Source organism: Anopheles coluzzii, chromosome 2 (genome assembly GCF_943734685.1).
Source record: "Anopheles coluzzii chromosome 2, AcolN3, whole genome shotgun sequence".
Taxonomy (NCBI): domain Eukaryota; kingdom Metazoa; phylum Arthropoda; class Insecta; order Diptera; family Culicidae; genus Anopheles; species Anopheles coluzzii.
The window spans coordinates 81114194-81186282 of record NC_064670.1 but is presented as its reverse complement, the minus strand read 5'-3'; the positions used below and the strand labels follow the sequence as shown (position 1 = coordinate 81186282).

Genomic DNA, 72089 nt, shown 5'->3' with positions numbered 1-72089 from the left:
TCGAACCACGCTGCATGTATGAAAGATTTTTTTTTGTTAAGACAAGGCCAGCGTGATGAATGGTACTTGTTGAAAAATAATATGATTATGAAATTTAAAAACGCAGCAGAATCGAATAGAAATGTGACAGTAGAGAGTCAATACTTTCTTCGACAAAGGTCATACTTTATGCAACCGTGTAACTCGGCCATTTTGAATATTTATAGCATTAGATTAGAAGACCTTTCAGAAGAAACGAAGAAGAAAATATATATTTATTATATTCTTTCAGGTGTTAAATCGCACAACGCATACGACGCCTATATGAAGTACATCACGGAAAGGGACGGTAGTCACGTATACTTTCTGTATGGGGCGCCTTGCGAATCGCGCTTACAAGGTCTGTTTTGTGAAGAGAAATATCCGGACGATAAGATTCACATAACACCCCTTGTAAGGCTCGACAAATGTGACATTGTGGTTGCCGAGGCCATGCCTCTTTTTACAAGGGTGTCATGTGCAAATTGCTGATATTGTGGATGGAATGGATCGATGACCTCCACGCAAACAATGAGACCCCAAATTTTGAGTGATTCAGGCCGAGGGGTATGAGGAAGCTTGAGGAAGCACGGAGAAACGCGCTGCGATGAGAGTTCGCATTCTGTTTTACACGCGCGCTTCACTAACACCAATACAAATACCGTGCTTTGACGAGCCGTCTGTGAATGTGTGTGTGTGTCTTCTTTCAGCGAGCTCAACTTGGAGCTGCTCGTCACATCGTGTTGTCTCGCTTACACTACAGCATCGAACCATCGCTCCGTATGTCCCCCCCTCCTACGCGTACAAAACCACCAGTACAGCGCGACGCTTTGCCGGAGATGGTTGTGCGCGTTTGGTTCTAAGTCCCGCGCGCAGTGTTAGTGCGTTGATGCGCATTTCGTTATAAGTCTCGTGCGCCGGTGTGTTTTGGTGAAGTGTGCAGTGAATAAACAGTGTGCACAGACGCACATGCAGTGCATGCATCGACAGGTAAGAATTTGATGAACAGAGGCAACGCAGATTGTCGACAAGTTTCCCGCAGCCTGGCTCGACCCGGTATGACGTCATTCGTGAGTATGAAGGATTCTGAATGTGTACTTTAGTGTGTACTTTATGTTTCAATAAAGTGTTTAATGTAATAAAAAATGACAGTGTTTGTGTTTAGTTTTAGAATAAGTGCATGAAAGAAAGCGAAAAACAACAAGCTTTTGATGTGTTGGTAGCATGGCTCGAAAGAACACAAACACATTGAGAACTGCAGAGCGCACCGTGCGTTACGGGTGGGGAGGGGGAGGGCTCGCGCGAGGGTGTAACTCATTCGTCGAAGAGACACTGTATTTCGACAGCGTCACTCAAATCACTCAAAAAATACACTCATTTTGCCGGACGGGCTGGGCTGTAAGATGACGCGACTGCAGCAACGTGAATTGTGGCCACCTGCGTTCATTAAAACTGCCCTCAGATTTCCAACGAAAACTGCGCGACCTGCAATACGTAAATCTTTGGAAAGCTCCCGAGTTTAAGATATTATCGCATGTCGCCGGTTTTGTGGTACTGTAGGGTATAATTAATAATGCGGCGTATCAACACTTCATGTTGCTGTTCGTCGCCGTTACCTTTGTAGCATATCTGCTATACAGAACATATTGTAATACACACTATCAGCTATAAAAACATTGTAACAGGTTGGCTGATAAGTCCCCGGTCTAACAAAGAAAAACACATTTTTTTGTCAAAATTCGTTTTTATTATTCAACATAGTTCCCTTCAAGAGCGATACAACGATTATAACGACCTTCCAATTTTTTGATACCATTTTGGTAGTACTCCTTCGGTTTTGCCTCAAAACAGGCCTCAGTTTCGGTGACCACCTCTTCATTGCAGCCAAATTTTTTCCCTGCGAGCATCCTTTTGAGGTCTGAGAACAAGAAAAAGTCGCTGGGGGCCAGATCTGGAGTAGTCATGGGAAAAATGATTCTTTTTAAAGATCAGGTGCAGTCCAGTTCGCTCAGTGAAATGAACTGAACGCGTGCGGTGATTGTTTCGCACGCCCGAGGTGCAGTATGTTTTTAAATATCGATTTTATGCTGCAAGAATGTACACCCTATTTTTTATTTTTATTTTTATATAGTTAGATTTACAAGCAGAGAAAAAGGAAATCAAAGTTGTTTTAATGCTCAACTAAACTTTAAATCTATCGCGATTTGTTTAATTGTCTTATATCATTATTTATTTTGAGTTCTACTCGTTTAAAGTATTTTTTATAAAAATGTAAATTTATCGCCGTTCAAGACCACGGATTCATAAGACTCATTCAATTAATCGTACAGTTTAAAAAAAAACTATGGTTAACTATAGTCCATGAGGAGAATCTTTTTCATAAATTCAAAGCCGACATGGGATGCTTCTAACATATGTAAAATTACCTGCAGTTTCGGTTTGGTGAAAAAAAAAACTACTAGAGCGAGAGTGTATCGCTATTTTGCGGAACGGGAAAGAAGACACGGGAAAGAAGATAACAGAAGCTTTCTCGTTCTAGTCAACACACTATCAGATCGAAAAAGCATGCTGATTTTCTGAGTAGGAGAATGAACTCCGCACCGCGTGCGGTATTTTGTTGCACACTTTCATGATCGGTATATTTCCGGGAGAGTTTCCGCACGGATAATCGATACCGCACCGCTAGCGTGCGGAGATGTATCGCACACTTTCATAGTCGATAGGGAGAGCGTCCGCACGGAGAATCAACACCGCACCGCTAGCGTGCGGAGATGTATCGCACACATTCATAGTCGGCGCGGAGAACGTCCGCACAAAGAATCAATACCGCACCGCTAGCGTGCGGAGATGTATCGCACACTTTCATAGTCGACAGGGAGAGCGTCCGCACGGAGAATCAATACCGCACCGCTAGCGTGCGGAAGAATAATTTACATTTATCTGGCGGTGCGGTACTCGTTCACTCAGTGTAAAGATTGGATTGAATCATTCAGTTCTGATTCATTTTTCCCATGTCTAATCTGGAGAATACGATGGGTGGGGAAGCAATTCGAAGCCCAATTCATGAATTTTTGCCATTGTTCTCAATGACTTGTGGCACGGTGCGTTGTCTTGGTGGAACAACAAAATAACAAAAGTTGTTTGACAAAAGACGCTCTCTCAAAAACTAATTGACATACAGACGTCAAATTTTGACACGAATCATTTGAAGGTTGGTACTATATAAAGGGTACTATATTTAAATATATTGTAGTGAACTTGTCATCACTTAGTGCCGTTCCTGACTTAAGACGGATTTTATTTGCACTTTTATATAAACTCACTTTTATTTTGCCACTTTACTTATACTTAATAGCGTGGTTGGCTTCTACGGATTTGCGAAGTTATTTTTGCGCGGCGGACTGGACTGCGTGATTTTACTGATACAACAACTCTCTTCTAGCTACGCGCGAGCTTCCTTTTATACGAAATACAGTAGAGCGTCGATTATCCCGGCAGCTCGGGACCGGACGGTTGCCGGTTAATCGATTTGCACGGATAATAGTTCAAGAAATGTCAAACGCATATAAAACATATGAAATTCACTAGTTTTATTATTAATTCACCTAGAATCAATCGATTAATCGTTAGTAGAATATTATTTTAATCAATAACTGTAGGTTTACCAACTGTTCATGAACAAAAATGAATTTCGAAAATACCCCTAGACACTACAGAGCTGCACAAGAAACTGGTAACCCAATTGATTATCGCTGCAAACTTTCGCCGTACGTATGAACAGCTGTCAGATATATGCGCACGGTTAAGCCGCCCGCCGGTTAATCCGTCCCCGGATAATCGACGTTCTACTGTAATTACATTGCGCTTATGGGCATATTTAGCTTATACGCTCCGTTATGCATGATTACAATTTATTATCCTGCTCTATCTTCTGCATTATGCGTACGTGACTTTTTGCGTACATTAGGTAATATCGTCCTTCCATGTGTATTATCCTACTGCGCAATTGGATGAACTTTATTAAATTTTCCCTATTTATCTAGTTGGTTCGGATTAGAACATATTGCACTTTTATGTCTAATATTTGTGTGCATCTAATTACAGTAATTTATGTTCTGATAATGTTTAATCTAAAATTTTATACTTGTAAAAACTATTACTTTTGAGTGTGTTGGTGAATACGATCACGCCACTTATCATGCTATTTCATTCTATCATTAGCTGTTTCATTCTAGCCTTAGTGCGGTTTGTGTCTAGGATGTAATGAATTTACTGCAGATTATTATAGCGGATGTTATACTAATAATTGTGTCTTTGCTATTCTAATCTAATTCTAATTTGCTAAGTCTAATAGTGTCGGGTGTCGAACCTATGCTACAATATGCATTTAATACTAGCGGCGCCATCTATGTGTCAGACCGGGGACTTATCAGCCAACCTGTTAACGCACTTTGGAAAGCCAAACCAGACCATTGTAACACATTCACTATAACACATTCAGTAAATCAGATCATACCATACACACCCGGAAGAGCTCAGGCCACACCGTTCATATAAAAACAATTGTGACATACTTATCAAAAACAACCGAAACGCACAACATAAGCAGGAACAGTATGTAACCCAAAGCGGGAACAGTATATGCATTAAACCCAAAACAGGAACATAGTGACAAGAACCATCGTTCTTGTCAACACAAGACAAGCATAACTAGCTGAGTGAAAACAATAACTTTCCAACATAAAACCCGGAACCAAATGTGCGAAACCCTTAACTTCATTTGAGTATTCTCGAATACGGAGCATGGATTAACTAACCGGCTGCGTGGTACTAAATCAGTTTCGAAATCCTGTATAGGTCGACGCGTATGTCTTTAAGCCAAATAGAAAGAATGTGCTGCGTTATCGAGATGGATACGATAAAAGTGCTTCCGTCTTAACAGAAGGTGTTCTATCATCAACCAAACCGTTGTGTGAGAAATGGAACTAGCTTGCGAAAAGGTTTGGTCAGTCTGCTTCATGAAAAAACAATCAATGTAGTCAGGTGTTTTTACTTCTCTTATTCGTCTTTGGATATAACTGTTGTCATTAATGGCATGCCTGTACCACTAATGGATGTATCAGTGTAATTAAGCTATTGATCACCCAGATCAGGATAGTCAGTCCTACGTATGAGGGGCTTGAGCCCATGACGAGCATGTTGTTTGGAAAACTAGTTTAGTGCATAACAATCAACTTATTTTCCTTCATTGAAGAACAGAGAAGCCAAAGAAACCGATTGAAGATTTTAACGCTCGCAGGCCACAGCGGGCATTAAGCACTGTTGCGGAAGGTCAGTGTTTTACGAACAAGAGCCCAACTGAATAGGAAAGGACTGTTCGAAGGGGAGTGGTTAGTACCAACATGTGATCGTCCTGATGATAGTTTTCAGAGTTTGTTCCTTTAATCAAATAATTATTGTTTAAAATACGGTCGAGTAAAATACGTATGCTGTATTGTCAATGATAATAAAAGGTCAAGGCTAAATATGTAGAGAGAAAAAAAAATTAAAAATAAATAAATAAAAATAAAACATAGTCCCCCGATCCTGTTAGTATACGATCGTCAGCAATTGACGTCGCATTCCAGCTAGCACCACGAGGAGGTAGGATTCGGAGTTCCAAGATAGCGGTTGCATAATAATACATCCGCTTCCTGGCATTAGCTAGCGAGCTGGAAAGAGCTCGATGAATTTAAAGTGTTTAAAAATACGAAGAAGAATATGTTAATACTTACTCAAACTCCTGAACTGATTGGATGGCACGCAAGATGGTAATGAAATTGTTAGGCTGGGCTCGCTTAAGCTGGTACTCGCGTATATATTCAATCAATGCTCCCCGGTTTGTGACTTTAGATCTTAAAAAGGGCTTGACCCAGCGCTATAAATTCTCGATGGTCTGTGTGTGTACTAATGGAACGCTTGGGTCGACAAAATTTTCGGAATGGTTTATCATCTCGTGCTCATACCCTTTTCCGTCTAATCCGATGTAGGCACGCCAACCATCCGTCACAATTGTCGTTCCGGGGGCCACATTGTTCATAATGATGCCCTGCAAGTTGCCAGCGTCGCGTTTCTGAACCAGCTCCAGAGAAATCTCTTTTGTCTCCCGACAAATACCACCGACCAGCCAAACCTGGCTGTTGTCCGCGATCCGTCCTCTGTGGTACTTCCGTTTGGTAATGACGGACTCGTCGATCTCCACAGTGAGCCCTTTGCCTCCGATCTGTTGTCGGTGGGTTTCCACATATTCAGCGCTTATTTCACGGAGTATTTTGAACCATTTTAGAATGGCTGTCTTACCTACAATGAGATAAAAATAAAACAAAACAAAAAATTAATCAAAACCGACTGATTGAAAAAAATACTAAAAATAAATTACCGGCTGCACATTCAGCTTCCGCAACCATCCGCGTCGTATTCCGAGACCACTAGAAGGTTATCTCCATCAACTGGGATAGAGACAGCCTCGAATTTTTGAAAGTACTATCCGTGCGGACAGTACATTCCCAGCCGGTGCAGCTCGATGTAGGCTTGCAAATCCATTTGCAAGCATTGGAGCGCTTGGTTACCTTCAGTTTCATTTGCCTCTTGCACTTGCTGCATTGTTGTGTTGGCGGCAAAAGTTCAGCTTCCTGCAAAAGACGAACCAACCCTTCCTCATCCGCGGTTAGCTTCTTCAGGTCACTGGAATTTTTGACTGCTGCAAATATATCCATAGTAAATGGTTTGTCCTGAAAATAAAACTTTCAAAAAGAGAGAATCTTTAATCTGTACACCACTTTGTTGATCAAAACATTCAACTACATACGGAGCAATATTTTCCCGCACGATCTACATTTCCACACATAACCGATTTTACTCATTCGTTAGTACAATACATTTAAACACACTCAACCGATATCGACGATTGATTGTGTGGTTTGTGAAGTAGTGATGTCCTGCTCGACCCGCACCAACCGGATTGGAGACATCCGGAAGCAACTCGGAGTCGTTCGAAACGACCCGTAAGATTCAAGGAGGTTCAGTAGGTGCAACGATTCCGGAAATCCGGTAGGTGCAAGAAAGCAGTCTCGATTCCGACACGTTGGTGCATTTCGGGTTGGGTCAAGGTAGGTTCAATACTCGACCAGAACTCGCTGTACCAACGGGTCGAAGTCGCTTGTCACCTACTCATCAGTCGGGTCGACCCGAACTCGCTGCACCCGCGGGTCGGAATGAACCCACCTTGGCCCGACCCAACCCGGACTCGTTGCACCAACGGGTCGGTGTCACTTATGCTTTCTTGCACCTATCGGAGTTGTTGCACCTACTGAACCTACTTGTACCTTTTGAGTCGACCCGAATGACTCCGGGTCACTTACGGAAGGCTCCGACCCGATAGGTTCGGGTCGACCCGTTCATCACTAATATATAATCAAAGCCACTGCAATTTTTATAAGCAGCAGCAGCCTTTCATTGAGACTACGCGTTCTTTTCTTTCTCGAGGTGGGTGTTGACGATACTAATTAATGAATAATTTGTTTTTTTTTTTTTTTTTTGTAAGGAAAAAAACTTTATTTTACATCTGATTTTCAGTGTTTTGTGCATTTTCTCTCAATGCCGCGTGCAAAATTGCAGAGAACTGCTCTTTTATATTCAATTGCGCAACAAGCGGAAGTGAATTTAGCGGTTCTATCAAACTATTCAGAAAACAATAGTTAGTAGATTTATTCTTTTCGCTTTTCCGCATTTCAATGTCTCGCAATAGCTGCTGTTTTTCGCGATCTATTTCTAATCATGCTTCCAAAGCATTATCAGCAGGCTTTTCCTTGGAACGCTTTATTGTAGGAGCAATAGCTACAAAATTGACTCACCAAATATATAACCAATAATTACCTTCATATGTTGGCAAATTTCCTATTCTTGGACGAGATTTCTGTACTTCTTTTAGGAAGGACATTTGCTTGAAATACTTCCAACCCATATACTTATATCCGGATCCGGATGGCTGGTTCATTGCGCTGTATTTTTTGTCAAATATGTCGTGTAAAAAAGAACGAACATAAATTAGTGTATAACGAAAAATAAATTACCCTTTTTTCAGGTTTCTTTGGAATGGTATGAGCTTCAGAGCGTTAGCATTCAATTTTCGCGAAATGGCACACAATACGGTCGCAATGACAGTTCATGAAACGTGAAACGCCGTATGGGAGCAGCTCAAGGATGAGTATATGCCGTACCCAACAACAAAATTATGGGAGAATGTTGAAACACAATTCAAAGAAAAATGGATTGTTCCTAACTGTATTGGTACAATAGATGGGAAGCATAGAAAGATAAAAGCTCCTTCCAATACAGGATGACAATATTTCGACTACAAACATTTTTTCTCCGTACACTTAGGTGCAGATTGCTAATTTATTGCAATTGATATAGGAGAATTCGGAAGATGAAGTGATGCAGGTGTTTTCAAATCATCGTCGTTATTTCCGTTAATTAATTCAAACAAACTGAATATTCCACCTCCAAAACCTCTTCCCGGTACCGAAAAAAATATGCCACATGTGTTTTTAGGAGATCAAGGCTATCCCCTTAAGCCATATTTACTTAGTCCATATCCTGCCACCAACCTTGACAATGAAAAAGGACAACTACAAGACTACTTTAACTACAGATCAAGCAGGGCAAGGCGTTGTGTGGAATGCGCGTTTGGAATATTGGTTAGCAAATTGCGGTGTTTGAAAAATGAACTTCAAGTTGCACCAGACCATGTTTTAATTATAGTAAGAGCAGCTTGTATCCTCCACAATATGTGCATTCATTTCCAAGATCCAGTTAATTCATCTTTAACTAGTTCGTGCACTTATCATCAAATTATTGGCCGACATAATAATGCAACGTCACAAGCAGCTATAGGGATCAGGGAATATTTCAAAACATATTACCATGTGTGGAATGCGCGTTTGGAATATTGGTTAGCAAATTGCGGTGTTTGAAAAATGAACTTCAAGTTGCACCGGACCATGTTTTAATTATAGTAAGAGCAGCCTGTATCCTCCACAATATGTGCATTCATTTCCAAGATCCAGTTAATTCATCTTTAACTAGTTCGTGCACTTGTCATCAAATTATTGGCCGACATAATAATGCAACGTCACAAGCAGCTATAGGGATCAGGGAATATTTCAAAACATATTTCGATGCGCATAGAATATAAAGTACATCGCGGAGCTATTACTCTGTTACTTTAATTTCAAATAAATATTTGAATTTGCAACAATAGATGGAGATGTGTATCTTTTTTTGCAACACGTGTCAGAACGTTTCTTATACAAGCTTCGTGGGTGGATAAAGTAGGGAAAAAGATTGGGTAACTTAGTTGCATTGGCGTGGACTCGTTAACACTGAGATTAATAAGATTAATATTTTCAGTGAGAATGAAGGCACTTCGAGGTCTTATCGACCAATATCTGCAATGGATTAGAATCCGGAGTGATAATTTAGGCCCTCGTATTCAGTTCCTATCCAGTGTAGAGCCTTCTACTCCGTACTCTTTATTCTATCTTCCGACGACACTACTCCCAAACCTTACTCTACGAAGCTCTAATCTATTCTGCCACTTTGATCTCTTATCTCCTTGCATCATCTCGATCTCTTATCTCCTTGTCTTCCCACGCATCTCGATCCTCTCACGCATTTCGCCTCTCACACAATGCTTAGGCTACGTTGCATCAATCCTGCCACTTGGATCTCTTATCTCCCTGCATCCTCTCGACCTGGTCTTCTCACGCATCTCGATCCTCTCACGCATTTCGCCTCTCACACAATGCTTAGGCTACGTTGCATCAATCCTGCCACTTGGATCTCTTATCTCCCTGCATCCTCTCGACCTGGTCTTCTCACGCATCTCGATCCTCTCACGCATTTCGCCTCTCACACAATGCTTAGGCTACGTCTGCACGAGTAACGCGACCGAGGTCGCTACATCTCATTACACTTTTTTTTTTTTTTGTTTTAGATCTTTTACTTGCGAGCCTAATGCTTTGTGTTGTCCTTGACTACGTTCTTCTTTTCGGGATCAAGTAGGAAAACTGATGTACAATAGGCTTCCCTCAGCTAGCCGCTCGCGGCCCAAAATGATCCATTCCCCTTTTTTTTCACTTTCCTGCAAAACGCACCCGAATCTTTTTTCTTGTGTTCGTGCGCCCCCTTAACAAGCTTCCTCGTGGGTATTTATCCTTTCGTACATGTATACGATCTTCGCATCTATACATGTGTACTACAGACTTTCCTTGCTCCGCTCCTCACAAGTGTACGCGCCATTTCGATCTGCATGATGTGTCGTTACCGCGTACTTTCAGAAATCACCAGGAGACGGATCTCAACGATCTTCACGATCAGCATCAGTTGGTGTAAATGATGTTAGCAGGTGGGGGTAAACATCTCTGTCAGCTTATCATCTTTCTGTTCAGCTTATCGATCATCTTTCGGTCCGGTCGGACACGTTCTTCCTTCCTTCCACAGACGAATTCGGTAGGTCACCAGACAGATCTTCACGAACAGGTCATCAGCATCAGTGGGTGTAAATGGTATTAGCAGGGGGGGTAAACATCTCTGTCAGCTTATCATCTTTCTGTTCAGCTTATCGGTCATCTTTCGGTCCGGTCGGACACGTTCTTCCTTCCTTCCACAGACGAATTCGGTAGGTCACCCGACAGATCTTCAAGTGGCGGGTGGTATAATTCGTTCACGTGTACGTTACTGCACTGCAAAATGTGTCGAGATTCTTTGTAGTTAAAACTTTGTAAAGCTAGAGTATATTCTTTATAGTAAAAGAGTTTTTTTGTTTTTTTTTTTTTGTTGGAGTTGGTCTCCTGATTTTTTTTTTTTTTTTTTAATACGTTATAAGAGTTTTTTTTTATGTTTTTGTATGGATACAGTATAATAGATTGGATTTACCCGCAAGTGTTTGTTTCGTTTTTCTTATTTACTCTCTTCTACTATTAGTGTGTCCATACATAAACATTTACAAACATTCAATTACCTACTAACCCTAGCTTATCCTACATGATCCTACTTACTTTAATTTTTTGTTTACATTTTTAATTTCTATCCCTATTCTCTAATCGTAATACTTTTTTACCCTGTTATTATGTACCTTCTCTAACCTTCTTCCATTCCTGACCACACATGTCTGTTCAGTCGGTATCTCTACTACCTCGTAGGGGCCCCTCCAAATGTTTTGCAATTTCTGTCCGGCTCCAGTTGCGTTATTTCTGATCAATACTAATTCACCCCACATAGGTTGCCAGTCGTTTGTGCCTCGATCGTATATGACTTTTTGTTTTTCTTTTGATTTTTTGAAATTATCTATTGCTAAGGTGTGTATTTTTATAAACCTGTCACGTAATTCCTCACAATACTCATCATAGCCCCGTTTAGTTTCTACTTTATAGATTGATGTTGGCAATCTTGCTTTTCTGCCATACAATAATTCGAATGGCGTAAACCCTGTAGATGTGTTCATTGTTGTATTAAATTCAAAGGTGAAATATGGGAGCCATTCATCCCACGTTTGTGGTTTTCCCTGTACATATTGGCGAAGATAGGTTTTCAATTCTCTGTTAGATCTCTCCACTAGATTAGCCTGTGGATGGTACGCGCTAGTATTATTTTTTTTTATTTTAAGGAATTTACACATATTTTTCATTACCTCACTCATGAAATTAGTTCCCTGATCGGTTACTATCTCTTTTGGCGTGCCATGTACGCATATGACCCTCTCTATCAAACTTTTTGCAACTGTCTTTGCTTCTTGATTAGGTAGCGGAACAACGAGTAAGTATCTTGTTAGGTCGTCTTGCATGACCAATCCATATTTGTTGCCTGATTCTGATTCCGGCAGAATAACTATGTCAATATACAATTTTTCTAAAGGTGTTGTTGACGTTGTAGTGATTTGCATAGGGATTCTATTGTATCGACATATCTTATTAATTTGACATGATTTGCAACTTCTAACGTATCTTTCAATGTCTTTGTACATGTTCTTCCAATAAAACATTTCTCTTATTCTTTTCTTCATTCTTCTAACTCCTACGTGTCCTTCTAAAGGAGCATCGTGAAATTCCTTCAGCAACGTTTCAACCTCACTCTCATCAACCTCTATTCTTTCAGCATCTGGTTGAAAATGTTTGTACTTGGATTTATCTACGCGATTAGATTTAATTTTTCGCTCCATCCTTTGCTCCATCTGCTCTGTCATTTTATCATCGATTTCAATTCCTAGTAAGTTGTCCCAATGGTTATCCTCCTGTTCCTCTGAAATATCAGACTTTTTTTCCAATTCGTTATTTATTTGCTCTCGTATTATTTTTTTCGTTTGTTGTCTAGTGACAATTGCTACTGCATCCTTTTTCGATTCTAGGAGATCCTTCTCATTTTCATGTGGTAATCGTGATAGAAAATCAGCCACTATATTTTCTTTTTTTTTTTTGTACCTGATTTCACATTCTATTCCTTGTAATCGTAGTCTAAGTCTTGTGAGAGTGGAACTGTTTTCATTTAGACTCCATAATGAAACCAATGGTCTGTGATCTGTATAGATTATAAACTTTTGGCCAAAAATATAGTGTTTGAAATAATCCACGGCCCAAACAATCGCCAATAACTCCTTTTCTATCGTATGATACTTCCTTTCTGCCGATCCTAACGATCTACTGGCGTACGCTATGGGTCTTTCCATATTTGTCTCATTAGAAAGCACTGCCCCTATAGCATGCAGGCTAGCATCTGTAGTAATAACAAATCTATCTCTGTAGTTCGGCCGAACGAGAAGCGGTTCTGACATGAGACAGCGCTTTAGTTGCTCAAATGCATTTTCGCAATCTTTGGTCCAACTAAAAACAGTGTCCTTTCTTAACAATTCATTCAATGGTTTTCTGATCTCCGCAATATTTTCTACGAATTTGGCATAAAAGTTTATAGTGCCCAGAAAAGATCGTAACTCTCTAATATTTCCAGGATGTTTCATTTGTTCAATCGCTTTCACATTCTCCCTAGTGGGTTTTACCCCTTCTTTGTTTATGACATGACCTAAAAACTCCAACTCATTTTTCAGGATTTTACACTTTTTTGTTTCTACCTTTAAATTATGACCGACAAGTGCCTCCAATACTTTGGCCAGATTCTCATTGTGTTCTTCAATTGTATCACCCGCAACGATAATGTCGTCTAAATATACTAATGCTTTGAAATTACCGAGCTCATATATCACGGTATTCATTAGTTTTTGGAATGTAGAGGGGCTATTTTTCAAACCCATTGGCATCCGTGTGAACTCAAAATGACCTTTTTGGGTTGAAAAAGCCGTTTTTGTGGCATCTCTAGGATGAATCGGTACCTGATAGAACCCAGATTTTAGGTCTAATGTGGAAAAATATTGACTGTTTCCTAAACTATCAAGTATGTCTGTTATTAAAGGAATCGGATAAATAAAAGGTTTTGTGATTGTGTTAAGCGACCTGAAGTCCACTACTATCCTATATCTCATAGTTCCATTTTCATCTTTCTTTTTCGGGACGCATAAAACGGGCGCATTCCATGGACTCTTGCTTGGTTTTATAATATTATGTTTGAGCATCTCCTCAATTTCATCATTAATCTGTGACTTGGTAGCCTCAGGAAATCTGTATTGCCGTTTGTATATCGGAACATTGGTGGTTGTCTCTATTTCATGCATAGCAGATGTTGTGAAAGTCAATGAGTCACCATTAATAAAAAATGCCCTACTATTTTGCTTTAATATTTCTTCCACTTTGATCTTAGCATCCCCTGCCAGATGGCTTAGTTCTATCATTGTGAGCAATTCTTCTTGCCTTAAACGTTCTTGCTTAGGTGCAATATTTCTAGCTTCCATTATGTCGAAGTCCTTTATATCCTCGAGCTTTTCTGATAATTTTAACTCTTCATCCACTTCGTCGCGATCATCAAAACATTCTTCATCTTCTTCGATTTGATATTCATTGATTTCATCCATTTCTTTCCCTTTTAGAACGATATACTTTAAATCTTCCCCGATTATCTTCACGTGTCTTCTAAGAAATTCTCCACCTAGTACTGATCCAAATATTAAGTCATTAACAACTTGAAATTTAATTGGGAATTTTAATTCTTGAACTTCAAACGAGCCGATAGTTTCCATAGGCATGTTATCCACTCCAATAATTACTATTCGGTCATTAAAATTAATTTTTACCGCACCTAATCTTTTAACCTCCTCCAAATTCATTAAATTTATCACTGATCCCGTATCCACCAAAAATTTTGAATCTATTAAGTTTTCCGTTAAAGGCAATTGTATATATGGAAGATTATTTTCAAATATTATTTCAAGAAACAACCCATTAATTTGCGATACATCGTTGCGATTTTTCGTATATGTACTGTATGTTGCGTGAATATGGGGGTCCCAAGAAGAACCCCCCGTATTTAGTTTTTTTGAAACTGGTTGTCTTGCTCAGTCCGGTAGTTAAAATTTTGCTGCCATGGTTTTCTCGGTGTACTGTTTCTAAAATGATTTAAATTAGTGTTACTGAATTTATTGTAATTTGAATTAGAAAAATTGGGTTGTTGATATCTACGATAATCAGGAAAAGTGTTACCTTGAGAACCGTTATGGTCATTATCATTATTATTGTTAAAATTGGATTGATGTGTTTTAATACTATCGTTATTATTATTGTTATTTGTATTAAAATTTCTAGAGCTATTTCCAATACTACTGTTAAAATTATTACTATTATTTCTATAACTATGACTAGATTGTGTAAAACTACTGTTTGGCTGCCCACCGCTTGCGGAAGTACCGTTACTACCGAGCGTTATGTTACCTCCATTTTGCGTTCCTATCGACCGATTCAGTCTTCCTTCTATTTTTCTAATGGTCTCTGCCTCCTTACACTCTTCTTCTAACTCATCCAACAAGCTTTCGAATGTTATATGCTTCTTGCTTCTTGCGACTGTCTTTAGTTCGGGGTTATTCAACCCGGCAATGAAATGGATCCTAAGATTTTTTATTGCGTATGAATCTTCTTTACATAATCCCGTCAGTTCCTCTATCAAGTCTTTCAATTTTAGAGCCCTATTCCTATAGGATAAGTACGATTCCGATTGATTTTGTGCTAATGTTTCAACTTTTTCGAAAACTTCTTCTAAGCTTATTCTCTCACCGAATTCTTTTATAAGATTTACACGTAGGGCATCCCATGTGCTTGCAAAAACGCGTTTGAAGCTTGCTGCTGTTGGACCTTTTAATTTAGTGAGCACAACTTGAATAAGGGGCTCATCTGAATCCTCATCAGATAGAAGTTTAGCAAACGAATCGCATTGGAACAAAAAACTATCCAATTCCTCCGCTACTCCCTTGAATTCTGGTATATATTTGATAGCGTCCTTCATTGAAAACTCGGTCGCCATTTTCTTTGACCCAGATGGGTTATCCCAGGCTTTCTGAATTTCGACGCTTTGGTTAAAAAAATCCGCTTTTAGAACTTTCAGATGAGTTCTGTACTCTTCGTTTCCTGACACTGCGGTTTCTGTTGAGTTTAGATTGTCGCGTAATCGTGGAATGTCTAACAGACTATTATGGGCTTTTTTTACTTTAATTTCACGCCCTCTTAACATAAGGATCCGTTCGCACATTTGTGATAATAACTTTTTCAAAAAATTACTAATAATTTAATTAATCTACTATAAATAAATAATTTAAAAAATATATATAAATAAATAAATAAATAAATTAAGTAAGTAAGACGCCTAGCAAACACTAATTCTTTTTTTTTTTACACTGTATTCACTATTACACGCATACACAAGCAATACGGTCAGGCCATTATCTATGAACTAAAGCGAATCACACTCATACACCCACACAACTACACCATAATTTAACGACTTCACGTTTTATACGGACATTTACTTACCGACCTAAATACCGTTCTAGGCACAAACATAAATTTAATAAATAAACTTAAATAACATTGAAACTGAAACTTTTTTACCACAATTACGCACAAAAAACTAATTTTTTTAACACCAGCCAGAAATGGCGTCCCAACGCAACCTTTTTTTTCCGCTGTCACCACATGTACAGCCTTCTACTCCGTACTCTTTATTCTATCTTCCGACGACACTACTCCCAAACCTTACTCTACGAAGCTCTAATCTATTCTGCCACTTTGATCTCTTATCTCCTTGCATCATCTCGATCTCTTATCTCCTTGTCTTCCCACGCATCTCGATCCTCTCACGCATTTCGCCTCTCACACAATGCTTAGGCTACGTTGCATCAATCCTGCCACTTGGATCTCTTATCTCCCTGCATCCTCTCGACCTGGACTTCTCACGCATCTCGATCCTCTCACGCATTTCGCCTCTCACACAATGCTTAGGCTACGTTGCATCAATCCTGCCACTTGGATCTCTTATCTCCCTGCATCCTCTCGACCTGGTCTTCTCACGCATCTCGATCCTCTCACGCATTTCGCCTCTCACACAATGCTTAGGCTACGTCTGCACGAGTAACGCGACCGAGGTCGCTACACCAGAATCGTTCCAGTTCGTTTGGGCGGAAGTTGGTAAAAAACGCATCAGTGGCGGGGGGAGTGGGGAGGAACACGGAAACAGACGCAAGACGATCTAGTGCGAGATTTGCAATTAACGCCATAATGCGCAGCAATGCCCATCAGCACGTTGATGAGGGGCCAACATTATCCTGCCAGAACAGTGACTGAACGTTTTACACACAGCAGCAGCACCTTTCGTTCACGAATCGGCACCTGCCCGTACAGGAAACGACGTTATACTCGACCCGTACGCGAAACGAGGATTTGTGGCAAGACGGTAAACGTCTGGTTCCAGTAGCACCATTTCGCACAGATACACGACACAGTACGCAAATACTACATTTGCGATTTGGGTGGTAATAACTTTTCCAGCAGCATGGTACGGCACATCAAACAGAACCACGGTATCTATACGATCGAGAAGTTTGACTCCTCACTGTGACAAGCGGCTGAACGGGAAGTTCAACTTGCACTAACAAGTGCGCTGCAAGCATGTGGAGGTTGGGCAAGTAAGTACTGCCGGTGCGATGTTTACGGACACGTCAGCCCGCACCATTTTTACGCTGAAAAATCACAAAAAGCAATTACACACGGGAGAACACTTTGAGTGCGGAGAATGTGGCAAGCTGTTTCAGTATAAGATTTGTCAGAAGCAACTCGTAGCAGCGCCTCACACGCGGAAACCGTTGTACCCGTGCGAGTTTTGCGATGCATAGTTTATGTCGAGGACCGGAAGACCCGTCACTGGGTGTAGTGGGAAAGCGCTGGAAGGGAGAGGAAGGAATTACGGGAAGGAAAGAGACGTTTATCGTGGAGGAAGTGTTCATGCTTAACAAAACTGGCACGAGGTCCTCGAGAGGCAAAGAAGACCACTCCTGCATGATCAATCACAATGCGGTTGTAGTGCCGAATAAGTAACCTATGGCAAACAAGTTACTGCGATAAGAGGAAACATATGTTATATCAGGTTAGAACACTTTTTTTATTTATGCTTAACATTTCATATGATAGTCCCGACTACAGCTAGGAGACGGTACATACTCCCATGTTTTGTTGCTAACACGAGTTAAGTGTATGTGTTTCGGATTCACAAATAAGAACGTCTGTTCTCGTTGGATTCTACTTACAGATTAATCTTTATTAGAAAACCTCGCTTAGATTTAACCTATGAATCCTATTTACTTTGCATGCATATAAGCAAAATAGTATTGCTAAATAGTATTGGTGTTAACTCGCGAAATGTACATACTACTAAATACCATCGATATGCAATATAATACTCACCTAAAACATTTAGTTCTCGTCCAATTTCATCCCAAAGTTGTTGTTTGTGTTTGTTGTCTTTATATTTTGCGTTTTTATGAGACCACAAACACCTTTTTTCTTGAACTCAAACTCAAGAGATCAATTTTTCTTCGTCCGGCACCATGTTGATGAAGTTAATAACATACGGATACTTTCACCAAAATTATTGAAATGACAGATGACGCCGCATGCGGCGTGCGGCAAAATCAAACGATTTTGATTTTGCCGCAACGCCGCATGCGGCAAAATCGCAGCGGCTGTCATAAACTTCACATTCCATACAAAAGCTTGCGGCAAAATCGCATGCGGCGAAGTTCTGACCGCTGCCTAAATAGGAAACATGCTTGCTCTCACAACATGCCGATTGGCAGCCATCCATTCGCATGGAGCGCTCTCGCTCGCAGACCATCGCACTACCACCAATATACCGTCCGTGAGTTGCATCTATGGGACAGTCGCTCAAACCACCCGACAGACAAAGAGAACGAAATTTTCAGGCGATGGGTAGGTAGAAACACGCGGTGGGGGCCCGGCCCAAGATCGGATCCAAAGTCCGTTGTTTTGGGCTCGAAATTAAAAATGGCGGATGGAGCGCTACCACGGAGAGAATACGCTCTCTTGCTTGCCTTTAAAATACACGAGGCGCTCTCGCTGTAAAGAACGCTCGCTCGCGCTGTTTCATCATACCCCTTCCTCCCCGTTTCTTTCGGCTTGCGCAGCGCTGAACTGGTACTCCCTCCCACTTGATTCCAGCGAATTGCGCTGCGCTGGACTGACACCCCCTCCCGCTCGTTTCTTTCGTAGCGCGCTGTGCGCTTTCCTTCACACGGGTTTGGTGCACCCGAATCAAAACAAAAACTTAAACACATCAAACTCGGTTTATATTTTATCACTTTTATTGAAAATAAAAGCACATTTAAATACATAGCTTCACACAATCTAGCTTCAAACCACACACATTCATTATATAAAAAAAAAATCGTCGTATTTCAAATAGCCGTCTAACTGCAAGGATCCCGTTGTTGATGTTCAATACAACAAAAAAAAAAAACATTGAAATAATGCAGCGCAAATCACACATTTGAGATAAATGGTGAAAGAAAAGCGCAGCTTCATTTCAATGTGCACAACACTTCAACACTTAGAGAAACTTCGATCGCCCGGGACTTAGGCTAACACGCGCGCGGCCTTTCAGGGCGAACGCTTGAGCTGAACTGACGATTACGTGTGGTGGCAAGAAAGGGAGCGCACAGAGGAACACTCGCTGCACTAGTGCGAGCGAGACACCGACACCAGCATGCCGCTGCGAAAAAAACCAAACGGAGCGCGCAGGCTGAAAGTGAACGCACACATTCACACATGTGTGATTGTGTGAGTGCAAAAACTGTGTAGAAACCAAAACACGCTCGCGCCTCCGCGTAATTCCGCGTATTTCCAACCGTCTCCCCCTGCTTCTCCACGCCCCTCGCCTGAAAGTCGCACACTTTTTCATTCTCATTGCTAGTAGGGCAGCCCCATTAAGGTAAACAATGCTCGTTGGGTGGTTTTGTTGTAGTGATTGGCGGTGCTCTGGTATTTATTTATCTCTGCTGGCGGTGGATGGTAGCCATGTGATCTGCTCGTATTGTCCACTATTGTTGAATTTAAGTAGGTGACGATTGAAACTCTCTCTTCCAACTCATTCAGAGGCTTAAGGCGGCACGGCCTACCACCAGTTGCATGAATGGAATTATTGTTAAGCCGCATTTTTTCTTTAAGGCCTCGCTACATGAATCGTAATGTCAAAAAGTTTTCGGTCAAAGGGGGGGGGGGGGGGGGGGGGGGCAGGCGATAACTTTACGTCAAAAAGAGTTCAGCTCCGAGAGCTGAAATCTCATCAGAAATCTTTTTGACAGCAACCCGAAAACTCAAAATGACAGCATTGTAGGTGTCAACAGGAAAAGGAAGAGCATTATCACAACAAAACAAAATAAAACAAAACAAGCATAAAGCCGGCATTGTAAAAGTACGGTAATAATTATCACTTATTTTCCGTGTTAATATTACATAAACATTCATGTGTATATTATTTTAGCAGAACCAAACAAAACATTTAAAAAAATGAATGTAATTCAGAACGGATCAGGACCGGGAATGGAGTAAGGACAGTCAGGACGGCGATCGAAATCGGTACAGCAATCGGGACCTGGACTAGCAACGATATCAGTACTGGCACCGATATCAGGACGGGTACCGGTATCAGTACTGGCACCGGTATCAGGACGGGCACTGGCATCAGGACAGGCACCGGTATCAGGACGGGCTTCGGGAATAGGGCTGGCATCGGGTTCAGGCTTGGCATTGGGAGCAGGATTGGCACCGGTATCAGGACTGGCACAGATTTCAGGACGGGCATCGGGATCAGGACCGGCATCGGGAGCAGGACGGGCTTCGGGATCAGGCCTGGCATCGAGAGGGACTGGCTTCGGGATCAGGACGGGAACCGCGTAAATATATGCGAGAGGTGAGTATGGATGTACTTAATTAACAACGGCTGAGTGACTATGTTGAATGAGGTTAAAACTAGATCGTTGCAACTCCCGTTGCTCGTAGTAGTGGTGCTTACATGGTTTAAGAATTTACCCCAGGGCCACACTTATCTTGCCTCTTGCCTCTTGCTAACTTGCCTCTTGTAAACTCATTACTAAACCGTTTTTTTTTTTCCTTTGTTCCTGCACCTGTGTCTATTGAACCGTGTTCCTCCAAAAATCCAACTATCTCATTTTCTATGCCGGTTTTCTTTAGTTATTATCCTTATTATGTTTTACAATTAAAACACCGTACGTCTTATTAATTTTTTTAACTACTATTCCAGGACCTGGAGCTCTGCTTGTGGATGGCTAATGCGGTGGAAAAACAGAACATCATCTACAATAAAAAATCTCCGCATTACAAAAACCGAGACCGTCAAAATGATGCATGATGTTGATGATGATGTTTATGAACGATGCGTCGGAGGACGCTGAACATGCATACACGGTAAGAATAATCTGTTTTTTTTTTGTTTCTGTTAATCGATCTACCGCACACTTTGTTATTAAATGTATTAGTTGCACACTTTAAGATATGAAATGTATTAGCTCTTTCTTTTTTTTTTGAAAAGTGGTTTTATTATGTTACATTATCGATAATAATGTAAAAAAACATTTAGCCATTGGCTAAATATTGTAAATTATAAATTATTTTCCTACCTACCACGTAGTGCGCAAATAATGCGCAAAACCGTCACAGCCTTGAAATTCTATAGTTTCATATTTCGAAATCGAAGGAAATTAGTCGGTAGCTTGATACCATTTTCATTAAATAGTATCAAACCGGCATAGTTTTTGCTCTGGTGCAATAATGAGCAATAATTTGGTCGTGTGCAACAATTGGCGAATGACCCTGCTTATGGTTTCAAGGTGACCATACAAAATAATAACTACAATGCAAACAGGGGTGCAATAAGTTCATCCATTGATTTAATAACCATGTGATACAGGATAATATGTTCACAAAATTATTTACCGTTGAAATTATCCCTAGAATTACATACTTTCAACGTGCTACTGTACCAACGTGTACCATTTCTGTTACTTCAATAACTTTTGCCCTATGTGTTATATTAAAAAAGTTAGCATTTTGCATGCGTTGCAAAATCAACTGAGTTTGTTACAATTCATGCGTGGTTACATGCAATGTTGTTGATCTTATATGATATATCTTTGAAAGCTCTATGTTTTTTCGTGTTATCTTGTTACATGATATCACTTCAAAAAGTTTTCGGAAGCATCATTTTCACAAATGGTGTATTTATAACATACTAATACCTTCTTACGTGCAACTTGCCCACTTTGGCCAAGACCATGGTTTGCTTCAGAAAAGCCCGGCATCATATCGAGATTTGTACTAGCATTCCAACTCTACAAATGTTGTTTTTATTAAATACTTTATTTTCACCTCTGAACCCTAAATTTACCAGAGTAAAGCCTCTCAATATTATATTACCAATATATTTTATCAATATTAGAATATTATATATGTTTTTACTAGTTAAGGATTATAATTATTTGTTTTCATTGATCTGTAAATCAACTGTTGCCAATAAACCGTTTATAATCGATTGATGTAGTTATATTTCATTTTATTTCATATTTCTGTTGATTTTATTGATGTTAGTCTTCATGTTTTGAGAGTCCAACAATCACCATGAGTTTCATCGTAAAAGTAGCTGTTTCAGCGTGTTGGTCAATTTGTATGGTTAATGTTAAATATATAGATAATATCACATCAATATCATAACATGTTATTAGTGAAGGTTAAGGACGATGTCGTTGATAAATCAATTCAAACAAATTCGTTGTATTTCAATGGCTTATTCTTATTTGACATGTTGTGCAACGACCTGACCATTATGGTTAATAGTTCAACCATAATGATTATAATTATGTTTAAAGTCTAGTGCTATATGCGTTCGAATTCTGTCCTGATAAGTGTAACGTCATTTCGTTTAGTCGTTCGCAGTCTCCAATCACTTACTCGTACGTCCTAAATTCTGTACAAGTCAATCGTGTTTGTGTCGTAAAAGACCTCGTTGTCTTGCTTGACAGAGGCCTCACCTTCAGCCACCACATTGACTCAGTTGTCAATCAGGCGCGGAAAACATTGGGTCTCCTAAAGAAAATTGCGTGCGATTTCTCCGACCCAATGTGCCTGAAGACTCTGTTCTGCTCTCTGGTCAGATCGATTTTGGAGTACTGCTCAATAGTCTGGTCCCCTACAGCTCGAACCCATGTGGAACGTATCGAGCGGGTGCAGCGATCGTTCACCAGGTTTGCTATATGTAAAATCCTGGGTAGAGTGTCCTCCCCCATACCTCCTTACGAGGACAGGTGTCGGCAGCTTGGCCTGGAACTATTGGAAAACCGCCGTTCCCATGCCCAGTCCACCTTTATTGCCGCATTACTCCTTGGTAATATTGATTCTCCTTCCCTTCTTTCTTCTATCCCTTTCTACGCCCCTAACCGTGTTCTTCGAAACCGCCCTCCCCTAGTGATCCCTTCCCGCCGAACTGCAGTGGGCCGTAATGACCCCCTTCTTCGTGCAATTCGTCGATTTAACTGTGTATACTCTATGTTTGATTTCAACCTTCCCTTATCCTCTTTCCGATCCCGCATCAGAACCCTCCATAATCCCGTGCTGCCTTAATTTTTAATTTTTAAATTTTAGATTCTAATTTTCTAAAAAAAAAAATTTTCTCAAATTTTTGATAATTTGTGTTAATTTTTGTTAGGTTAGGAACATAGGTAATAAGTATTATTTAAGCATTTGTGTAACCAAAAGGTAGACAAATAAATATGAATATGAATATGAATATGAATATGAATATTCAACCATCGATCAGGTGTCCTTGACGAAACACCTGGCAGACCTGCTAACCCTTCATTTGCTCTCCAATCGCCAGGTATCAAGTTTCCGTTAACGACTCTGTCGAATGAAGATGGTGGCGAGTAGATATGCCTTGAAGCACTTTTACGCAAGAAATTGTGTAAATATAATGGCGTTAAAACAACGTGTTTTGCTATATCCGGTGGAAGACGTATTGGCCCACTTAATACTTCGAATTTGTTTGTCACAATTCCCAGCGCATTTTCAACGGGCATTCGAGCTAGGGAATGTCTATAGTTGAAAATGCGCTGATAACTTCCAGGTGAACGGATTCCACCAAATGGACGGATGCAGTAATCGGTATAGGCGAAAGCCTTGTCTCCTAGCAAGAAGTACGGTACTGGAACTCTATATGGTACTCGCAAAGGCTCTGGATCAGGTATATTTCACAACTTGTTTTCCAGTTTTTGAAACAATGGACTGTTTCGAAGTATTCCTCCATCCGAAATGCCTCCTTTTCCTCCCGCATCCGCGAACAGAAAATTGTAGTCAGCGTCCACTATTACTAGAAGCACAATACTAAAAAAGTTTTTGTAATTGTAGTAATGGGATCCACTGTGTGCAGAAGCGCGGATTTTGACATGCTTTCCGTCCATCGCACCAATGCACAGTGGGCAACCGCCATACAAACGCCGGGATGAAAATCAATTCCTCGTGCTATTGCAATTAATCTTCATTCAATACAATTGCTCTTACTATACAGGGTAGTCCTAAACTAAAATCGTCAAGACAGCGAATAAAACTTAATAATTATCGCTCACAACATTGCATTATTACGTATCAGTTAACAGCAGCAATAATAATTGTTAGGAATTAAAACGAAGGCGGAATAAGTTTCTGACTGAAAACGAATTTTTAAAGTATTACGCATTAAAAAAGTTGTGTTTTTCATGGTTTGTTTGGAAAAGAACCGATTCCTATCTTACGACCTTTTTAAACTGTTTTTCCTCTCTTCAGCTTTGTTTTCTGCCTGTTTGTTTCAAATGCCCGTTTATGACAGGTAGTTGGATACTGGTGGTGTATGGCTCATACAACAACACGTCAAAATCGCTCGCGCTATTTTCAAGAAAAAGTTTAATAATTTTCGGGGTTGCAGATGGTCGCAGCTAATTTTAACGACAATGCGTAGGAAAATTGTTGATCTTTCCAATGATATACGACTCACGAGTGAAATCGAGTCGAATCATAAAAAAATCACTCTCCAAAATAAAAATATCCAAAAATTCAGCAGTGATGTTTGGTTTTCAATCATTTATGAACTTTAAAAACAAGTTATTACAAAATATTAAGACATAACATCAAAGTATGACAAAAAACCTTTCCAACGACACATTGATTATCAAAATCTAACCATCATATACTAAAATATGATGGTTTATGTTCGGTCGAAAAATAGCTCAAAGTTGGGACAAAAAACCCAAAGTTTACACTTTGATGGCCTATATCTCAGTAAGTTTAAGATAAAAACGTGAAATATTTTGGTTTCAACTAAGTTTAAGTATCTATTTTAAGAAAATGATTATGGTGTAAACCTGCGATGAAGTTGGTTTTTCGATTTTTATACAGGCGTTTGCCCAATGTGCAATGGCATGGGGGACGTTCCAACGCTGCTCAAACCTTTGTGATACCTCCAGCCATTGTTGTTTAGTGGACGGTAGCTGAAAATAAAAAGGAACATTGAATTAGCGTGCATTTAAATTAAGACAAAAGCCTTTGTAAAGTAAACAAGTAATGAACCTTAGACTATTTATTAGTAATAATAAATGTTAAATTTAAAAAAAATACGCGAGATTATCCCATAATTTTCACTGTGTATAAAGTATTATTAGGTAGATTAAAGGATTATTAATATAAGCATACATTTTCTATCTTGCAAACAAGATTTTTTTTCCATTATTATTTATATTAATTTTGTACCCATTTTTCATTTCAGCTTGACGAGGAAGATGAGGGCCTCGCTCTGAACTCCCTCGTCACAACGGGTTCGGCCGTTGCACGATCCCGGATCCTTGCCGATCACTCATACATTGAGTATGATCCACCTTTTTCCCTTAGTCCCGACCCTACAAACAGTTTTTCCACCCAATCCCAGCGAGCCTCTTCAGTCCCAGCCAACCTCCAACCTCTATCAACCAATTCGTCATCCTACACCCTCCCGAAATTCTCCCCTTCCCTCCCCTACTCAGGTATCCTTTCCTCATCAAGTCTCCAGTCCTTCCCAAGCCTCTCCCATCCAAAACCTGTCCCATCCTCGGCAAGGACGGCGTCGTCGACGAACCCCTAGCGACGAGGGGCTTCGTATGAGCGAGGCCCTCACACGCGTGGCGGAGGCCACGATGGCCAATGCAAACTCCTCGGAGAATGTGTTTGGCCGCTGGGTCGCTGAATTCCTGACGAGGTTCACGCCAGAGGAACAGCGTGTTGTGACCTCAAGGATTCAGCGAACCATGCTAGATGCCGAGGAGTTTGTGTTGGCCAACCGGGTCAACCGTCGCGATGGGGATCAGCCCTGAGTTATGTAGATAGTTGTATATAATTAGTTAATAGTTAGTTAGATAGTAGATAGTCTTGTAAATTGTTAGCATATAGTATAGCATTAGGATAGGATAGGGTTTATTTAGAATTTTGTTTTAGTTACTACTTTGAATTTTTATTGTAGATTTAAGTTAGTGTTTATGTTTTGAACTGTATTGAATGAAAATGAAAAATGAATTAAAAAATAATTGAATAATTAGTTTAACTTGAGTTGTATGAATCACACATTTGAGTTGACATGAATCACACATGAATCACAATGCACAATGCTTACACAAAACATGAACTTTTTAATACATCAAACACTATTCAAACGCTTACCTTCAAATAGGGACGTAACACTTTATTTAGGCAAAGACTCGTCTCTTTCACAATTCTGCTAATCGAAGAACGAGACGCCTGAAATAAAAAAAATAATTATTTTCCGTTTTTAAGCCGTGCTAATCATATCAACACGAAATAAAAATTGCAAGCTACTGAAGGTATGGCCTGTAGCTATATAGTGAAGCAATATTAGCAATCTTTCTTGAGTGGTGATGGCATCGCGCATATTCGTATTCATACGAGCTATTTACGGCGCAATGCTTCGCAGTAAAAATTCTAAATCTTCTGGTTTTACGCAAATGAAGGTATTAATTGTTTTGTTGGTCCGTTCTGCGACAATATCATCCAACAAACGGTTGCCGTCTTGACGTCGCTGAAAAAACATTGGTCGCATCCACCAGCTGCGCACAATTCGCTGGTTGCGACCCCTTAGCTGTTCTACGTTTAGTTCTACCGCCCACGATAGCGAAGCCAACCATTCTTCTCACTATATATAAAATCGAAAATCGCCACAATGACGTGAGTGCAAACGTTCAGCGAGGAGAAAGAGAGAGAGTGCTGAGAGCAGAGCTCGCTTAGCAACGCGCGTTGCTAAGTTGCGTTGCGTGTGAAGATATCATCCACCACGTATTTCTATTCTTCCTATCTCTCTCTCTTCTTTATCCCTCAACCAGTGTGTGTGAACATGAACGAGTAATGAAAAAGGTTACTTACATTTTCGGCTTGCCGATTGTGAGAAATGTGAAGCATCTTTATGGTGGAACATTTTTTTGATAATCCTATCTATTATCTATAAATTAATAAAATATGGTACTTAAACATGATTTGTATTTTTGTTTAATAAAAATATCACATATCACAAAATTTGAAAGTTTTGTAGAAAACTCCATCCATCATGGCTACCAAATTCAACCTAACAACCCAACTGTACTCTATCTAGCCACCTTGGTATTATACCTTTGACTGGGATCAAAGGATGCTGTATGTTAACAGTTAGCTTCTTGAACACATTACATAACGTTTGATTAGTATTACAAAAAGCTGTAGATCTCTCCGAGGTTCGGAAAAGATTTCATTGCATTGCATTGCTGTGGAACAAGTGGAACAATTAGTGCTGTGCAAGAGAAGCGGCCGTTGCAAGTAAGACTCTTAGTGCCTTTGGTGTTTTTTTTAAAGTTATCTATTATGTGTAGACTATGTTTGTGTGTAATGTGTGTCCATGTTTGATCTTTTCAATGTTTTTGGTAAAACAGTTAAAAACAAAAAATTGCTCTCATCATGAACGGAGTCGGAGGTACATCAGGCGCTAGGCAGGAGGAAGCGATTGAAGCAGAAATTCGGGCGAGATATCCCGCTCCCCAATTCGAAACGACGGGTGAGCGCAGGAAGCGCTTTGCACGAATTAACAGTGCGCTTTACCGGCATCGCAAACGAGTACGGGAATCTACCTTGGAGGATGTATCCGAGCCGAGGACGGGCTCCATAACCACATCTACTGCTGCTCTACAACAAGGACAGAACGCAATTAATGTCGACTCTGACTTGGACGTATCGTTGGATGGTGAGTTTGCCACCCCTCCAAACGAAACACCTGCTGCGAAAAAACGACGGCTTGCACGTAAGCTGGAAGCTTTTCATCGTCGTAATCTACAATTGCAAACAGTTGCACAACCGGAGACTTTGCTTCCTGAACCATCAGCTGCGCCATCGTTGCCGCAGCAGCCTTCTATGCTGCATTTTAATCCGGATGACTTGCGACTACGTCGGGAAACCGAAGCAGCACGGCAGCGTCGGCTCATTGCGCGACATGGTAGCAGCACACTGCGTGTTGGATTGGGTTACCATGAGCACTACAACCACCCAGAACGCCATCGGCTGGGTTCACAACGGAGCTGTGCATATTGTAGTGCGCCTAAGTGGCCTGGTGAAGCACCTACGGTATGCTGCAACAGTGGCCAGGTGATACTGTCACCGTTCGACCAACCTCCATCAGAGTTGATTCAATTATTTAACAATACCACCTTTATTAAGGACATCCGTAAGTACAACAACGCGTTTGCTTTCACGTCGATGGGCGCCTCGGCCAGAGCTAATGATCCCGTACGACAAGACGAGACTGTTGCTACTGGTGGGGTATATAATTACCGTATACAGGGAGCACTATGTCACCGCATTGGTTCCCTGACAAATCTTCCTGGACGTGCGCCTTCATTTGCTCAGTTATACTTTTATGACTCCAGTGATGCTAACCAGTACAACGCAATGCTGGAGACAAGGATGTCCTTCTGTTCGGGTTTGGATCGGTCCATCATGTCGATCCTACAACGTGTAGTCACAGAACACAACTCTTTGGCGGGGTTATTTAAGCACGCGTACGAGCGAATGTCAGCAGGTTCATGCCAAAGCATTCAAATCCGTCTGCACTCTCGGATCGAAGGTATTGATCAACGTCGGTACAACCGGCCGTCGGTGGCAGAGGTAGGAGGACTTTTGATCGAGGGACAAACTGCACCAGTTCGGGACCTAATGGTGCAGACCCGCAATACTGGGCGGTTGATTAAAATATTTGAACAACATCCAGCAAGAGATGCCATGCAATTCCCTCTATTACATCCATACGCTGAAGTAGGCTGGACGATTGGACTTCCTAAGATGCGTCAACGAACAGCAGGAAATCGTGGCGAACGGGCTACGGAACCCGAAGCATCAAACAGGCAAATAACTCCACGAGAGTATGCTGCATATAAGTTATGCTGGCGACCGACAGATAACACCCTGTTCCATCGCGCAGGAAGGCTTTTCCAGCAATACTGTGTTGATTTGTACTGCAAAGTAGAATCCCAACGTCTTTTGTTCCAACGTACTCATCAACAACAGCTTCGAGCAGAGCTGTACCAGGGCGTCTGGGACGTTCTTGCCAGTGAACAACTGCTTTCCAGTGCAGATAATAACAACAACAATCCCCATACACTTGCTACCACGGGAACACGTTTGATTTTGGCTCCATCCTTTGTCGGCAGCAACAGGTACATGCGAGCACAGTACCAGGATGCGATGGCCATCGTTCGAGCTCTTGGAAAACCAGATCTTTTCATAACCATCACGTGCAATCCCAAGTGGCCTGAGATCACGGAAAATCTCCTACCAGGTCAACATGCGTCCGATCGCCCCGATCTCACGGCTCGAGTTTTTCATGAAAAGAAAAACGCAATACTGGACGATCTACACAAAGGTGCACTTGGCGTGGAGGTCGCAAATGTGTACGTTATAGAATTTCAGAAGCGTGGATTGCCACATGCTCATCTATTACTTTATTCTCGGGGACAACGACAAGCCTCAGACGCCGGATGATTATGATAAATTCGTTTCTGCCGAAATCCCGGACCCGACCAACGAACAACTTTACCACACCGTAACTCAGTGCATGATGCACGGCCCGTGTGGAAGTCACAATCGGCAATCTCCGTGTATGAAGGACGGGGTTTGTTCGAAACGTTACCCGAAACCCTTCTGCGACCAGACGCATGCCAGCGATAACGGATACCCAGAATACCGTCGTCGGAACAACGGACGCACCGTAACGGTGAAAGGGGTACAGCTAGACAACCGACATGTTGTTCCCTACAACCCGTGGCTATCCCACAAATGTGATTGTCATATTAACGTAGAGATATGTACATCTATTACAGGAGTCAAGTATCTTTATAAATACCTTTTCAAGGGACATGATCGAGCAGCGATATTACTAGGACAATCAGTGAATGAAATCAAAATGTATGAGGACGCGCGTTACATTTCGGCTTCCGAAGCATGCTGGAGAATAATGCGTTTCGAAGTGCAGGCGAAATCACATGTCGTAGTCACCCTACCGATCCATCTGATGAATCAGCAAAGTGTCCTTTACAGGCCAGAGAAATCGCTTGAAACGGTGTTGGAACGGGGTAAAAATACCATGTTGACTTGCTTTTTCGAGCTTGCAACGCATGACGATTTTGCTAAGAATCTCCTATAACACGAAATTCCAACGCATTATCGCTTTACCAAACCTACAGTAGCTCAGCGACAGCAGTGGCACGGCACAGGCAATCAGTGGATTAGACGCAGCCGTAACGAAAAAATGATCATCGGCCGAATGGTATATGTACCCATGACGGATATGGAGCGATATTGCTTACGGCTGCTTTTATGCTACCGCAAAGGACCCAAGTCTTTTTTGGATTTACGCACTGTCCGTGGAACAGTGTGCTCCACTTACCAACAAGCCGCGGTCATGGAGGGTCTGTTGCAGGACGACACTGTGTGGGATAGGACTCTTAGAGAAGCTGCATCGTTTCAAATGTCTCGACCGCTAAGGTATTACTTCGTCACAATACTAACGTGTGGACAACCACAGAATCCACGACTTCTATGGGACACTTTTGCTGAGCATTTCACAGAAGACTTTCGTCGCGAAAATCGAGACCGGTACACGGCGGATGAAGCGGATGACCATAACCGACTACTGCGTGACATCGAGCATTTTCGTGCCCTCAGCGAAATTGATCACTTCCTTCGACGTGCTACACCGCCAAAGGATCTAACGTGCTATCCGAATATGCCGCAGCTCGCCGACTATGCTCACGTTCAAGAGTACCTAATCAATGACGGTACGAACTCATTGATCGCCGCTGAACGAAACTACTCTGCGAGCGTTCTCAATAATACACTTGCTGCCGTGGATCTGCTGAATGAGGACCAACGTAGGGTATTTGACCTAAAACTAAAAAATGCTTTGGACTCCACACACAATGAGGATGAAAGACTATTTTTCCTTGACGGCCCGGGAGGTACCGGAAAATCTTACCTACTCGAGACGATTCTTGCATATACGCGACGTCACCGCCTTGCTGCTTAGCGGTGGTAAAACCGTGCATTCGACCTTTAAGCTACCACTCGATCTGGACGATCGTTCTACATGTGCTATACCCGTACAGTCTAAACTAGCTGAGTTAATACGCGAGACTTCGCTTATCGTATGGGATGAAGCTTCCAAGGCCAGTCGGTACGCGCTTGAAGCAGTCGATCGCACACTTCAAGATATCATCGGTGTTCGGCGGCCTTTCGGAGGTAAAGTTATGCTGCTCTCAGGTGATTTCCGTCAGATTCTTCCGATTGTACCTAAGGGGACGGAGACACAGATAATCGATCAGTGCATCAAGCATAGCGTACTTTGGCAGCACTTTATCAAGCAGCGGCTGACTATCAACATGCGAGTGCGATCGGCACCCGACGCAAGTCATGCCAGCGATTTGCAAAACTTTGCTGACTTTTTGCTTCAAATTGGTGAGGGGCGTCATGCTACATTTTCCGGATTGGATCAATCACTGGCAAAGCTACCAATTGACATGATTTTGCCCCGCACCAACAAACTGGAAGATGATTTGCGCTCACTGATTACCAAGGTGTATCCAGAACTCCATCGCTTCTATCGGGACCCAAAATTCTTCTCGGATCGATCCATACTATCGCCGTTGAACGCTGATGTTACTACCATTAATAATGTTGTATTGGACCGACTACGCGAGAGGGTCATGGAGTACCATTCAGTTGACTCACTTGTGAATCCAGAGGAGCATGAACATCTTAAACTGCCGCCAGAGTACCTTAACTCAATTAACTTGAGCGGCATACCTGTACACCGTCTGCGAATAAAGAGATACGTCCCAGTTTTGCTGCTGCGCAACCTCAATACCGCGATGGGATTGTGCAATGGCACACGGTTGCAGATCATCGAAATGAAGGCGAATTGCATTCATGCCCGTATTCTTACAGGCAAGCGTCGTGGTGACGACGTGCTGCTTCCAAGAATCTATTGCGATAGTAACGACAAAGGAGCACTATTCCAGATCCGTCGAAGGCAATTTCCTATCCAAACTTGCTTCGCGATGACGATAAACAAGTCACAAGAACAATCGTTCAATCATGTGGGTTTGTATCTACCAAAGAATGTGTTTGCTCATGGTCAACTATACGTTGCATTTTAGCGCGTCACGTCTAGGGAAAATATGAGCATACTGATTGGCAATCCTGAAAAACAAGATGACCAAGGAGTATCCACGAAAAACATCGTTTACAAGGAAGTTGTTGACGCTTCAACGTAATTCAACTGTTAGACGCACATAGTTCGACTGACTGTAATGAAATCATTGTCGAACTAGAGGTCTTACTTCTAATTTTTTTGGAGCAGTCTATTAATATTGCAATAAAAACATACTATATAGTATATGATTTTCAAAATGTAATCAGGATATATTACTAATCTCTAAAAGCAGAAAACGAATCCTTATGACAAATAATTCAAAGTAAGTACAACATCACATTTTTTAAAATACAAATCATTGAGTCGTAAAAGCAAAGGATTGTGGTTCCAAAACAAAAGGTAAATTGATGTATAAATCGTCTGTTCACTGTAAGCACATGAGTTGTATTGCTACTTCTCATGCTTCCAGAGTTTACAGGCTAATCCGAGTTTGTGAGCACCTCGCAACTCGCGTGTACCCGGTAGGTTTTACCGGGCCTTAACTAGTCACTCATTAAAAGAGTATCCATTTTTATCCGGAAAAATTTATACACAATCGATAACAACGCGTAAACGATTCTGCTTGTAAACAAACATTTGAACAGACAGTAGGGAGAGCGGGGCAAAATGGGCATGTGGGGCAAAATGGGAACCCTCAATTTAAGCATTATTTGACTACAAAGATACTTTCCAATGCACAAAATGTATTCATTAGAGTGTTCTTTGAACACCATGTAAGTTTCATAACCATTGCATAACAAACAACCAAGAAAAATGCAAAATAAGGTTTAGTAGCAAATTGATGTAATTTTTGCCACTTCGAAAATAAGCTTATTTTAGTGTCTCAGGGATGCGTTGAAGTTTTACATGATATATTTTTAAAGATATGATAATTCTATACAATTTGTCTGAAGAAATCAAGGTGATTGAATGAGTATTTTTACTAATATAAAAAAAATACAAAAATGCTACACGTGGGGCAAAATGGGCAGTTACGCTTGGGGCAAAATGGGCAGATGCTTTTGACATACGGCGCTTGGTGAGGCTATGGTGTTGTATTTTTCGCCTCAATAAAGATAACAGACACAGCTTCAAAAGTTTCGATTTTGTAGATTTAAACGTGTAAAAACTGTTTTAATTTTGATAACATATTTTTGGAAGAATTTTAAGGGCTTCCCTGACCAGCAAAACAAAAGATAAAACGAAAACAGATTTTACGAAACGTGCGCAAAAGCATAGACCATTATCTAAGCGCAGTTGTTGTTCCCCATTTTGCCCCAGTGTTTTGACGTTTCACAGTTTGTTTACATATGCCTATTTTGCCCCAGGGCTATGCCCATTTTACCCCGCGTGTCAAAAAAGCTTCTCGTAAAACATCATCTTTTATTTTACATTGTTTTCATGATTTTTAGTTGTTTTCATCCTGTTTGGCAATTTTAATCCATAGATAAAGGGTGGAGGCATACAATAATGAAAGAAAAATTGTGTTTTGTGACATATTCAAAGGAATATTCAGTAAACTGCTTAACATGCCCATTTTGCCCCGCTTTCCCTTACTGACAGAAAGTTATCGCTTGCTTCAATTGACAGCGGCTTTGTGTTTTCGGTGGTGCACAAAACGCGTCCACACGACCCGAAATCTTTTTGACGTAAAGATTTCAGATTTTTGAGTTTTCGCCTCGAGTTTTCGGTTCGCGTAGCGAGGCCTTTACAGCACACTTTTAGTCAAACCAAACACGCTTCTACCAAATTAGTCCAGAATCGGGTTTGATCGCCTTTAAACAATGCTCTGGCGATGTTTCGAGCAATTTCCACCATATCGACCATTTTTTCATATTCTACTCTAATAGTACGTCCTTCAGCTTTTTGCCTGAAAATCGAATATTAAATATTGCTTCACACTAGAACCGCCGGACTTTTCAACCTTACTAAAACCGCCATAAGGGATAATTTTGTCCCATTCGTTATGTGTACATATTTAAACATGTTTATTATTTCCTAAGGGTTTCTTGTGGCAAAATAATTAATTAACTTCATAAATAAGAATAATAAATCTTTATAAACAACAAAAACCGCATACCATGGTTTTTTCTTTGCATTAATATAATAGTATTGGGCTTTAAGTGATAAACGCTCATAATTATTCCTTACAGAGTTGAACGACAGTAAATCTAGGCTTATAGCTATATATTATTTAAACAATCAAGTGATAAGTAGAGTTTTAAGTGATAAGATAATGAAACAAGTCTTTTGTTCTTCGTTCTTTTGGTCTACGTGGGCGTCTGTGACTCCCTCTAGAACCATTACAAAAATTTGATATCAATACAGTTCTAAATGGTGAAAAGAAGACGGCGAAGCTTTTTCAAAAGCAAACGGAACACCTACATTAATTATATCAAGCATCTATAACACATCTTTAGGTTTCTTGGCATCAGGACAAAATATTATATTGCTACATCAGAACCTGGCTCACATGAAACGCATAGGTACGAAACTCTTTTAGTACATGTTTTACATACTGGTCTGTTGCATGTGAAGCATTCGTTAGCACTTTTGCCCTCGTGACAAGACATTTCAACCTGGCAGCGCCGACGAGACATTTCAACGTACTCTTCAGCAAGATTTTCCCTAGCTAGAAAAGAAAATCACGTCTTGATATCTTTTCTTTTGAAAGTTCTTTGTACAAGACCCAAACATTGATTCCCACCAAATCCAGAATATTCAAAAAAGAAGGAATTCTTTTGAAGGCCCAGTACCGATGTCTGTGACGGAGGTACGCTTTCTTCCAGGGCATTGACATGTAGATTGTTTATCTGAAATAAACATAAAATAAAATATTTTTGTTGATAGCATATGTGTGAAAAAGTTTATAAAAGTGGTTTGCCAGCCAAACTACTGTTGTATGATACTTGCCTTCAACTGAGTGCTGTACTTGTTCTGGAACACAATCTTCATGCTTGTTGTCGGATGATTCACTAGATGAGCATACCAATCGATAAAAAAATCGCAATCTGAGGTATCCGACAGCGTATCCCCTTCTGATTGATCACTGTTGTTCAGAGCATCGACAATCTCTCCGGGTCGTAAACCAAGCTGGAGCGTTATATTGAGATGGCGCACAAATAAATATTGCACCTTGCAAACAATTGCATTGTCCTTAGTGCACCAGGCAAACTGGTTGCGCGGGTGTTGGGAGAGCATACACAGTGACCAAGCAAACCGGACCAATTGAAACGTGTAGGCTACTTGTTTGGACCTGCAAGTATTGTGCTGGGGATCCCAATACGAACTAGCCAGTAGTCGATGCTTTGGGTGGAGAGCGGAGGATAGGGACTCTCAGACGAACCAGTGCTACTAATAAAATTGCAGTGGAGTGTAAGCAAGTAGTAAAGTACAGGCGGTCCCCGAGATACACGGTTAATGGGGACCGAAAACGGCCGCAAAATACCGCGTATCTCGAATTTCCGCGTAAGTCGAATCTCGTGATTTCCAGCAAAAATATCACTAATTTTCGTGTAATTTTGCAAGTAAGGGGCGGTTTTAGTCACTTTTTGAATTATTTGATATGATTCTGACTGAATATAACTGGTTTAAACCTTTTGAAATAGTTTTTAACATTCGATCAAAACGGAAATTATTTGGCAATTTGCAATTGATGTGTCAAATCAGTACAATTTGCTCAAAAAATTGTCAAATTTAGAAAACCGCGTATCTCCGAATCCGCGTATAAGAGGTACAGGCGGTCCCCGAGATACACGGTACCCCTTATACGCGGATTCGGAGATACGCGGTTTTCTAAATTTGACAATTCTTTGAGCAAATTGTACTGATTTGACACATCAATTGCAAATTGCCAAATAATTTCCGTTTTGATCGAATGTTAAAAACTATTTAAAAAGGTTTAAAACAGTTATATTCAGTCAGAATAATATCAAATAATTCATAAAGTGACTAAAACCACCCCTTACATGCAAAATTACACGAAAATTAGTGATATTTCAGCTGGAAATCACGAGATTCGACTTACGCGGAAATTCGAGATACGCGGTATTTTGCGGCCGTTTTCGGTCCCCATTAACCGTGTATCTCGGGGACCGCCTGTACCGTGTATCTCGGGGACCGCCTGTAGTTGAATACTTTCGCGCACTTTTATTGTTCTATTCGTATTGACATGCCTTGTCACGAAAACACGCCACGCCAGTGCTGCCAGACTTGCAAAAGCACACCCGTCACTCGTTTACATCAGAGAGGCCAGTCATTACAATTAACCGTAGCAATAGACGATGCGCAATCTCAGATTGCGCATATATTTATCTGTCAAACGGGTCGGTTTGATATATTTATCTGTCAAAAAAAATTTATATATCTCGGAAATATAATCTTGAAAATTTATGCGCAATCTTGGCGCAATCTGAAAATGTATGGAAATGACGTTTATAGCTCAGGGTTGGCTACGCGAAATGACTTATGTTTTGATAAAACGAATATATGCGCAATCTGAGATTGCGCATCGTGTATTAATACGGTAATTTTGTTTACCGTAGCAATAGACGATGCGCAATCTCAGATTGCGCATATATTTATCTGTCAAAAAGATATATCGTTTCCGCGAAGCCAACTCTGAGCTATAAACATCATTTGCATGCGTTGAGTTGTTTTGTTTTGGTTTCCGCCACAATTGAGCGAGTTAATTCGTGAGCAGCTTCATTTTCCAGCCATGAGTGATGATTTATCAAACAACGATCATAATTACAACCGGCGTCTTCGGCGAAACCGTCGGTGGTGGATGCGACCAGTTTTCTTCCGCAAAAGACAGGATGGAAATCGTCTGTTGGACGACATCAAGGCCGAAATGGTAAACGATACGATAAAAAAATTTATGCGGATGAAACACGAAGATTTCGATCGTCTTTATGCCTTGGTCGGTCCAGAAATAAGCCGCATGGATACAAATATGCGAGAAGCGATCACGGCCCAAGAAAGGCTTTTCATAACATTGCGGTATTTGGCAACGGGGGAGACATTTGCAAGTTTGCAATACTTGTTTCGGGTAAGTATGTTTTGTTTTTTTTCTTGTTTCGGCGGTTCGATTGGAGACGGTAGCTGCGTCGGTCTTTTCCATGGCAGCACCGTGGCAGCATCGAATCTCATTCAAACCGTCTCCTCGTACGCAGGACTGATAAAACTTTTTCGGACAAAAGCAAGTGAAGAGAAGTCAGCAATCGAAAACCATGCAAGAGCCGAATGTTGAACAACTTAAAATGACATGTTCGGATTATAACGAGTATTGTATAATTTTAGGTTTCTAAATCGTCGATTGCCAAAATTGTGAAGGATGTGTGTGCTTGTTTAAATAAACATTTGCGGAGCTATGTAAAGGTATGGTTTTGTAAATATTTTTATTATTTTTTATTATATTGGAGATCCCACTCCAGCATCGTCTGCCGCAAACGATTTGTGGCATCGTTCTGTTGCTCGCGTGGTAAATGGTTTAACCATGCCCCCACCCACTGGCCAAACATGGAGAAATAATTTTCCATCGCTGAGGTTGGTGCTGGGGTTGGTGCTGGGATTGGTGCTGGGGTTGGTGCTGGGATTAGTGCTGGGGTTGGTGCTGGGGTTGGTGCTGGGATTGGTGCTGGGGTTGGTGCTGGGATTGTTGGTTGCGGCGGAATTGAGGAATAGGAACAAGAAGGGATTGGGTGGGTTTGGGTGGAGGTGTGTTGTTCTAGGTCGTCATCGAACTGAAAAGAGAGATAAAAAATAATGAGATAGCATAATCAAAAAGTTACAAAATAAATAAGGTTGCATTGATATCCAACGACGAGCAATACATATGAGTTAAATTTATGAAATATATAATCAATTTATCTTTGTATGTGTTATTATCATTTCAGATGCCGTCCACAGCAGAAGAATGGAAGGAGAAATCAAATAAGTTTGAACAAAGGTGGAATTTTCCGCATGCAATTGGGTCCATTGATGGCAAACACGTACAAGTGGAAAAGCCTAGTAATAGTGGATCAGAGTATTACAACTATCAACATTATTTCAGCATTGTATTACTTGCGGTAGTAGATGCCGATTACAACTTTTTACATGCAGATATTGGAGGAAAAGGTGGAATATCTGACGGAGGTGTGTTTAAAAACACACGCTTGTACCAGAAGCTGGAAAACAACAGTTTGAACGTTCCGGAACCTGAACCACTGCGAGTTCCATATGCAATGCGAGTACCTTACTTTCTTTTAGGCGATAAAGCGTTTGCTTTTACCAGGTACTGCATTCGACCATTTGGAGGCATGCATGCGGAAGGGACAATTGAAAGAGTTTTCAACAAACGTCACTCTCGTGCTCGAATGATCGTTGAAAATGTGTTCGGGATTTTAGCCAACCGTTCCGAATTTTTAAAAGCCCGATTCTGCTAGAGCCAGAAGAAGCTAAAACGGTTATTATGACAACAATATATCTGCATAATTTTCTTCGACAGAGTGCTTCACGCAATACATACACTCGCCCTTCATCTTTTGACAGGGTCGTCAATGGGCGTTTTGTAGAAGGCGAGAGAGCTCCAACTACAAAGAGCGGACTACAAGGCATACCCTGTCGCACGCCAAACGACTTGTTGAATATACGTTTACACATTGCACATGATCTTAAGTATAATAACCAACTTAATCATTAATGCAATACAACTCTTTGTATGTGCCATTTATTAAGTTGATAATTAGTTATTAAATCGTAGAATGTGCGTAGATTACATGGAGTTACACATTATATGTATAATATGCTAACCCACATCGTCGCTTCTACACTTGTACCTATGCATTGTCCACCCACCATTGTTTAGATGAAAGAATGGTTCAACGTGAATCACGCTTGGCAAGTTATTAAGATAAAACGATTTATTTGCGATCGTTTTAGAAACACCAAACACAACACAAGTGTTTAGAAACACAAGTGTATTGTAGGGAACACGCGTATGATTAAGGCTCCTGTATTAATGCTTGATGATTTTTTTTTCAAAAACGAATTCCTTTATGAGAATAATGAAACATGAACTAGCAACAGAAGTACTAATACAACTTTTTTGTTATACTCATTCCACGAAAGCTTCGCGTGTTGAGCAAAATAAAATACCGTATGAAATAAAATTTTATAGTAACGCTCTACAGAGCTTATCAAATTTGAAAACATTATTTTATCGTTATCATACATCTTCTATTTGGCATAAACGTCCTACGCGCACATGCCGACCTATACAGACTTTCAAAACTTAATTCAGTACAACGAGAGTTCTTGCTGTTCGGGAACGGTCTAGTGTTGGGTCACCCGGAGTCGGGTGCGAGCCAGCCGGAATCGATTCCGACCCGTGGGTGCAGCGAGTGCGCTAGGTCGGAGTCGGAATCAAATCCGACCCGCGAGTGCAGCGAGTTAGGGTAAACCCGACTGATGAGTATGATGATGACGGGTCGTGTCAAGGTAGGTTCAATACCCGACCCGAACTCGCTGCACCAACAGGTTGGAGTGGCTTATGCTTTCTCGCACCTACTGATCTTCCGGGTCGACCCGAACTCGCTGCACCCTTGGGTCAAACTGAACCGACCGTGGCCCAACCCGAACTCGTTGCACCAACGGGTCGGAGTCGCTTATGCTTTCTTGCACCTACCGGAGTAGTTGCACCCACTGAACCTACTTGTACCTTTCGGGTCGACCCGAACGACTCCGGGTCGCTTACGGATGGCTCCGACCCCATAGGTTCGGGTCGACCCGCCCATCACTAGAACCCATATGGGGCTTCAACCCATGACGGGCATGTTGTTGCTGTGCCACAGGACCGCCCTTAACTCGCAGTGAAATATAAAATTTACTGATAAATAACAAAACAACTTACCGTATCGAGATGCGTGCCGTCCTTCATGGTATCGTCAAGGAACTTCATCGCGTCGAAGGCGAACCATCTTGGCCGAAAAACGTCCTCAGCCGCTACGAATGATAAAATTTTGTCATCGAACAGTTTCATATTATTTTAAATTTGATGAGTACCTGCTCCGCTTTGCTGACTTTTACGAAGCTTGGACTTATACGTCCGGTAGCTGGTCAGCAGCTTCCTCCACTGGTAACTGGCCTCTTCGACGGTAAGTTCCAAGATTCCACCAATCTCGGTCCACGCATCCCTACGCCGAATTCCGTTCTTGTAAAACTCCGACCGCTTTTGCCATAAAGCAGGCCGTCGTTCCACCTCGGCAATTAGCCGAAGGCTTTGCTCAACGTTCTGGAAGCAAATCAATAATAAAAAACTATTAATCTCGACTCAATTACTCATCATTCACCATCCCCATGACCCCGTTATTATGTTGATGGCCCGGAAGATGCAGCAGTTTTCTTCCATTATCAGTCCTCAACCTCGAAAAAGCTGTAATATAAAATATTAAAATACACATAAACGTTACTGTAAAAATAAGAAACTTTTTTTTATCGCAGCGGCAACAGCAATAGCTTCCATTGTAGCAGTTGGGGTAGAGGTTGCAGCAAAAATGGTGCAGGAAAACAGGGCCAGAAGGAATAGTTGATTTTCCGGATCAGATGGAATATATCCTGTTGGAAGAAGACCAAAACCGTATAACCTAGATTCCAGGATTCCAAATCATTATTAGTGTATGCGGACTAATAAGAAACACAACATTCCGTGGTACATCCAGGTCAGTTCTCAAAGAGCTGCAATGTACAAATAAAACATTTCAGTTCAATGGTATATTCCTGCAAAAATAAAGGCTAGCTAGGTACATAAAATTAGTACAATTTACAATTTTTACAATTTAAACTTTTTTACAATCTACAATTTTTACAATTTAAAATTTTTACAATTGTAAAATCGATTAAATTGTAGTCACTTCGATTTGGCGTCCTGATTCGTTCGCTTTTTATTCTGTTCTGTTGGCAGCTGTCAAAAATAACCTAATGCTAATATACACGTACCGTGACATCAAGTAGCGTTTACACGTATATACATTTTCCAAACTTTTACAACTCGGCCTATCCTGACAAATAAATTGTCCTCAATTCGTTAAACATTCTCATCATGTAGTGTCGCATCACATAATTCTGGGGCAAGATCAGCATCTGGCGCAATCCAATGTCTAAGCTTATCAGACTCAAGTATACCATCATATGGGATTTGAGTATGTTGGAAACCATCGATATCTCGAATTACATAACGGTCGTTCGGAAGTTGTTTGTGAACTATGTAAGGACCTTTGAACTTGGCAATAAATTTCTTGTTAGAATTTGCTGAATTATCGACGTTTCGAATAACAACAAGATCCCCTTCCGCAAATTCTACCGCTGGGTTGTGTCTTTTGCCAAACTGAATCAGGTTGATTTCCTGTGATCTTTTTATATTTTCAGAAGCTTCAGAACGAATAGTTTCTAAATTTCTAGAAGGTTCGTTTTTGTTATCTAGATACTCTTTGAATTCGTTTATAATGGTACCACGTTGTTCGACACCGAATAACAAAACCGAAGGAGCAAAATACGTTGACGAGTGTGTTGTGTTGTTCAGCGCATATTCGACTTCAGATAATTTGGAACACCAATCTGCATGATCCACGGAATCAGTAATTTTGCTTAACATGGGTTTGATTACTCTGTTAACTCTCTCAACCTGACCGTTGGCTTGAGGGGAACAAACGGCATTTTGAACATGTATTATGTTACGATCACTGAGAAACGTTTTAAACTCCTGAGATGAAAAACAAGTTGCACGATCACTCACTATTCGTTTGGGACGGCTATAATAGTTAAAATATTGTCCCAACACAGAACAAACCTCCCTTGTGTTGGTCGTAGTGGTGGGGTAAAGTTTTGTGAATTTAGTAAAAGAATCGATCACCACTAAAATGTATTTCTTTTTAGATTTTATGGATGGTAATGGGCCAAAATGGTCGATGTGAAGGGTATCGAAAGGTACAGTATCGGACATTAAGATAGGACCCTTTTTTTTCAATGCACCGTGCACTTGTTTTGCCACGTTACTCGTGTTTGTGTGTGTGTATGTGTGTATGTGTGCGTGTATGTGGGTGAGTGTGTGTGTGTGTTTGTGTGTGTGTGTGTGTGTGTTTGTGTGTGTGTGTGTGTGTGTGTGTGTGCATGTGTGTGTGTGTAGTAGTAGAAAGTTAGTGTGCTTTTTAATGTGTATTTGCACGTGCGCGGGTTTGTGTCTGAAAAACATAGCTTGCCATGATGTCATATTGCGTTGAAATTATTCTTATTATGTGTGTTATCATGTGAAACATTGTGCGTTTACACTTGGATAAAAACTAAAGTTTGCATCGACAGCAGCCCTTGTTCCTCGGACGAAAACGCAGGTGTGCTGTTTCATGAATGTGAATGCGACACCGGTGCGAAATGGACACACGCACAATAGCAATGAACTCGGCATTCTCTCACAGGTGTTTCTCCAGTGCACGCCATTGAAAGGCCTTCGTGCATCTCTGCGTTGCACGTTGTGTGCGCATGGGAAACTTTGTGCGTGCATTGAGCTGGCGCGCAGTTGTTCTTTTCAATGGGCGTTTTGTTTCATGAGCGCGGCAGTATTCTGTTCTCGATTTTGAAGGGAAGACGCTTACTCGCGTACTCGTTGATAGTTTTTATCCATGCGATGTTTTCGCTGCTCGACAACGATGTAATTCATCGCGTATAGAAGTAGAACGCAGGCAGAGCACGGGATCAGCCGTGTCCAAGTTTTTAACCAGCGCGTTCTTGACGGTCCAAGCAAGCAATGTTAGTAACAATGGGTCGAGGTAAACGTTGTACCGATTATCAGCGCCATATGTAAAAGCGAATGGCTGCTGCTGGCATTAAGCGCAAAAGGATCGAGTTCGTAATGGAACGATCGCGCACTTTTGTGGCAAACGCGCTTCGGACAACCGAAACGTGCTTAGACAACTGAAACGCGCTTGGACAACCGAAACGCGCAAGTCAACCGGTCGTCCTCAGAAGCCCACGGCGAAAGAAGACCGTAACATTGTTAATATATCGAAAACACACTGATCGCGAGGGCGGTGGTCCTGCTTATCACACCAAAAACCTAACCCAAAACACAAAAAAGCTACTTACAAATCTATCCGAAACGACCTACTTGTGAAACAAACACACACATCAATACACATTCAAACATACATCCACACACACACACACATGCACACACACATACACACACACACATACACACACATACACACACACACAAACACAAACATATACAAACCACACATAAACTTGGCCCAACGGGTGCACGGTGCGTTAAAAACCCAATGCCCTATCTTTCTGTCCGATACTGTACTGAACTTTTGGGGATGTTGTACAAATTGCGCTTGTTTTTTCTTGGGGGGGCAGAGAAAAGTATACATTTAAGGCAATTCTGAATGAAATTTTGTACCTGATTTTTCATACCTGAAAACCAATAGTGTTTGGCGATTTGTGAACAGCACTTGTCAACACCTAAATGGCCTATGCTTTCATGCTTAGTTGAGTGCTTCTAATCACATTTTTTATCAGTTCTTTTGGAACGATCAATTGCAATTTGCTTTCAGGGGATTGACGATATATCACACCATCCAGTAGTGTGTACCCTGGAATTGGTTTTGTTTCTAGTTCGGTTCTTAGATGAACTAATGTAGGATCTCGGCCCTGAGCTATCTGCAACTGAATGTCGAGATCCAACTCGTCAACAGCACCTGCCATTTTGGAGCGACTAAGTGCATCAGCGTGACCCATTGCTGTTCCAGGGCGATACTGCATAGTGTATTCATAGTTTTCTAAGAACAGGGACCACCTTGCAATTTTGGCGGAGCAGTTCCTGTTCTTCAAAGTTTCCACTAGGGAATTACAATCGGTTACTATCTTTATAGGGATACCATGCACATATGCATGAAAACGCTTCAAGGCGTAAATCACTGACAAAGTTTCTAACTCGTAGCTGTGAAGATTGGACTCACTAGAAGAAGCAGTTTTCGAAAAATATGCCACTGGATGGAATTTCCAGTCTTGCAGCAATCATCTTGATCCCAAAGCAATCATCTTGCTTTTGAAGTAAAACCGAGCCAAATCCAACTGTGCTGGCATCGCAATGTAGTTCTGTTTCTCGAGAAGGATCATAAATTGCCAACACAGGAGCATTAATTAATTTGGTTTTCAATTCATTAAATGCGTTCATACATGCTTCATCAAATTGGAAAGACACTTTTTCTTTAAGTAGATTGCTCAAAGGTTTTGCAATGTTCGAGAAAGACGGGACGAATCGTCTAAAATAGGAAAACAAACCAAGACAACGCTGAACTTCCTTTGAGGTTTTAGGCACTGGGTAATTTTGGATAGCCTTAATGTGGTAGTTGCTTGGTTGAATTCCCTTTGAGTTTACATAGTAACCAAGGTAATCCAAGTTACTGCACCCAAATTTGCATTTGTCAATACGCAGTTCCAATCCATTCTTCCTAAGAGTTTTTAAAACAGCACCTAGAGTTTCTAAATGATCTTGAAACGTCTTTGACGCTATGATTATGTCGTCAAGATAGACGACTAGTTTGGCTTCGTCGATGAATTCTCGCAGTACTGAGTTAATGAATCTTTGAAATCCTGATGGAGCGTTTTTTAGCCCAAATGGCATTTTCAGATATTCATACTGTCCGTCAGGTGTTACAAAGGCAGTGTAACTAATAGAATCTTCGTGCATCTTAATTTGATGAAAGCCGCTTTTGAGATCTAAGAGAGTGAAATACCGTTTACCGCTTAGGTGTTCGAGGCAAGTGTCAATCAAAGGTATTGGATAGTTATCACGAATTGTTATTTTATTTAACGGACGGTAGTCAACACACATTCGTACCTCACCATTTTTCTTCCGTACTAACACAATAGCAGATGCGTAAGGTGAATTGCTGGGTCGAATAATTTGTTTTTCTAATAAATTTTTAACTATATCACGAACCTGATTGCGTTCGGCAAAAGACAACCGCCTAGGTTTACAGAATATTGGAGTATCATTTGTAACACTTATTTTCATTGAATGTTGTGATTCAAGAATAGTTTCATTTAAGGGCTGAAGATAGTTATTTTCCACACATGAAGCTATCAGACACATCTGGTCTTCACTCAATTCGTTTCCTATATCCAATGTGTTCGCTTCCTTACTAATATCAATAGCACATAACTCTGAAAAAGTCCTCAAAATACTCTCAGCCTCCGTACCACTATCGTTGGTCTGATTATGTTCATCAACACTATCGTATCTTTTCTGGTCTGATTGGAAAATAGATTGCGTCCAAATGTCTGCCTCATCCTTCGAATTAGTTTTAAAAATCCCCAATGAATTAAGGCGCGCTTTCACGTGTGTTGCAAGAGTAGATTTATTTTCTTTTAGTAAGTTCATCAGATTGTCTTGAGAATAACGATAACAAAGGTAATGTAAATGGATGTTCATCTTTTTTAATAAGTCCCTTCCTGCAATCAAGGGCCATGCTGTTTGTTGTTTTGGCAGTATCATAAAGGAATGGGAAACGTTGATATTTCGAAATTTTATTCTAATGTTCACATGGCCCAAAGATGTAAGCTGCTGGTTGCCTAATCCACATAATCCCGAAAATTGAGGAGTATGTTTGATGTTTGGCACAAGTTGTTCACTGATGAAACTTTTAGGGCTGCCAGAATCAAACAAACAAAACACACGTGATTGCGTTGCGCTTAATTCATTATCATTCAGCAATGCGACACTTACCTCCTGAATTGGATCGATCCTAGCTCCTGAACCAGTCACTTGATTTCCATTATCATCTCCGTAATTGTTTTCTGCTGCAGCAGCCATCGACAGGTTCAGATGTGAGTAATCATTGCCACCGGATTGAGGCAATCGTGATGCCGGACACTGATGTTGGAAACTCTGCTGATCGCACGGTGCAAATATAGCGGCAGGCATCCTCTGGGCAACGTTCGGGCAGTCTTGTTTCTTGTGATCAGGGCTTCCACACAAGAAACATAGTTGGGCAGACTGACGTGGTTTTCGGCACTGGTTGGAAAAATGGCCGAAACTCGAACAATTGTAGCATCGCACCATTTCTTCTCGCCCATTGGCTGGTTTGGTGTTGGTTTTCAGCATCGATGTAAAACGGCTTGAAGGTTGTGGACGAGTGGGGGATGACGATGGTTCACGCATTTGGTAATGCATCTCGCATCGGTTTACATGATCAATCAGATCATACACATCACGATATTCTTTCGCCACTAAGTTGTCATACATGGGATCGCGCGATAGTCCTCGGATGATGTATGTTATAATCGCTGCGTTACTCACGTTCCCAGTTGTTCCAAGGGCATGTACACGAAAGATGTAGGCGGCGTAGGACTCATCATTCCTTTTGAATGTATGCAACAGCTTCTTGTGAATAGCAGCTTCATTATGCGTGTCTGGGAAAGCTTTTCCCATTCCTTCGGCAAATTCTTTAAACGATGTTACAGAATGCCGGAAACCACTGTACCACTCCTTTGCAGCGCCAGTTAGCTGACTGCTAGCGTACATCAATGTCATTTGGTCGGTCCAACCATAAACTTCAGCACTGTGTTTTACCGTTTTTATCCACTGCAAGAAACTGGCACCCTCTCCAAACATCGGAATAATCTGCTTAACCTCTTCCGGATGAAGCAATCTACCTGTATTGGAGTATTCACGACTTTGGCTCTCAAGCGCTGCTAATTTGTTCCGCAGTTCAAGTATCTCACATTTTTGCTTTAGGAGCACAATTTCTGCTGCAGCTTCGTCGTTTTCTTTGATCACATCAGTTTTCATGATCTGGGTGACGCTCTCTTCTTTACTTTCGGCAATGGCTGCGTTGCACATGGTTTCGTTGGAATCGCCATTTTGTTGCGAGCTAGGGTACGCTTCCTTATAGAGAGCACGGATCTGCATCAGTGTTGCCGTACATGGCACGGTTATTTCGGCCGACTGGAGTGCGCAAAGCATCTCATCCTTAGTCACTCTCTGGTCATCTACGGACATTTTGGGCTCACTATCCCACTTCTGAGATGTAAAATCGATTAAATTGTAGTCACTTCGATTTGGCGTCCTGATTCGTTCGCTTTTTATTCTGTTCTGTTGGCAGCTGTCAAAAATAACCTAATGCTAATATACACGTACCGTAAAATCAAGTAGCGTTTACACGTATATACATTTTCCAAACTTTTACACAATCTATAATTTTTACAATTTTTTCACAAACTCCAAAGCAACTGTCGTTTTAAAAAAAAATCGCCGGTAGCTGGAGAAGCAGCAGAGGTTATGTTTTTTCCAAGCCGGAAAATAATCAAAATTGAACAATAATTCAATCGTTGCCCATATTTCTAAATTTCTACCGCATACACAAATCACAAACACTGAACATATACGATTTAAATAAAATACGAGTAAAAATAAATCTACAAAAATACACCCAAGAATTGCTTCCACTACAAAAACACCGGTAGCAAAAACAGAATGATTATATATTTACCAATTTTTCATAATTCCGGCGATTCGGCACGTTCAACAATTCGTTCTCCATGGCTGAAATCAAAACATAATTAGATTTTTGGTTCAAAAATCAACGCATCATCTCATATTTATTCGTTTCAATACCTACCGCTATATGCAAACAAACTTATTATTTCAAGATTGCGCTAAGATTGCGCATAAAATTTCGAGATTTATATGTCCGAGATATATATATTTTTTTTGACAGATAAATATATCAAATCGACCCGTTTGACAGATAATTATATGCGCAATCTGAGATTGCGCATCGTCTATTGCTACGGTATGGGACATAAATGTCCCATATGGCGGTTTTAGGTTGAAAATGATTTTTTTTAAATACCATATGAGATTTAAAAAAATGTTACAGGTGCATTCAAAAGATCGTTAAAAATAAATAAAAGTCAGAAAATTTCAATGAGTTGTCACGACGGCAAGCGGAATAAGTTCTCGAATGCGATTCGGCGGTTCTAATGTTAAAAAGGTATTATGTCTGTTATGAACACATTTCAATTTATTCGTTTCGTTCTTACTTACGATTTATGCGATTTTCTACAAGTGGTAGTAATTTCCGTAGCAATCAAATGACGGAAAGTCGCTTGAGTTATGTTTGCTTCCGTTTGTTTAAAGGTTTAATTGTTTATTGTATTTAATTGACTGGACAAACTGGACTGGAGAATCTCGTAGGTTGGTGCCAGTCAAATAAAGTGAAACACTGATTGTTGCGAAATACCGAAAGAATAGGAGAAATGTAGATATTTACTGGGAATAAAAATCACAAATTTAGTTTTTATTCTTTTCTACTGGTGTTGTGGCGTACAACGAGATCGAGGGCGCGTATTTCGGGGCTATTTATCTCTTTTCTCCCCACCGCCATCACAACCGTTGTTGCAAAATGGTGTGCACTGTATCCCTCCGTCGACCTTTGTCGCAGAACCCTATAAATTCGCACGATCAATAAAAGTTGTGGAGTTAGGCCAAAGTAAACAAACGCCCCAAGCTCCCGACCACGCTGGTTTTCGCTGGTCTTTTCGGGGATAATTCGTTAACGAATTATCCCCGAAAAGACCAGCGAAATACAGATCATTTTCGGGGATAGTGAACACACGTGAAGGATGAACCCATGCAAAAAAGAGCTAAAAATAGAAATGAACATTCGGATTCATTCCCTTCCCTCATATTCCAATTCATGCTCATGCTTCATCCTTGATGCTACCAACCACATCGCTAATTCTACTTCGAATCACTTTGCCAGTTGCGCCACCATATTATTATTCATGATATTGTGCTATTTGCTTGTTTTGTTGTATGAAGGGGTACTGATACTAAATGAATTAAAAGAAATAAATAAAACAATAAAAATAACAGATTGACTATTAAGCACGCATTTCTAACAACGAGTAAAAGGGGTCTGAAGCTTCTGGAGCTGGATGCTTTATAAATAAAAGAAAAATTTTAACCTCAATGAAAACAATAAAAATGGAATTGAACTCATGTCGACCATGGTGCAAACATTACACCATTACCATTTGACCACTACTAGTTCATGAACATGAATCGTTATCTATCAGTTTTAAACCCTTCAAATATAGCACAATGAACAAAGAGATGTGTAAAAGTTCATCGATGCGTGTGAGAGAGTAGAGCTGATGAATAGAAAGAGATGGCATGAGTTTATGTTCATTATCCCCGAAAAATTTCGCTTGGGGCAGTTGTCACAACACTGATTAACCTTTAACCTTCGTTTCTATGACCAAAAATACACCCTCATCTTTATGACCACCTACCCGGGTAGGTAATACATTATATAAGGGAATTTGTATTTTTATTAGTCAAAAAATGTCTTATTTAACTTATTCTATGCAGCTATAATAACAATACTTCTTTTTAGTTTATACATTTATGAAGTATGGCTTTTAGTTACATAAATTGAATGCATAGCAATTAGTTCAACTGACACTAATACACCGCCATGTCTTCCCGACTGTCTGGGCAATCATTTCAATCTATGTGACTTTTGAAGAATATTAAGAGCTAGAAAACTTTTTGAATAGATTCTATAAATATAACTACATGCATTGCTATACATATCATTACAAAATTAGCGACTAATCGAAACCAAAATCCTTTATTGTATGTATTACCTACCCGGGTAGGTGGTTATAGAAGTAAGGGGTAAAAGTTGATTTTATTTTTTAAAGCACATTTTAAAAATTGAAAAATTCTGAATTTTTTACCACTTTTGTAAAACATGTTTCTCTAGGCATTCTAATTTTTTTGCATCGATTCGATAATCCAATAAAAAGTTATCATAAAAAGAATAAGCAAAACATACCCGGGTAGGTGGTTATAGAAATGAAGGTTAAGTTGGCAACCGGATACCCGGGTATTTTTTTCTACTTTAAACTGCAATAACTTTTGATTCATTGCTTTTATTAACCTGAAATTTTCCGTAGCCTCCCAACTTTTAATTTCTGATTTTTTGGTGCATAAGTTGTAATTTTAAACAGCCTCTAAGTATTTTATTTTGAATTTTTTTACCTTTGCCACGTAAGTTGGCAACCAGCATACCCGGGTATTCCATACATTTTGTATGGTGTCGCTGACGACAATTTAGGCTTAAAAAACAAAGCGTTGCTAGGTCAATAAATGCTGACTAGCTATGTCATGCAACGTGCCAGCGATGTGCGCTGGTTTAACGATTAAATGGAAAAATAGGCTAAGAAGAATAGATTAAGAAGAATATGCTGATCGACGACGGTCAGCATTTTTAAGAGTATAAAATCAATTGAATAAATTAATGAAGCGATTATTTGCCAAGAGCCAGTTGGTGCGTTCATTATTGTGCTTAAGTCGGCGTGTACTGTGCCTGTCTTAAGCTGCTGCTCCGAAAGACACTTTCGTGTGCGCGACATATGGAGAATGACGTTTCTCTTCTTCCTCTTTTCGTATTGTGCTTATTTTCGAGTCAAATTCAAGCGATTCCAAATTTCAATTTGACTGTTAGTTTTATAATAAAATGAAAAAAAAACTTAATGAATAAATGAAATAGAAGGGAATATATGGTCGGCATTACTTGCTTACAGCATTATAATAGAGAAAGCATTGTTTACCTATGAAAATCGTTATTTTTTTGCATTAAAACGTGTGGAATACCCGGGTATGCCGGTTGCCAACTTACGTGTGTAAATCTGGTTGCCAACTCTACGGTTAAGTTTGTCGGTTGCACCCGTTTCATCCCTCAACACAGACACATACCCAAACGCGCGTCTTTCTTGTTTGCCGATTGCGCGACCGTCTCAACGAGCACACACAAGCGAACACACGACTTCAAATTGCCCCGATGCGCACACACAAGCAAACACGTCTTCGCGTATACCGGTTGCGCATCCGCCCCAGAACGCAGCACGCAAGCAAAAATACGTCTTCCTGATTTTGATTGCGCGCTCGTCTCAACACTCAACGCACACACACACGTCTTCAAGTTGTACGCTCTTCACACAGCATAGCACACAACACACGTCTTCCAGTCGTATGCTCTTCACACAGCACAGCACACAACACACGTATCCAAATTAGTCGGTTGCGCGTCCGTCTCAACACGCAACGCACACGAAACGCACGTCTTTGCCCAAGCTATAGCGCAGCTATCACAACCACATACACACGTCGCTCGTAGGAATTTCGTCAACAGCAAATTCCGAGTCGCATACACCTTTATCCTCCAATATCACGTCCTTCCATTTTTTTTTCTTATCCGCGCTCATCCGTGCACATCCTTGATCATCCGTGCTCATCCGTGCTCATCCGACTTCTGATACCAAATGTAAAGTTCTCTTTATTGACGTGTATTGTTTAAAAGTTGTACATCGACTGATTCTTGCTTCCCGAATTCTCTCGTTTTTATAGTTCACCATACCATACACGTTATTTGTTCATTACGCTTCGTTCAGGAAGATTATCAAATGGTACATGCAACTATAAATGAAGATAGAAGGGTGTTGAAAAAACTTAAACCAACTGGTATGTTGAACATGTATTTGTAACATTTAAAGCTTTGAAGCAAACAACATATAATTCAATATTATATTTTAAAATATAATATGAAATCATATTTTTATTGCATTAATTTATTTAAATTCATATTATTACGGCTTCGGCCGGATTTTCAACACATTATGTATCGACCGATTTTTTTCTCAGGACATTTGCTTCCTGTATTTTTAGTCGTATCTAGTGCATACACGGTTAACATAATATAATATACTATAATATAAAAACCTAATACAACACGAAATGCTCTTTAGCATACAATGTGTATGGACAGTGAAATAATTGGTTCCAGGTCTACAAAAGTGCAGGTATATAGGAATTATATGCATCAGAACCATACGGAACACCTCCAAGTGGCAACAGTAATCCATTGATCAATTATTGCTATCTAAATTTTGCCTTCATCAGCAAGTATATCAAGAATGCATGCAAGAACCCGCTCATCAATATACCTCAAACTTGTGACACACGCTTCTAAGGGAAGTAAACTACACATTAAAATCCACGTCCTGACCACTTCCACGGCCGAAGCCGAAGAGAGCTTCCAATACTGTCAAAAAATAAGGAAATAAATGGAATAATTAAAGTGAAGTGACACTGCCTCACTTACTCCAGCAGTCGATAAGCGCAGCAAAACTCTCAGCTTCCCGTAGTGATTGCGCTCATGGCCCGCTCCGGCTTTTTTATGTTTGTATGACTCCGTGAGTTTTGGACTGGCAATGGGTGTTAATGTGTCACACCCCATAAACTTTTCCTCGTCACTTATACCTGCTTCTTTTGAAAATAGCTTGATATTTAACGATTTAAAGTATTGAAACTTTCGATATGATCACGATTTCTTATCGGGAACAAAAATTAATCGTTATGCGAGATTTTAGTCGTTAAGACGGGTATGCGAAAAACTCGTTGTAAGAGGGAACACGTTATGAGGGTTTCCGTTGAATTAATATTCTAAAGTTATCTTTATCGCATGGTCGCATATCGCTTTCAAATCATAGTTATAATATTTTCACTTTTGTAAACATTGCTTTTAAGTTTGGCAATGCTGTAAAAATAAATATTTTCCATCAAACACCTGAAATTGTGCAGACAGCAGAACCATTGATTTTAATTGAACCTATTGTGAAAACAAACATGCTAGATGATACAGAAACAATAGAACCAATACTAAAACACCCAAAATTTAATGAACTAATGGAACATACTAATGATACTGATATTTGCAGAGAATGTATCAAAAATGAATCAGAGATAAAATAATTGCTTGAGGCCAATGACAACTTTAAGAAAAAAATTGAAAATTAGCTAGAAGCTAATCGATTCATTGCTAATCAATTAGAATACGCTTTAAAGCAGATGGCTGTTTTGAAAAATGAAGCAGGCGAGTATTAAAGTAGAACTGAGCGATTTTAAAACTTCAACCATTCCATCATCCCAATTTTTGGCAAAGATGAAAGATGCCTTAAAACAAACACTTTCATCTAATCAAATTGATTTGATTATTGGACAAAAAATCGTGGAAGATGGACAAAAGCTGAAATTTGTAGGGCGTTTACACTTAGGTATTTCATTCAACGATCCAATAATACAGGGTGTTCGAGATAAATTTGACAGTTTCTGAAGGAATAGGAAAGGAATTTGTGTCAAAGTTATGTGAAATATTAAAAAAAAATCTACAAAGTTTAGCTTACCATGTTTGCTGCATTTTTTATTCGAAGTACCCCCCCTCCGCTTCGATGGCCGCCAGCACCCGCTTCCGGAACCACGCGCAAGCCCGGACAACCATGTCTCTGGGGATGGCCGCAAACACGGCCTTTATTCTGGCCACCAGCACCGCTTTGGTACTGCAGGACGCCCTGTTGGTGTCCCGCTCAACTGTGCCCCACACAAAGTAATCCATAGGATTAAGGTCAGGGGAGCTGGGTGGCCAAACGTCAGTGCTGGTGTATCGGTTGAAATTGGCAGTGAGCCATTGGCGTGTTTACGGCCGTATGGTATGGTGCAGAATCCTGCTGCCAAACGTACGGCCGCCCATTGTCTACCGTATTGTATTTACGGTGTTCAGCGAACATATCGCCGCATTCCAAATTTCGGCATTAGTATGGCCGGCACGAACCATCATAACACACGTTACGCGCTTGTATTATTGTACAATTCGGACGGGTTCCACATATTTACGGAGCTAGACATTTTTTACACTTGTTCGCACAACTTTTAGCAATCGAATGACATATCAATCATTTCGATACGTCAACTCAACCCTGAGATATAAACCCAAAGGGCAGGTGTCAAATTTAGCCCGCACACCCTGTATATAATATTTGATTTAGTTCAGTTCATTGTAATTTTATTTCACATTTTTCATTTACATTTTGTGAGGGTTTATGCGAGGTACAACGTGTTAGTTTTTCAGCGCAGTTTAAGTTGCTGCCTAAGCAGTTGTATAGTTTTGTATATGAGGGTCTTTGTAATGATATCATTTTATATAAATCTAATTTTATCTAATCTACTCTAAATCTTAATCTTAAAGCTTATATCTAATTCAAGTCTATTTTTAATGTAGGGGAATTCATGTTAATCAAAGAGGTTTCTAATCATATCAAAATGCGATGCTTGGCTAGTGGTTCGAATATGTATCGTAATGTGATAAGCTATTTCATCTAGGCTTAGCGTATTTCCTTTGTTATATAATTCAATTGATCCAATGCAGTAGGGTTCGTTGAGTACCATCCTTATAATTTTGTTGAGACTTGCTTGTAGACGCTTACGACGGGAATTTGCGCAGTCATTCCAAATAGTAATTGCGTATGTTATGGCAGGTAATATTATGTTTTTATAGATCACTAGTTTGTTAATCTGGGAAAGCTTCTATTAATCGAGATCTTCTATTAATGAGTGGGTATAATTTTTTGGTAATTATTATACATTTAGTTATAAGGTTGTTTATATGATCTCGAAAGAGTAGTTTTTGATCGAATATTATTCCTAGATATTTAATTGTGTAAGACCATTCGATGGTAGTGTTGCCTATTTTAATATCGTTACCTGTCGGTCTAAGAAGTGCTGTTTTCATTCTATAGGGAAATATTGTTGCTTGTGTTTTGTCTTCATTAAGTTTCAGTTTCCACTCTTGGATATATTTGGTAATAATATCAACACATTTCTGGGCCCTGTTTTTGAGTTCGTTTACAGTTCTTCCCTTAACTGCTGTGAACTGTAAAGAGAAATAGTTCACAATAATGAGGAAGAGGTGGTACAGTATCGGACAATAAGATAGGACCCTGGTTTTTTCAACGCACCGTGCACTTGTTTTGCCACGTTACTTGTGTTTGGATGTGTGTGTGTGTGTGTGTGTGTGTGTGTGTGTGTGTGTGTGTGTGTGTGTGTGTGTGTGTGTGTGGGTTTGTGTGAATGTGTGTGTATGTGTGTGTGTGTGTGTGTGTGTGTGTGTGTGTGTGTAGTAGTAGTAGTAGAAAGAGAGTGCGCTTTTTAATGTGTATTTGCGAGTGCGCGGGTTTGTGTCTGAGGAAACGTACCTTGACAGGATGTCACATTGCGTTGAAAGTATTCTAATAATGTGTGTTATCATGTGAAACAGCGTGCGTTTACACTTGGATAAAAGCTAAAGTTTCCATCGACAGCAGCGCTTGTTCCTCGGACGACAACGCAGGTGTGCTGATTGATGAATGTGCATGCGCAGCGATGCAAAATGGACACGCGCACAATAGCAATGAACTCGGCATTCCCTCACAGGTGTTTCTCCAGTGCACGCCATTGAAAGGCCTTCGTGCATCTCTGCGTTGCACGTTGTGTGCGCATGGGAAACTTTGTGCGTGCATTGAGCTGGCGCGCAGGTGTTCTTTTCAATGTGCGTTATGTTTCATGAGCGCGGCAGTATTCTGTTCTCGATTTTGAAGGGAAGACGCTTACTCGCGTACTCGTTGATAGTTTTTATCCATGCGATGTTTTCGCTGCTCGACAACGATGTAATTCATCGCGTATAGAAGTAGAACGCAGGCAGAGCACGGGATCAGCCGTGTCCATGTTTTTAACCAGCGCGTTCATGACGGTCCAAGCAAGCAATGTTAGTAACAATGGGTCGAGGTAAACATTGTACCGATTATCAGCGCCATATCATTAAGCGAATGGCGGCTGCTGGCATTAAGCGCAAAACGATCGAGTTCGTAATGGAACGATCGCGCACTTTTGTGGCAAACGCGCTTCGGACAACCGAAACGTGCTTAGACAACCGAAACGCGCTTGGACAACCGAAACGCGCAAGTCAACCGGACGTCTTCAGAAGTCCACGGCGAAAGAAGACCGTAAAATTGTTAATATATCGAAAAAACACTGATCGCGAGGGCAGGGGTCCTGCTTATTTCATCAAAAACCTAACCCAAAACACAAAAAAACTACTAACAACTCTATTCGAAACGACCTACTTGTGAAACAAACACACACACCAATACACATTCAAACATACATACACACACACATGCACACACACACACATACATACACATGCACACACACACAAACACAAACCACACATAAACCTGTCCCAACGGGTGCATGCTGCGTTGAAAACACTAGGGTCCTATCATTCTGTCTGATACTGTATGTCTGATAGGTATATCATGAAGAGTGTGGGGGCCAGAATACTTCCTTGTGGAACTCCAGCCGTAATGATGGTGTTTCCAGAGAATTGTTAACCTAACGAGACTCGAAAGGATCTCTGGCAAAGATAAGTCCGAATCACTTTAATGATGAAGGTTGGAATTCCCTTGTTGATCATTTTTGAGAGCAGCCCATCATGCCACACGTTGTCAAAAGCTTTTTCAAAGTTTAGCATAATGACAGCTGTGGACCTTGCATGTTGTTTTTTGTGCTCGACAGTGTTGCGCAATCGAACTAGTTGGTGTATAGTCGAGTGACCCGGTCGAAAACCGAACTGTTGTCTTGGTTTTTTTGCACAAACTTTGGCTATTTTCCAGAAAGCATTAGAATATGGTTTAAGCTTTTCTAAATGGTTTGCAAAGTTACGGTTGCGAATCTCATCAACTTTGAAGGAAATTAATCTACTTAGAAATGACGCTTGCTGTTTAAAAATGATATTTCCGGTTCGCTGATGTTGCCGTCTCAACATATTTCTCTTACCGATGAGTTGCTTAGTCTCTGTATCGAGTTGGATTATCTTGTTCCTGATTATAACTTCAGGTATACACTCTTTTTCAGCAGTCTTTATGGCCCTTTCTAGAGTTTCGATAGCCTCATCGATGTCGGAAGTTGTTTGTACTTCCGTGCTAGCGATGTGTAGGTCAATAACTTGACCGAATCGAGCCCAGTCAGCTTGATGATAGTTGAAACGCTTTGTTGGTGGATCGCTGCTATCGATTTCGGTCAGTACCGGAAAGTGATCCGAATTTAAGTCATCAATTGTTATCGGTTTGCTGATAGTGGTATTAGTTATGAAAAAATCAATTATACTAGGGTTTCCTCGGTGTGGGATATGGGTGTAACTGTCTGGGTATTCAAATGTAAAACTTCCGAGTAGTGATAATTCTGAAAGTATTGCTCCATTTGTGTTGTTTTTGACATTACCCCAAAGTGTGTTTCGAGCGTTCAGATCAGCTCGAATTATCGTACGGGTATTGGTATTAAGCAATGTTAGGTGATCTTTTTTGAGCAAAGAGGCCGTACCGCTGGAAGGCGAACATTGTTTTGGACAGTAGGCCGATATTAGATTAAATTTTCCAGTTAGCCCTTCAATTTTAATACCTATTGCCTCGATGACGCTGGTATTGAAATGTGGGAGTAAACTATGTTGAATCGATTTCCTGATTGCAATCGCTACTCCACCTCCTCTTGAGTCTGTGTATGATAAAGTTTCCGATGAAAAGGTTCAGATCCGGTTTAAGAAACGTTTCTACCAGAAGTGCAATGTCGATGTTCTGTTGGTGTAGAAAGTCATTCAGTGGTATAGCTTTGGCTTTTACCGATTGGGCGTTCCATATTATAATTCTTAGCTTATCCATAGGTGATGATAAGTTCACCTAGAACGGCGATTTGATCGGCCTTTGTTTTGCAGGCACGGAGCTTTGAACTCATTTCTCTAAAAATTTGCAAGAGTGTAGTTGTGTCGTGTAAGTTTTCGTTTTCAGTGGGTATCGGTTCAGGAGCCACTTTCTTTGCGTCAATCAAGCGTTGAGCCAGGTTGTACTGGAAAGAAGCAGAAGACGGCATGCCTGCGGAGGGAAAATGCACTTGTGAGGAGAGATTCGGAGGAGGAGCTCTTGGTTTTTCGGCAGCAGTATGGTGTCTGTGGCCGCGTTCATTCGTCAGTTTGCGTATTTGTTGATATTTGGCACGCTGGGGGCATTCCACATCGCGCGCTCGATGATTGGCTCCGCAGTTGGCACATTTTGCAACTGTACTTTGAGGATTGTTTACGTTACAAGTGTCAGTAAGGTGGGGTTCCGCGCAGATCGCACAACGTGGAAGGATGCGGCCATGGCCGAAACCTTGGCATCGCAGACATTGGGTGGGACCTTTGTGGCCGCCTCGGTAGGATTCCCACTTGATGATTACCGATTGGATCGTTCGTACAGCTTGGAGCTTGTTCATTGAACACGAGCCTCGTTTGAAGTGGGCAAGATAGAGCTGTTGATGGTAATTTTGGTTTGTTTCATCTCTTCTCTTGATGCGATGAACTTCCGTTACCTCTAGCTTATAGCTGATTTTAAGTTCATCTATGATATCATCTATTTCCATTAGTGGGAGACCCCGAATGACAGCTTTGAAGGGTCGATTCTCTTTCAAATCATGCGCGGAGAACTCAGCTTTTTTGCTTTCGAGCATGTTGATTATTGTACGATGATCAGCAAGATTTTTTGCGAAAAATCCTATATCACTGAGTTGAAATTCTGCGTATAGTTTTCTAGCTTGCAGCTCCGGGCGTAGGGAGGCAAGAGACAGAGATTTAACCACAATAGGTGGTAATCTTGTATTGGTTTGTGTGGTTTGCTTCGGGGAAGCAGATGTTGAGGCACCATCGTTGACGATGGGTTGAGCGTTTTGGACGCGCTTTTGTCCTTTGCGATGAACTTCGAAGAATTCACCAGTATCCATACTAGTAGTGGTAAGAGCCTCTCTTTCTTCCACACTGTTTACCACATTTATTGTGGAGCGTTTTGAATCTCTCGAACTCTCGCTGTTCGATCGCGATCGGTTTTGCTAATTCTCTTTTCCTCTGTCTCTTCTCTTCATTGCGCCAGGCCACATGGCACACACATACTATCTCGAAGTTGCTATTGTAGGTGTATGTCGTACGCGCGCAGCAACCGAAAAACACGTCCGATCTGTTCGACAGCTCGTACGCAACTGTAATATTTGATTTAAATATAACGATGCCATCCATATCAACATTGCAATGCTACGCAAGAAAACTGGATCTTAAGCAAGGAATCCTCAACGACAAATAAATTTTTATCGAAAATTTTGCTCGTGAATTTTCTGAGATTGATCGAGAATGCGTCTTGAGCTTTGATGAGATGAAAGTATGTAAGAATTTTGAATATGATCCAGCAGCTAATGAAATTGTTGAACCTTATAGCTATTTGCAAGTAGTAATGGCTTGGGTTCTCTTCAGAAATTGGAAGCAACCAATAGTTAGTGATAATTGTCAGGCGAATGTTGGATGCTGGAAAGACTTTGGTGCACATAATTACCTAAGTCCTCACTTTCCTCACCCAGCAACCAAAAAAAAAATTATGTTTTTCCGGATGCACCTTACTTACTAAAATTAATTAGAAATTCGTTACGTGACTCCGGTTTGAAATTTAAAGACAATCATATAAGCACTCATACTCTTCGTGAATTAGTCCTCGAAAGAACTAAATCCGAGACAACTCTGTTGTTTAAGCTCACCCAACATCACTTGTATATGTCCCCACAAGAGCGGCAAAATGTACGTAAAGCAGCTGAGCTAATATTGCGAAACACTGCTACTGCTTTAATATATTTTCCGACCCGTAAAGATGCCAAACAATTAACCGATTTTATTGGAAAACTTGATCTTTGGTTCAATATTTCAAATTCGTACACTCCGGTAGCAAAAATCCACTATAAAAAATCGTTTAATGCAAATGAAAACGAAAGCGTTAAACGATATGTTTGATCTCATGTCGAAAGCAATACCAACAGGTAAAAATAATATGATTTTTTTCAAAAATCAACATTGATGCATATTACATCACTAAGAATGCTGTTTGAAGACATGAAAGAAAAACTTGAAATAACATTTATATCAACGCATAAGGTAAATATTATTTAACATTATTTGATTTCCATTATGTCATGAATCCTCTTTATCATTATGTTCATCAAATTCTCAGCTCAACCAAGATGTTCTTGAGATATTTTTGTCACAAATTCGTCAACAAGGAGAAATATACTATTATCCTTAACCGTTAAGTTGTTTATACAGAATTCGAAGAATGATTTTGGGAAAGAGGAATACTATTTAGAAAAATCACACATCATATGAAGTAAAAAATAATTCAAATAACAGCAACACACCAAACAACGAAGGAAAGCACAATGAGGAATATCTGTCTGCCACGTTATTTTACATTGCAGATATTCCTCAAACACTGCCAGAAATTTTGAGTGAAGAAGTTAACAACCTGGCGGAAAGTAACAACGCTGAAAGTGAAATTTTTGGCTGCGTTAGTAGCAGCAATTTAGACATATCAGAACATGAAAGTGATGGACTGCATTACATAATGGGATATCTTGCATATAAATTCAGTGCGAAATATCCAAATTTACAGAGTTTCTCAAGCCAGCTCAACATCGTAACACTATTGTTCGAACATGTTAAACGATTGTCAACATCATACATACAATTCGAATCCGTAAACTCTTTTCGATTTGGTAACACTAGGTTTTGGACCTGTAAAATTCCAACTCGAATCTGGAATATGTATGTTGGATGTCTTGTCACCCATTATACATTTTCCAGATTCGAGTTGGGATTTTACGCGTTCAAAACCTAGTGTTACCAAATCGAAAAGAATTCACGGATTCGAATTGTTTGTACGATGTTGACAATCGTTTTACATGTTCGAAAAATAGTGTTACGATGTTGAGTTGGCTTGAGAAATCCTGTATTTAAGGAAGAAATTAATTAAAGGAAATTGATACAACGTCGGATACTAAAGTAATCGATAGCATTCTTGCCTTTTTGTTTAATTTTTAAATTTCGGTATTCCCGCTAAACAAATTCGAACAGTCGGAGAGCTCGCATGAGGCCTCTCACTCTGTACAACTTCATAGCCCCAGCATCATAGCATATAAGCAGATTGTGAGAGCAAGCAGTTTTTTCGCCCATAATTTTAGCAATTATATTTATAGCACCCGACCAAAAGCTCGGACAGCATAAATTAAAGCTTACTACAGGCCTTAACATTAAAATTTCTTGTTCAAAATTCCACAAAAAATATCGTTCATGAGGGAGCGATAAAATTGACCACTATAGCAAGCAATTTCGCGTAAGAAAAACTGTTAGAACGAATTTTTTAGCGAGGTTCTTCCTTCGATTTAAGTCCCCAACCAAAATTGGTAGTAAACTACGGTAACGCGCGAGCTCGGTACGGCGTTCATGGTGCTAGGTGACAAGCAGCAGAGAGTGATCGGATTGCGACCGATCAACAAACGGACATGCAGGTTGAGGAATCGTGGCAGATTCTTCACCCTGAGCATTATAAATATGCACAGTCCGCATCTTGGGAGCACCGATGAAGAGAAGAGAGCCTTCTACAGTGTTGCGAACGGTGATATTCATCGACATAAAATCGTAAACATTCATTGGATTAGAAGCTTCCCATCAGCATCTCTCTCTGTCATTTGACATTCCCGTCAAAAAATGTCATTTGACATGAAGACATTTTCAAGATACATTCAGTTGACATTCGCCAACCTGTATGAATCGTGAACTGTGTCGTATTGCAAATGGCCGTATTCATGTCAAACTACAACAAAGCTTGCGGTGAAAAGGATTTCGTTTCACTAGTTTTTGTTTGTGTCAATACGATTATCGCTCGAATCTTGATCAAAACACGTAGCAAGTTGAGTGTAATATTAAGTGAAAAAGTGGATAATTTTGAGTGTGATATTAGTTACGAAACATTAGAGCAATGATCGAAAAAATTACGGCCAGCACATCGGGAGGGAAACGAAATCTACGCAGTATACTGATCGATGACTGCGTGGCTGTGGAAAATGGACATATGATGTGCACTATTGACAATGTTAATGGTTGCAAATACCGCCAAAAGAGCGAAAAGTATGATCCAGGGAACTTCATCCGACATATACAAACGGCTCACCCAATGATGGCTAAATCATGTGGACTCATGCAAGAAGAAGCTGCAGCTCCATCGAAGCAAAAAAAAAAAAATGCGAAAGTTCCAGTAATCATCGACCGACAAAAATTATTAGAAGGCATGATCAAATTAATATGCATGGATAATGTACCCATGCTCTGCGTAGAATGGGAAGGTTTGAGGATAATACTTCAACCTATATGTGATGCATTAAAAATACAGCTGAATCGTCAGAACCTTGTCTGCCACCTTGTCAGGAGCTGCTGCAGGAAAAGTTCGGAGTGAAATATCCTCGGTAGTTAAAGGAAAACTACTTTGTCTCAAGATCGACAGTGCAACCCAGCTCGGACGACACAGAGGAGTGAACATACAATTTTATGACACAATGAAAAAAGATATTGTAATTTACACCATAGGTAATACGTCCTACAAAAATTACAAATTATCATCAACCGCAAAAATAATTTCAATTTGATTTATATTCTTTCAATCTTTGAACATGCTTCCAAAATGAAAATATCAATGCTTCTAAAGGCATGCTGGAATAAAACAATAGACACACTGGATTATTATTGAAAAGCAAGATATTGGAAATACTCGCTCTATACAATGTTGCACTAGAGCAGATATTCACGGTAACTTGCGATAACGGGTCAAACATGATAGCTGCTGTTCAGCAATTGCAATCCGAACTTCAAACCCTGTTAAACACACCAACGGACGACGATGGTTAGTGAGATGTGCTGTACATACTATGCAGCTTTCGGTGAGTGATGTGATGAAGGCATACGATGTGGAACTACGCAAATGTATATTGGTAGCAAACAACTGCCGTAAAATAGCAAACAAGTCCATGTTTAGCGAAGAGTCAAATCCACCGTTATACTCCAAAACGAGATGGGGAGGCAGTTTTGAAATGCTGAAATATTTTAGTGAGCGTGAGGAACTCTTCAGTGACCTGGGCCAACAGTACTCGGAACTAGGTTGTATTATTCAACTCATCAAAAGGTTGGTTTTAATTAAATCTGATAATTTCTTCTACTTACATACATTATAGAACAATGGCAATCCGTAAAAGAATATGTTGAAGCGTTTGAGCCAGTGTACATAGCAACGAAAACGATCTAGGCAGTACATACATCATTAAATGAATCAACTCGAACGACGTAACAACATGCCCGTCATGGGTTCAAGCCCCCAATGCATCGTGCCCTCATACGTAAGACTGACTATCTTGCTATGGTAACAATAAGTCACTGAAAGCCAAGCTCACTTCACAAGTGGGCAGGCAGGCCTTGACCGACAACGGTTTTTAGGTGGGTTAAGTAGTTCGAATCTAACATTTTCCATAATTTTATATCGCGAACGCGGTTAGTTTTGTGAGTTCGTAACGATGGATTTTATTCTACTCTATTATTCAGAACGGTTGCGCACGTTCATTCTAGATTGATTTGAGTCGAGGAGTTTTACGATCGCGGAGCGAAGGAAGAGGTCTGTTCGTCTTCGAGGTCGGTGTTGAAAGAGAAAGAATATGCTCGCTGACAGCAGGAAAGTGAAGCGCTGGACACGCGGCGCACGTCACCTTGACACGTTCGTGTGCCTGGTGAGTGCGCTTCGCAGAGATCCGTGTCTTTATCCCAGACTGTCACGATCGCTCGATTATTCTAGCGCCAGATGGCGGTCTGGTCTCTACAGGTTGTTGAGCCAATGAAGAAGTAGTTGCTATTGTAACTGAAAGGTCATCAGCTGCAAGAGAACTAAAACATGTAGATCATTTTTTGTTTTTTGCATACTTTAAGTTTAGTTGTAAAAAAGTCGATAGAAAAAGCAATCGTTTGAAAAGACTAAAAGGTAGTTTTAAGTTTAATCTACAATTTATTTGGTTTCTCATTCGATCCGTACACTACGACCGTCACCAGCTAAGAGAGACGCAGTTTCTCTCCATCTCGTCGATCACCCCGATATTGTCCTCTTCGTCATCTTCGGTTTCGTTCATTCGGTCGGTCGTGCTCGTAATCGTTGACCACCTCCTTATCATCGGCCGCCGTATTAGTAGCCGCCGCATTACCAGCCGAAATCGTTGCGACCAAGCCAAGGTCGCTACACGTTCTTTAAAAAACGGCAGTACGGCAACTTAAAAACATTCTGAAGAGCCAACCCAATTGAATTCTCCCATTCTTAATCTAAAACAAGACATAGTTACTCATTGGAATTCGACTTGCGGAATGTTTTTTAAAGAACAAAATACCATTACTATCTTGTTAAGATACAATCAAGATGAAAACTTCTCTACAAACAAAGACTGGATAGTGATAGAACAGGCAATCAAAATTTTACAAAACTTCGATTACGCTGCAAAAAATGCTTCATCAGAAAAAAATAGTATTATTACATTATCACACATCGGGCTCCTTATAAAAATTCTCATCACTTAACCTTCTGATTTATTGAACGAAGAATTAAAATGTTCAGTTTGAATATTAGAAAACTATTTTATTAATGTTCTTGATGAAAGATTTGATCTCATGTTTCGAAATACGATCGTAAATCAAGCAATGTTACTCGATCCACGTATGAAACGTCATAGTTTTGAAAACGACGACAATAGATACGAACAAACATATCGATCTATTATCGAAACAATAAATTCCGTTCCAGCCAAAACCAAAACAAACTGTGCCGTATCTGACGTGTGTTTTCGAAGACGACAATTGTGAAATTGAATTGGACAGTGTACCAAAAACGACTTGACTTGTTTATAAGTGGTAGACAATCGTGTTTTTCAAATCAAGGATTGCTAGTAAACTGTGGATATTTGTGTAGGGATTATAAGGTATGGGAGGAAGAGAGAGAGAGAGAGAGAGAGAGAGAAAAAAAGAGATAAATGGATAGTTGTATCAACAGTGAGAGAAGGACAAGGAATAGAAGTGAAGAAAAATAAATCGTCAGTTGAGTTAGAACTGTCAGCTGGAACACATATACTGTGAGTGCGTGGCGTATTAATGAGATCCGAAAAGCGTATTTCCTCCTCCGGTCACTACAATTTGTTAATTGGAATGGAAAACCCTTTATCAACTCTTTCTTACGCCAAATGTAATGAACTTAATTTAATAGGATTTGGACTCTATAACATCCTCGTTGGCCAAATCCAATAGGAGGTTTCTTGGAGCCTGTACAAACAGGTATGGCTTTCTCCACCCTGTCCAAAATGGTGTCAATTTCCACCATATGAAGTTCGCTTCCCATTGAAAATAATCAAGGAAGTGGCCCACAACTATGAGAACCCCTGGAAAAAAAAACCCTGTAACCAGGTATAAAAATCCTACTATTTTATATTTAAAAAAAACTATGTAACTCTGATATCTCTGCGAAGAGTGTGTACTGTGCGAAGTGTGCGCATTGTGTGAAAAGTGCTAGCGCATCCGCACTGTGCGTACAGTGCGTACAGTAGCACTTTACCCAACACTAAAAAACCGTTCAAACACGGCATCAATGCCTATGTACTGTGTCCTCTATTTTGTTATCTATTCTCTGAAGCTTTGTTTATCGTTTCAATTTCAAACATAGTTGATCTATATTTGCGGTTAAGCAAGTTAGAGGTTTTTCTTCACGTTTTACCGTGTTGAATTGGATTTGTTTGTTACGCAGTAGTCTAGACCATTTGTGGGGAAACAGCCGACCACCGTGAAACGGGGGTTGAAGTTGTTAAGGGTAACTTCAGACCTTTCAACCATGAGAGCAGGCAGACTGTCTGCTTATGTAGTCTGTTTATGCAGTGGCGGATTTAGGGTGTTGGAGGCCCCAAGCGATAAAAGGAGTGGATCCCCCCCGGTTGGTGTCGAGCGGTTGGAGGGGGGGGGGGGGTAATGCATATTGTTGCATTTGGTTTTGAAACACTTTAATGGTTTGCAGGAGGGACGGGTGGGGGGTGCAATCATAATCCCCAGATACTTTAAGAAGCGCGATGAGCTACTGTGTGATTCAGCTGAAGCTCCACTGAGTTCATCCACTGTCGAACTCAATTGCCATGTTGATTATCTTTTCGATAGCGTCTGTTGTCGATCTTCCAGTCCTTAATCCGCATTGGTTATCAGACAATCCTTGCACACTCTCGATATGGTTGTTCAGCCTGTGGGATATTAGACGTTCTAATCCTTAAGCAACTCCATCGATCAAAGAGATTGGACGTGATGAGCCACTCTCTCCTGGTCTTTTTCCCGGTTTGGATATCAACACGCGCCTCTGTGTTTTCCAGTTATTTGGAAACTCGCCAGTGTCGAGGCATCTTTGATACACGTTCAATAACATTGCAGGGTCTTCTTTCATTGCTGTTGCGAAAGCATCGTTAGGTATACCGTTTGGACCTGGTACTTCCCCGGATTTTAGTGACCTTCCAATGCTACGGATCTCTTCGACTGTCACATTTTCCGGGTGGCCAGTCGCTGGTTGATATGATGGCCAGGTCGCGACAGGGTGATGCGGGAATAGTTCGTCTATGATGGTTCTGAGTTTTTCAGGGTCCAGTTCTTTGGGCACTCTATTGCCTCCAACTAGGCATGTGTAAAATGAACGAGAATCGAACCGTTCGCGAGAATCGAAAGTACACGAACGAACGAGGTTCTTAAAAAAAAGAACGACAAGGACCTTTGGAAGAAACTGACTACACCGTTCGCGTTCGAACGTTCCATTCAGTGTTCGACGGCACACATAAATGAGGCAATGAAACGTTCAAAATCGTATTGCTTTCTCGCTCTTTCTCGCACCGTGCGAACGGGTCGTCAGAAATCAAAATGTACTCTGTTGGTGTTAAAAAAGGCACCCATACAACTCAATTCTCGAACGCCGTCGATTTTGTCCAGCAGTTTTCGATACGTGTGCTGTTGGTGTGGAAATTGTATCTATACCACTGAATTCATCGAACGCGTTCAAACTGGTCCATCAGTGTTCGATCTGTGTTCTATTGGTGTGTAAATCGTACCTACACAACTGAATTCATCGAACGCGTTCGATCTGATCCATTAGTGTTCGTTATGTGTTCTGTTGGAGTGTAAATCGTACATACACAACCCAACAGTCAAAAGCCGAAGATTTTATATTGACCTTTCGTTTTTTCTATCTGTCTCTCGCTCTAATTTGAGTGATTTTCCCTTCGTGAGTATCCACGAGCTCCCTCGTGTGGTTGTTGTTGTTGGAAGTTGAAACCGAACCCCCTTCGTACGCTGCCAAAATCAGCGAAGAACGAAATCGAGTGGCTCAAGTGAAAAAAACGAAAAAAAATGACGAACGAGTGTGCTGTGACAATAACACACACACGCACAAGGCGACACCCGAAATCTGGTGCGATACCGGCTTTCAGTGGAGCAAGTACACACATGCACACATTTGGCCACACCACGGTGATACAACACACAGCCAGGCACTTGGCGATACACGCTGTGTGGTGCGGTGCGGCGGACGTTCAGAATTCAGTGGTGCAAATACACACATGCATACACTTGGCGACACACGCTCTGCTGTGCGGTGAGGTTTGTGTTCTGTGTCCAGTGGTGCAAATACACACACACACGCACTTGGCTACACACGCAGTACGGCGCGGTTGACTTGGCAGAAGCGCATACACATATTCACGCAGTAGGCTTTACTTTCAGTCCAGTGAGGTTGGTGCTTGTGTGTTGTTTCAGCGCTTGGTAGTCAGCGGATAAACCCCGTAAAAAATGGAGTTTTGTTTAATTTGAGGTAAGTAAAAGTGATTAAAATTATCAACCAACATCCCCCCTTCTAATTAATATCATTTTTCTTCCATTTCATGTGTGTTTCACGGCGAACGGAGACAACAAAAACCTGTGGCTGTGTCGTAGTGTTGGAGCAGTGGCCCGTACAGTGCAGCGAGAAAAACCAGGAGCAATAGCGATGAGGAGCAGAAAGTGCTGTGCTTAATTTGTTTTTTTTTCACTGTGCGAGTGTAAAAAGTGTTTTTTTTAATTATGTGCGTTGATTTATAATTGAGTGCAGTGATTATTGTGCAAGTGTTGTGTTTTTTTTTGTATTGTTGGTTCGATATTCAATAAATCGATTTACGATAGTTTAATGGTGTGCACTGTATCATTTCGGAAAGAAATCCTGGCAAAAAAGGGGGAGGGGGCTAATTAAACGAAGGTTCGTGCAGACCCCCGTTCGGGTTTTGCTTCGGCTTCGGGTTTGCTTCGGCTTCGGGACCCGACGGATCGGTTGAATAATTTCGCCAACTCAGCTTCAAAGCCAGCTTCAATCTCAGCGGATCTCTGAGTGCTGGTGACCGGTGGGAATAGAGTTCATCGAACGCGTTCGAACTGGCTCATTTCCCAACAGTCAAAAGCCGAAGATTTTATATTGACCTTTCACTTTTCCTATCTGTCTCTCGCTCTAATTTGAGCGATTTTCCCCTGATGAGTGTCCCCGAGCCTCCTCGTGTGGTTGTTGTTGTTGGAAGTTGAAACCGAACCCCCTTCGTGCGCTGCCAAAATCAGCGAAGAACGAAATCGAGTGGCTCAAGCGAAAAAACGAAAAAAAAATGACGAACGAGTGTGCTGTGACAATAACACACACACACGCACAAGGCGACACCCGAAATCTGGTGCGATACCGGCTTTCAGTGGAGCAAGTACACACATGCACACATTTGGCCACACCACGGTGATACAACACACAGCCATGCACTTGGCGATACACGCTGTGTGGTGCGGTGCGGCGGACGTTCAGAATTCAGTGGTGCAAATACACACATGCACACACTTGGCGACACACGCTCTGCTTTGCGGTGAGATTTGTGTTCTGTGTCCAGTGGTGCAAATATACACACACACACTTGGCTACACACGCAGTACGGCGCGGTTGGCTTGGCAGAAGCGCATACACACATTAACGCAGTAGACTTTACTTTCAGTCCAGTGAGGTTGGTGCTCGTGTGGTGTTTCAGCGCTTGGCGGATAAACCCCGTAAAAAATGGAATTTTGTTTAATTTGAGGTAAGTAAAAGTGATTAAAATTATCAACCTACATCCCCCCTTCTTATTAATATCATTTTTCTTCCATTTAATGTGTGTTTCACGGCGAACGGAGACAACAAAAACCTGTGGCTGTGTCGTAGTGTTGGAGCAGTGGCCCGTACAGTGCAGCGAGAAAAACCAGGAGCAACAGCGATGAGGAGCAGAAAGTGCTGTGCTGAATTTGTTTTTTTTTCACTGTGCGAGTGTAAAAAGTGTTTTTTTTTTAAATTATGTGCGTTGATTTAGAATTAAGTGCAGTGATAATTGTGCAAGTGTTGTGTTTTTTTGTATTATATGTTGGTTCGATTTTCAATAAATCGAATTACGATAGTATAATGGTGTGCACTGTATCATTTCGGAAAGAAATCCTGGCAAAAAAGGGGGAGGGGGCTATTTTAACGAAGGGTCGTGCCGAACCCCGTTCGGGTTTTGCTTCGGCTTCGGGTTTGCTTCGGCTTCGGGACCCGACGGATCGGTTGAATAATTTCGCCAACTCAGCTTCAAAGCCAGCTTCAATCTCAGCGGATCTCTGAGTGCTGGTGACCGGTGGGTTGTGTTCGATCTGTGTTCTGTTGGTGTGTAAATCGTACCTACACAACTGAATTCATCGATCGTGTTCGAAATGGCTCATTTGTGTTCGATCTGTGTTCTGTTGGTGTGGAAATTATACCTATGCAATTCAATAGATCGAGCCCGTCCAAACAGATTCGTCATTGTTCGCGAATGAACTGAACTGAATGGATTGTGCTCATCATGTTAATCCATATTTAAGTAGTTTTTTTATAGAATCCTTAAGTGTGTACAAGGCATTGGTTACAATAAATGCTGGATACATTTTTGCTCGTATTAATTTTTTACATTCTAGTTTTTGGTCGGTTTAGCGATAACTTGTGTTGACCAGACAGCAGATGGGCCGAGTGTTTAATATTTTTAAATGATTGGTTTCAACCGCAGAATGAGTACTTCTTTAGCTACAGTATGCGTCTATGGTGGGTAAATGAAAAAGATAACGAGCGTTCTTTGTGATTAAAAACCGTATGAAAAAAAAAGAACGAAATGATCGTCGTTCATGTTCGGTTCTTTTTGGTGAGCAAACTAGTACGTTCGGTGAAAAGAATCGTTTTGCCCATGCCTACCTCCAACCATGCGCTTTACGATAACATAGACCTCGCCATAAAGGATAGTGTCAGACATGTTCACTAGCCTATTCCAAGTTGCTTTTTTGGTTCGTTTTATTTCCCTTGTTGGGAATTAAAACCAAGGCGGATTACGTTTCTTGCCAAAACGATTTTTTACAATATTACGCGCCAAAAAATTCGACGGGTTTTCCGCGGTTGGTTTTTTAAAGAGCTCGTTCCTGTCTTGCGGGCCTTTTTTACCCTTTTCTTCGGTTACGCTTCGTGTCTTGCTCGTTTCACGCCTACGCTCGTTTTAAACGTTCCGTTTATGACAGGTAGTTGGAACTTAGGTGCGAGGTTCCAACATCCCTCATTAGTGAATTTCTCGCCATCTTGTATTATCTTCTGTGCTCTGGGAAGTCCAGAGTGCCGGATGCCCTTTAGGCAACTCTGCTTGCGGCCTTGCATCTTATACCCAGGTCTGCTATCGGGGCGTCCACCAGTAGACGCCCCTCCTCTTACAAGTTTTCTTAAGCCTGGACATGGTAGCATCACATGCTTTCTCTAGAGCTTTGACCAGGTCTCGCATCTCGTGTAAAACTCTGTCTATTGCTGCGGCCAATAGTTCTTCTTAAAAAGAGTTGTCTTCCATCCCTTCTTTGCGTTGCCTTTCAGACTACGAACTGGTTCCTGGCAAATGGTGATTAAAGTACCCTTTTGGTCTGAGTTCAAGTAATCTGGCAGTACTTCCTATTTTACTGTCCGCATTAGTGATCGGCTCACGAACGTAAGGTCAATTGCAGATTTACGTTCAGGCGTGACGAAGGTGTCTTGACCGTCGTTCATGAATACCATCTCTAGTCCAGCGAAGGCTGCTAGCAGTGTGTCTCCTCTTAAACGCTCCAAGAGTGTTTGCCCAGCTTGCCGACCATGCGTTGAAATCACCTGCTACGATAAACTTCGATGATCTATTAACAGTCAGAACAATATTATCTAACAGTTGTTCCAATTCCTGCAGGGTCCAGCTGGGTGGAGCGTATGCACTTACGACAAGGATGCCTCCCACCTCTACTGCTAGCATTCCTCTTGATGATTTGTTGACAACCCTTTGTATCGGGAAATTGCCACATTTTACAATTGCTGTCAACTGATCCTCACTGTATAATATATTGTTATTGTGCTGTTTTTATTTCACCGGGTCAGCAACAATAAATACGTCCATTTCTCTTTGAAGCTGCCTTTGTGGTGGGGTTCAACCATCACCCCACGGCAGTCTAGGCACATAGCGTTTCCACACTCACGTAGCTTATGCCCTTCTTGGCCACATTTGATGCAAAGTTTGCTTCAATCTTGGCCATTACACTTGAAGCCTCTATGGCCCACTCTCCAGCCTTTGAAACACTTCACCGGGGCTGTAGTTTCTCTCAGACTGCAAACGCACCATCCAATTTTGGCACTGTGAATATCGCATTCTGTGTGCCTTTTGTTTTACCTTCTCGGACTTTGATGTCTTTGTGATCGATTGTCTTTGTGACCATAGGCGCAAGTGACCTGACACACGTCTTGTCATTTAAGGCATTCTTGATGCCCGTTTCCAACTGCGT

The 72089-nt window shown here is 40.9% G+C and overlaps 2 protein-coding genes across 2 annotated transcripts; one reads left to right on the top strand and one right to left on the bottom strand.

Moving 5' to 3' along the window:
• Positions 1–20058: 20058 nt before the first annotated feature.
• On the bottom strand, positions 20059–20415 carry LOC125908400 (selenoprotein V-like). Its single transcript, XM_049611132.1, has one exon. The coding sequence runs from the start codon at positions 20413–20415 to the stop codon at positions 20059–20061; it is 357 nt and encodes a 118-aa protein (XP_049467089.1).
• Positions 20416–36886: 16471 nt separating this feature from the next.
• On the top strand, positions 36887–39107 carry LOC120961301 (uncharacterized). The gene is made up of 3 exons (XM_049605048.1): positions 36887–37399; positions 37651–37728; positions 38247–39107. The coding sequence occupies exons 1-3, from the start codon at positions 37067–37069 to the stop codon at positions 38775–38777; spliced, it is 942 nt and encodes a 313-aa protein (XP_049461005.1). The 5' UTR covers positions 36887–37066; the 3' UTR covers positions 38778–39107.
• The last annotated feature ends 32982 nt before the right edge of the window (positions 39108–72089 follow it).

Coding starts and splice junctions, on each gene's coding strand:
- LOC125908400 (XM_049611132.1), bottom strand. CDS start 20,415: ATGCCAGGCCTGATCCCGAAGCCCGTCCTGCTCCCGATGCCGGTCCTG.
- LOC120961301 (XM_049605048.1), top strand. CDS start 37,067: ATGAGTGATGATTTATCAAACAACGATCATAATTACAACCGGCGTCTT. Junction 37,400..37,650: donor GTTTGCAATACTTGTTTCGG/GTAAGTATGTTT, acceptor GTATAATTTTAG/GTTTCTAAATCGTCGATTGC. Junction 37,729..38,246: donor ATTTGCGGAGCTATGTAAAG/GTATGGTTTTGT, acceptor TTATCATTTCAG/ATGCCGTCCACAGCAGAAGA.